This window comes from Topomyia yanbarensis, chromosome 3 (assembly GCF_030247195.1).
Source record: "Topomyia yanbarensis strain Yona2022 chromosome 3, ASM3024719v1, whole genome shotgun sequence".
NCBI lineage: Eukaryota > Metazoa > Arthropoda > Insecta > Diptera > Culicidae > Topomyia > Topomyia yanbarensis.
The window spans coordinates 294,093,263-294,165,351 of record NC_080672.1 but is presented as its reverse complement, the minus strand read 5'-3'; the positions used below and the strand labels follow the sequence as shown (position 1 = coordinate 294,165,351).

Here is a 72,089-nt window from a genome sequence, read left to right as displayed (position 1 = left end):
CCCCTCGTCACACTTCGTCACAAATTTGATATACCCTCCCTACCCCCCAAAATACTACGTCATTTATGCATGGCCCCTTATGGATCAATTGGAAGCGAAAGAGGTTCAGAAAATCTTCCTGAAACCGGAGGACACGGATACGGTTACTTAATAGTCAGACCGAGATCGTCGTGATGATCAACAATTATTGACCCATATTCTACCTCTCTTATGACGTTGACGGTTTGAAGAATGATGCTCGTAAATATTACGAAGACTTTCTTATATAGCAGTGAACAATTCGTTAATGAAACCGTTTCGTAATAAGCCAACGAAAGTGGTTTTCACGAAAAACTCGTAAGAAAAAATATAAGAGTTTCAATTGAACTACGAATGATTCATAATATGTGCGAAAAATTCGTATATTTTACGAAAATTGTCTGTACGAATCTAATTCGCAGCGATTTACGAATATATTCTATCAGTGTATTGATGTCTAAAGATATTATTTTGTTTGTTTATAGAAAATGTCAATAACTTACATGCTTTTGTAGCAGACGGTTTCAACACACGTTTTTGCTAAATTATTGAAATACTTTTTTGTCCACATGTGTCCACTATGTTTCAAGGCAATTTGTGTTCCTCTAACAATTCTCCATTTGGCACATTATACAAATCTTGCCCGTTTTTCAGTAGTTTTTGATTAAGTGGAGACGGAAGCGGTTTATAAAATTTTTAGTTAAATATTTGGTCTCTTACTTTTATTATTGCTGCACCTCCAGTTGTCATAACGAGTCACACATTTTGATCAGGAAGCATTCTGTATTTAGTGGTGAAACTTTCATCGAGATTCAAAAACATGTTCAAAAGTTATCAAAAGTGGAACGCAAAAGACGTAATTAATTTTGGTTAATATTGAAAACCAACGAGGTCAACAGAAGTGATCACCAAAGGTTCCAAATATCAAAAATCGATTATGAATACAATGCTCAAACGTTACCGGGAAACTATGACGTTTGATCATGCAACGCAAAACAAATCTAGACTTGGAATATATGACTGTATACGACGAGCGACCAAAAGCTACGAGGGGGGAGGGAGGGGTCAAAAATCGCCGAAAAAAGCTGCGTCATTTGTGTACGGCCCCTTACCAGGTTTGTTATGAAAATACCGAAAAAATACCAAAACATGGTTGTCCCATCCACAAGGCTCAATGAGAATGTAAATCTTCAATAGTATTTTTCTCTGCTTGCTGTTATTCAATATGGGACTCTTATGCTTTTATGGGCAGTATGAATCTTGGTGAATTTCACTTGTTTTCGTATTTTTGTCATATTCATTTTTTTAGCTACTGCAATTTGCAAGCAAACTTGTCAATTTTCACTCCATACATTCCGTCGCATAATCGGCTTATTTTCTATGATTTATAAATATACTATTTTTCGTTCTTTAAGAAATATGTACATCGGACAGTAATTGAATAATAATCGTACGAAGTGAATAATAATTGTACAAAGAGCTTAAAGGTTTTGTAACTATGTAGTATTTTTTTTTTAAATACATGGTTTAAAATGACTAATAACATCAATTCTCATAAAAGCTCCATCATCTAGACACCAACACATCTAAATGCGAGCCTATCAACAAATTCATTTCATTTTTTTCATAATTTAAAATTCGATACATTATAAACGTTATTGACATACACTGGAACCATTAAATTTTTATTCGTGAAAATTTACTTATATTCCGATTTAAATGTCGGCCTTTCTGTATCCACCATTTTGTTTTTTGAAAATCTGACGTCAAAATCGTAATCTACGCCCCCAAAAATCGTGCTATGTACCTTTGAAGGTCAATCAAAACCATTTTCGACTTTTGGCCAGGTTTTTAGTAAAAATCCGCCACTGTGCCGTCGCGTACTACTCCACTGGTTCCCGGCGGTGGACCCAGTCTACACCATCGGAGAGTTCCCCGGAGTTCCTCGGCAGCTCGAAAAGTATTATCGTAACCACTCTGTTGACAACGTCCCAGAAATGTTCGTCGTGGCAAATCTCTTCGACGATATTGTCCACTGTCACACCAGGCATGCTCCTTCGGATTTCGTCGAACCTAGGGCATCCGAAGACCACGTGTTTCGGACACGAACAGCTATTAGGCGAAACATGCTGGTCAACTTCGTCCGGTTTCGCTTGGAGTTCAGTGCAGCAGCCCATGCCGCTACGCCATACCTCGATTGTCCCCCGACGGTGATCACGACACGCTGGATTTTTTAATGGTTTCTGACCAGCACTATCTCCATCTTGTAGTGAGCCAGCTACACTTTGAAATCAGCCATTCAGGTTTTCACGATGCCTATTGTCTCTGCCGTCAACATCTCCACTTCCTCGAGGGTCTCGCCTGTTATCGTCAGGACAACATCATCTGCAACGCCGCGACTCCCCTGCGTAGTTCCAGTGTTAATACTCCGTTGTACATTATATTCCAGAGCGTTGGGCTGAGTATGGAGCCCTGAGGTAATCCCGCTGTGACCGTAATCGACCTCTGCCCCATGTTCGTTTCATAGATCAGTACCCGGTTCTATAAATAACATTTCAGAACCTTACATAGATAGTCCGGAACCTGAATCCTGTGCAGCGCTACGGCGATGGCCCCCAGCTAGCACTGTTGAACGCGTTCTTCACGTCTATCGTTACAACGCACAGTGGCACGACGAGTGACAAAACCCCAAAAATCAATGTCTTGTAATTGTTTTGTAAATATTTATTTTATTTTTCTCTCAGTTTGGATAAAGATATTTCAAAATTTTACTATATTCGGACGAAAAATGAATTTTTAACATGTCGTTGAAGCAAGCGACGTCGAGGATTTCTGTTCAATTCAATTCATTAGAATTTTTAGTACCTTAGAGTTTCAAATGGCGATTCCTCAAGAACTACACAGTCGATTGGAGCAATTTTAAGTTCATGGAAAAGAAGAATGAATATGCTAAACTATAGATGGGAGATTTTTGTGCAAAACTGATTTACGTTTGTTCTGCATCAAAAAAATCCAATTAAAAAGTTTCATATCATATAAGTAATTTATCTTTATACGTCTTCCAATTTTTGAGATGGTCTCCCATGGGTCACTTATCATGAATCTGACTCAAAATTTAGTGTAGTTTCAAGATATATAGGGCTCATCTTGTGCATTTTTGCGCCGAAGTTGGTATATCTATGTTTTTGAAAATACCCATATGGAGACGCTCTGTAGCTCATAAATCTCCTTATAAATTAATTGCCTGAACAACATCATATTGCTGAAAAATTAGTGATTTTTACTAGTTTTGTCAACCATTTCTGCTATCCGATGAGATTGGCTACTATGATTAATGTTTATAATAACCCTTTAACGAAGAAACGCATTCAAATGGGTTTATATAAAAGTAGTCGAAAAAATGAAATATGGAATTTCAAAACTGATAGCCGAAATGGATTCAGCGACCAAAAATTAGTTAAAACCCCAAGTTTTGGCCACATAGACCAATTTTTATAATTTTGTCACAACTTTGTATGAACAGGTGCCACTGTGCAACGGCGCAGTAGCGATTACCCCTTCTCTTTTGCTTTAATGTGTTCTGCGCGTTCGCGATGACTGTGCGGATGACGTCCACCGTCGATATCTCTTACCGGAACCCGAACTGCCTCGGCGATAGTCCGTTCTCACTTTCAGCGTAGGTCGTCAGCCTGTTGACGATGACCCTTTCCAGGAGCTTACCAAAAGTATCCAGCAGGCATATAGGCCGATACGATGCTGGCTCTCCTGGTGGTTTCTCTGGTTTTGGCAGCAACACCAGCTCTGGATCTTCTATCCATCCGGGAAGTAGTCATCGTCCAGGCATTTCTGTAGGACTATCCTGAACATGTCCGGAAACGCCAGGATCGCAGTCTTCACTCCACGTTGCCCTTTTGCCACAATAAGGAGTTCGTCGGTGGCAACTCGATTGTCGCCAGCATTTTCACCATCTGCATCAACGTACAGTGTAGGCGGCCATGCGGTTGGGTCGTGCTTAGGGAAAAGACCCTCAACGATAATTTTCAGTTTGTCGGCGCACATTTCGACTTTTCCGTCCCGACCGTTCATCCTGGCCATAGCGACACGGTAAGCATTGCCCCAGGGTTTGGCGTCTACTTCTCTGCACAGCTCCTTGTAGCAGATCGGCTTTCTTAGCACTATCTCGCGTTTTAAAGCGTCCCTGGCCGCCCGGAATGATACCTTAAACTCTTCTCTGACTGCCTCAGATCTTGCTCTCTGAACGCGTCTTCTGGCTTTTAGGCAGGCAGCCCAGAGGATGCTGAGTCTATCGCTCCACCAGTACGCCGGACGAGTTCCTCGGCTCTATTTTCCTCGGCATTGTTACATCACATGCCCTCGCTACTGTTTCCGAAAGCTCATCGGCACTCGAAATTGGAATGACGCTGTCAGCACGAAGTCCTTGTCGAAGTCCTTTATTTTCCACTTCCACTCGCCAGTCCTCACTCTCGGTGTTACCGTACGATTTCGCCGACCAATGCTATAGTAGATCGCTTGGTGGTCATTATGGTGTACTGCTCATTCATGTTATCCATCAACGAAGGGCTGCAGAATGTTATGTCGATGATGGATTCTCGACCGTCTTCACGGAATGTGGTAGCGGACCCTTCGTTGCACAGTCTCATATCCAGCTTCGCCAAGGCTTTCAACAAGCTGTAACCTCTTATGTTGGTCAGCCTGCTACCCCACTCCACGGCCCAAGCGTTAAAGTCTCCTCCTATAACAACCGGCGTTCGTCCGACTAACGAGTCGGTTAGTTCGTCCATCATCCTATTCTGCTCTGGTGTCCATCTCCGGGGAGCATAGCAGCTACAGAAAAATAGGCGATCACGAAGCCTTCGTGTGTGTTTTCAACCACCTCTTAGACAGGAAAACCGCCCATTACTTGTATTGCAGTCGTCCCTACACTATCCACCACCCAGTTACCGTTATCGGGGGGAACACGATACGGCTCTGCAATAATTGCAACGTCGCACTTCGTTTCTGTTGTCCACTGCCACAACAGTTACTGTGCAATGTCGCAATGATTGAGATTAAGATGGGATATCTCCATCATCATTGGCCTGCTTTCGCCTTTATGTACGCAGAGCATTTGAAGCCACCCGTCATGTGGTCGTTTCCGTCCTCCGGTTTGCAGATCATGCACCTAGGTTGCTTCGTGCAGTCTCTAGCACCATGCCCCCTTTCTCCGCATTTTCTACACAGTGCAGACCTATCCGGGCCCTTGCAGTTCCTCGCCAGATGTCCGAGGTCAAAGCATCTGAAGCATCGCTCCAACTGCTTGAAAACTCGCGGAGTGACTCTCAGCGAGCACACCGACCATCCGACTTTTATCTTTCCGGTTTCCGCCAGCTTGTTAGCAGCGGCCACCGGTAATCGAATCGCCACCGATTGAGTTCTTCCATAAGATTTCCAAATCGGGATAGCCGCTGGTACATCCAGTTTGCACTGCTACTGTCTACTTGAGGATTATTTTTGAGGATATCTTTTTTTTTACTGCATCGAACTACACCAACTACGCCATTTTTGGTAGTTTGTTAACAGAATAATTTCACGGTTTCTTTCAAAATTTGACAAACCTTCTCCCATTCGTTCATTTGTTTGGGTAGTTTATGTTAAAAAGTGTCCTAAATTAATAGGTACAATTAAGGGGGTAGACTGCTTTGGGAGACAAAAACGAGACTTGTTTTCGTGATTTTTGAAAGGAAACGAAATTTTTTGAAAATTCATGTTTGGGAAGTAAAAATAAAAATTTTCCTTGGAAAACTTCACAATATAGCGGAGTAAAAGGAATATTTCCTTACCGAAAAAGTGCAGCTGGTAGTTATTGTTGAAATCAATGAACAACAGAATTTCCAATTTCTGCGCCCGTTTTTTTCGCGGTCTTCTAGAAATTATATTTTTTGACATGAATTTATGATACTAACGTGCCACAGAAATGGTTAAAATGTTTGCTAGAATCTTCAAAAATTTACATAGGTTGTTGTAATATATTCATCGATTTATCTATCAACATAAGTAAAAAAAACGATCGATTTTGTTCGATCTGGAATAGCAGGTCACCTCGTTAAGGGTTTATATATGTAACGGATCGACAAAAATTAGAAAATTGCATTATTTTCTCTAAACAAGATTGCAAAATTTTATTAAGGGGTTACACCACTGTAGAGCACGAAAACATAGGAATATTTCAGAAATTTTACTTAATCCAATGTAAAGAACTAAATGTGTCAAGTGTATTCAACACAAGATATCGGTTGGACAACATTTTCCCACAGACTAGTTCTTTTGAAAAAGGTCCACTGCCGAAAATCTATCTTCCGTATTTTTTTTACCTAGGGCGAAAAACAAAAGTTTGCTCGATTCCTTAGAAAACGCCGATATTTTGATTTTTCGCAAAACACTTTTGAAATTTTTAGTACACTCAGGGTATACAGAACAAGCAATCCAGAAAAATTGAAAATTAGAATATTCATATGTTATTGCCGGCTTCCATATTTTGACATATTACTTTTAACACCCTAATGCATATTTTAGGCAAATAGCATAGCATAGCATAGCAAAAACGACCGCACTCATCATGGGTGGCTGATACAGTGAAATCTTTTTATACAACAGTATAGTACAGTATAGTTCACTGGCCATGTCCTTACGATCGCCAAATGGAAGGAAATGTTAGTTGAATACCTACCGTCGTGCGGGGTATCTTTGACGAATTATAACTCCTTTAATAATCGATGGATTTGTATATCAGCACATATTTATCGTGATCGTATTTGCATTATTTATGCCAAATATGAGCAGAATTGATTCACACATAAAAAAGTTGTTCAAATAGCGTTCAAAAATATTTTTTAAGAACTAGCTGAGGGCTATTTTGCACACTTCTTGAATTCGATATAAAATAAAAACTAACCAGTTTTATTTGCTTTTATTGAAGTATCATTAATTTATACTGATATCAGAGGCTTTTTCAACAATAAAGCATCACCCATTTATCGCATTTTCTAAAATGAGGGATTCATTTTAATTTAACATTTACGTTACTTGTCAAAAAAAAACTTGAGTGAGTTGAGACTGCATATTGTTTTTCGTAGAGAGAAAAAAAAAAAGGAAAATGATGAAAAATGGCAATATCAGTTTATTTTTAGCATTTTAAGAGCATTTAAAGATTTTTTGTATTATCAATTATAAAAATAGCCTTAATAATTTGAATCAATTTTTCGACGTTTATGTGCAATATTATGGCCCAAGTTGCACACAAACCATATGAGGGTAAGTAAGCAAGTTTTATCCCGTGTGAAAAACAGGTATAATCGAGTTTTAAATACCATTTTTATGTTATTCTTTATCGTCATTTCTATACGGAGCTACACGCTCATTTCAAAACGCCACATAGAAGAGTTATAGTGCAGGTTAGTAGAAGTCGAATAATTTTGAAACTAACCGTCGAACGAAATTTTATAATTGGATGCATTAAAAATGCAATAAAAAAGCTGTTTTTGTTTATTAGTTTACTTATGGTTATCAAAATGAGTGAAGCTGTTTGAATTTGCCCACATTTTTTAGTTATTTTAACAAGAGGAATCAAAAGAAAAGAAACAAAATAAGCAAAACTAATCAAGTGGAAGTTGATTTATATTTAAACTGCATTTGAAAGAGTTCAAAACGAAGATTGAATAAAAGATTGTAAATAAAGCAACCTAAATAACACTTTTAAATATGACGGCAAACAATCTTCTACAAAAAATTCACATTTTGATCTTTACTCAAATGATATCGAAGCTTGCTTATATTGTTTCACTATTCATAATTTTCCATCAGATCTTGGACGATTAGCATTTCCACTGTAGAACAAATTGTCGTTTAATTCTTTATGATAGAACAGATATGCACAAGGTATGAAAGAGTTGTGAAAGTTGAGACTGGACAGATGGCTTGGCAAAATTACGCAAAAAGTTGAATATGGAAGAATCGCCTAAATCGTGTCGGAACTTAAGGGGGTTGTGTAAGGTATTATCGACAAAAATTGTATTCTTCAATTTTTTTCAATGCAAAGATTCTTTGTCTATTCAGTCAGGTGCCCCGTCGAAAACTGGTTTTGCGGTGTACATCACAACTCAAAATTTACTGGAGAAATCGTTGAGACATTTGCAGAGTTGTTTTTCACATCATTCCACAAGTAACTAAGGGAGCTTTTATTTTTTGGTCGATTCTCGAATTTTTCGTAGCACTTTGAAGCCAACGTCCGATTGTTGCTAAAAACGATAAACATATTATTGTAAAAATAATAATATTAATTTTTTTGCAAAAAGCTCTTGTAGTTTCCTGGGTAATGATGTAAAGAAGAAGAACTGTGCGAAATTCAGAACGATTGGTCCAGGATATTTTGAGTTATGGTTTACACCGCATTTTGTCGAGGTGCCTCCCGAAGATTCACTGTCTGCATCCAGCATCAGATCCAATTTGAAAAGTTATAATTGTCAATTCATTATCAGACAAATCGCAGATTATAGGAAGTAATTAATTGTAATTGTAAACTATGTTAGTCACATTTTCTTTTTTACATTTTAACGACATTCAATTAGCTAGAGATTACTGGGTAGGGAAAGTTATGAAAATAGTACCAAGTGAGAGCAAGGATGTGACGTAAACAGATCGGAAAACTAGAAGTGGCAGGGTCAAGGCTTAATATCGTGCGGGCTTAATCTTTGTCTTCTGTTAATGAGGGTCGAGCTTAGGAAGCATAACTACGAATCACCCGAGTTCACTAATATGTGACACATGTTAGTGAACTCGGGTGATTCGTAGTTATACTGCCTAAGACAAAGATTAAGCCCGTACGATATTAAGCCTGTTCTAATGACCCTGCCACTTCTAGTTTTCCGATCTGTTTACTTCACATCCTTGCTCTCACTTGAGTACTATGGCTCTAATTTTCATAACTTTCCCTACCCAATAATCTCTAGCTAATTGAATGTCGTTAAAATGTAAAAAAGTAATTTATTATTTCGTAACCGGGATTTGACGTTTTCTCATTTTTGGCATGACGTCAGCAAAATTTCGTTGAACTGAACGTTGTAGCAATCCAAGATGTTGAAAGCTTAGCAATTTGGATCCCATTTGACAGATTTACTTTGCTGAAAATCAGCTTTTAAAATTATCAAATTCTCAGCTCAATTACTGAACTTTTGGTATTTCAGGATTGATTAGGTAATCGTGCTGATAATTTGAATTACTTCATTTTCAGCCAAGTAGGTCTGATAAATTCTATATGCATGGTTAGTGAAATAGCTGGATAGGATGGTATAATAAGTCCCACCAGCCTAAAATGTCAGATTTCTATTTCAAGGACCACATAATTATCTGAAGCAAATACATAATTGAATTTGGCATTTTTAATGTGCTGCAGAACAGCAACTAATACAAACGTTACGAAAGAGGGAAGCTTCCACTATTTTTCTATAAGCATTTGATTTAATTTAAAATAGCCAAATTTGGCTGAACTGTCTGACCTCTAAATATAATGTTAGAGAAGCTTGGAGTGGCTAGCGACTAACAATAGAACTCCATAACGTTCTCGATAATATGCACCATTATTACCAAAATAGCACAATAACGTTTTAACCAATTATTGATCTTAAATAATTCTAATGTTACTTTGTTTAAGCTAAATCGAGGATTCCAAAATAGTTTTAAATATATAAATACACTAGCCTATAAAATGACATCAATAGTGAATTTTCAATTAACCTCATTAAACGGTTTTTTAACATTGCCGTGTATTACCGATCAGAACGCAGTAACGCAAAAGGCAACATCATGTTACCGGAAGAAGACAAAATATGCAGAAATTTGTCATACTCCTCTTGCGTACATTTCGTTTTTTTTCAATCCTCTCTTCGGCTTTGTTCTGGATACATATAGCTCTCTTTGCTCACAATAAAGATGACAATAAATAACCTAGTTTTATCAGGTAGGAAAGACAAGCGCCGTCAAACTATATCTACCCGCATTTTCTTTCCTTCTCTCTACACGCTTGATTTCAATTGCACACCAAAGGGTTGCAGTACAGCACGTTTGTAGAAATCGAATCGCATATTCAGACCAAAGTTGTTTTTTGCGAATTAGAAACACTGCAATAAGAATTGTTTTGATTATTTCCTTTTTGCATATCGCTATGAGAACATTTGTTAGCAAATAAAATCGTTCCAATCTGCATTGGAACATTACAGAAATATATCTATAATCTCTGTTTTCCACAGTGCAAACAAAATATGAAATATAACACTTGTGAATATAAAATGATCAGTCTGCCAAAGTTAAATTTTTTGTTTGACCTTCACACCAATTTTTTTCGAACAAAAATTTACTGAATTTTTATCAGCTGAAAGTTTCAGCAATACAAGATGCTAAAAAATTAGCAATTTGAATTGAACCTGATTGACAGATTCGCTTTGCTAAAAATTCAGTAATTGAAATAGTCAAATCGACAGCGCAATTGCTGAATTCACAGTATTCCGGGCTGGATTGCTGTAAATCCGGAAATGGCGCTGTCAATTTGATAATTTGAATTACTGTATTTTCAACAAAGCGAATCTGTCAATCAGGTTCAATTCAAATTGCCGACTTTTCGACATTTCGTGTTACTGAAACTTTCAGCTGATGAAAATTCTGCAAATGTTTTCTGAAATCGACAAATTTTGGTGTGTTTGTTTACTTTTTTTAAGCCTCGTTGAAAAAACGTGTACAATTTTAATTAGCAGAGTGTGATCTAACCTTTATTTATAATTGATATTTATTCCAAGCTTGTGAAAATTCGCTTGAAACTAATATAAATACTCCTCCCCACGTCGACAGGTATCGTGTTCTATTAGAATGACATTCACAGTTCATTTTGAATTCATATTGAAATATTTCAATCAATTATTTAATCAAAGCTTGAAATAACTGTCATGGTACCACTTACAACCGATGGTTCAACCACCTTAAACTCGACGAGCGCGTATTCAAACTGAATGAAAACATGCATATGTATACCAATTTATTTTCTTTTGTGCATTGAATATTATGTCACTACGAAATGCTGCACATCATCGGCCAACTTTCAACTATCCAAGACGTTTAAGTTTTATGTTCAGAAACATATTGGCTATAAGTTGAAAAAAATTTTCTCACACGCTATGGAACGAGACATATGACGTAGAAAAGCTATTTTACTGCAAGAAAATATCGGAATGAAAAATAGTTCGCCAATTCTAATTTACTCATTTTCTCACACTTGAATTTGCTGTTTTTTAAAATTGTCGTGTATCGCAGATCAGAGCGCAGCCATATAAATGACAACATCGTTTGGTTAAAGCTTACGCTTAAGCTTAAGTTAGTCCGGTTTAAAAACATTTAGTACGCCTTTTAGCTTACGGCTATAAATGTACTAAAAAAATAAATATTTTACATTAAGTAGTACAGTCATACGTCTACAGTTCGTGCAACCCCATGGGGCTGCCCCTTGTAGTTTTTCCTCTGCGATTTTATATCTAAGCTGTTCTTATATCACTGTAATATACTGTTAAAGATATAGTGGAGAAATATTCTTAATAACGATATATAATTAGATGAAAACAAACAAGCTTTGGGAAAAAATACCCATGAAAATAATATTTTCAAAAACAGAACTTTATTTCGAAAGGTATAAGACCTAAAAAGTTTGCATCTGCATATTTCTATCTGGATTTATTAACAAGTTGATAACAGCGCCGCCCTAGCTACCGAATTACGAACTAGTTCAATAAAACCAACTAAAGCGTTAGGTACTGTACAGCAACGTTTCCCAAAACACCGTAACTGTACAACTAAATATAACGATTGATGCCACATTTTTCTCATTTTCCAACCACTGTGTGTCGTCTTCCTTTTGATCCCATATTTATCGGCCAATTTTCATTGTAGTGACATGACACTTTCACCGAAATTTTCAAAAATACGCAAAACAATGTACATCTGTGAAATAAACATATATTAGATAGAAAAAAAAGCCATACACAGCAAGTATTCGAGCGCCACTCACCTTCAGGAACGACTGTTCGGGCCGAAACGTCAACGTGCAACGCAATGATGGAGCTTGCGCTTGTCGAATCGTCGTTTCCTTTCTTAGCATTAGGTGTGGCAGCAACCGGTGGTACATGACGCTTTTGTTGGTGGTCCTTGTAGTACATCGCTCGTTGTGTGATTAAGCACAATTCCCTAACGCGGACTCATAACATATGGTGTATCTGCAACAAAAAAAAATCCCAGTCCTCGTTACAGTCAAAATGTCTGTAGCGAGAACTGGGGAGAAGGTATGAATATCTGCTGATGAGGTGTATTACTTTGCTAAGTAGAAATTAGAAAAAGAAAAATATTTTAGATTCAAATTATTCGACTAGAGGAAGCGGTGTATGGGATACAGGATTTGAAGGTCTTGAGTTGCCAGAGTGTCCCGGATCGGTCCTCCGTGTGCTTGTAATATTTCAGTCTTGATGCGAAACGAATAAAGTCTCTTGGCAGATCAAAACTTCTAAACCAAAGTTTAGTTGAAACCAGATGGCGAATTGATAAACTTTTTTTCTTAAAATCTCGGAAAACAAACCAGAAATCTCGAGTTTCCAAAAGACACAATGTGGGGTTACTTCCTGTTGGACGCCAGCTAGTACGGGTAATTTTTGATTGCTAAAAGCAAAAAAACTATTTTTTTTTTCAAATTTCTCAAATGACAGTAAGCGTGGATTACTAAGAACTATAAAAATTGTAAAAAGGTCAATTTCGGAAAAAAAAAATGTGGTTACCCCTTTTGGGCGCCAGCAATTTAATTGTTGTTGCACACTGCATGTTTGTATCACTAAGCAAATTAGGCAAGAAAATTAGGACTTTTGTCCTATTTTGATAAAATCTTTCCTAAGTCCTCCATATAAACAAATTTTATTTTGACAAATGTAGCTCCCATTTCAATAATGCTCTCCATTTCATTGGTATCAATTCAAAATCAATCAAATCGAACCTCTCATCCATCATCCCGCGATGTGCTGCTGCATCTGTTGCACGTAACGTCGTAAGTTGCCAAAGTCACCTGTCGGCCGCAACATCACTCGATCGCGCGTCCGATCATACCGTCTCTCCTTTTCCGAGAATGCGTTTCTCTATAAATAAGGGTGTAGCGTCAGGTTTTTTGCCCAGTCTCAAAGACGCAGTCGTGTGACCCATCTCGCACAGGTATCAACTATTGAAAGCAGTAACGAGTTTTTTATCTGTTTGTTTTCTTTTTTCTTCTTTCTACTTCGCCGATTTATTTGGCGATTTTGATGAAAGCTGGTGATTTAAATCGCATTGTAATCAGGCAGTTGTTAGCAAATTAATCTAATTGTGGATCGGAAGGTTTTTTTTAATTTCATATGATCATTATCAGACTCTTTGTAGTTTGCCTGTTAGGACTATTTTTAATTCGCGAGTGTTAACATCTTGTTTTTTCTTCCATTTATTAAATTCGTTTTGCAGTGAGAAAAGCAGTTTGTGTTAATAGCGCTGAAGTTCGCGCCAAAGAGAGCAACGTAAGTCTCATAAAAAATATTCATCCGAAAAGCAAAATGAAGCGCTTTGTCGTGTTTGCCGCCCTCGTTGGCCTTTCGATGGCTCAGTTCCCCAACGGAAGGATACTGGAGGCCCCCAATCCGCAACTATGCGCCAACCGAATCATCCACGAGCGGGCTCCGGATGGCAAGGGGTGAGTATTGAGGCTGTTTTCGGTTTGTTTTTGTTTGGATGCGTGAGAACGGTACTTCGCTAGTGACTTGAATTAGGGAAAGTGATGAACCTGATAACTGCGATTAGTGGCATGTGATTATGCGTCGTTTCAAGAAAGGGTGCGCATTTTTGCAGTTGACGAAGCTGAGGTAGCTAGACGGCGTTTGGGATGTGATTGTGTGTAAATTTATTTGTTTCAACTGCAAGAATGGAATATTCGTGGAAACGAAAAGGTTAAGGTAAATCACAGCTCATTAAAACAGCAGTGTAAAGTGAGCTAAAGTGAACAGCACTCAAAGGTGAAATATATCGCTTTTTATGACGCTATTCGTGGTTTACGGTAAATATGTAGTTAGTGCATGCGATGTCATTTGACAATATTTTCCAACTCACATTAAACTAGGAGTTGAGGCTTGCAGGTAGTCAATTCTAGTGAACATGGCTACCAACCAACATTTACAACGTTTGAGATTACACTATTAACTAAAAACAAAAAAAAATGATTGCTTCTCGTATCGAAATATGCACAAATAAAATTATTTTGTGATTTCATCTTTTTATACGCATAGCTGGGGTATACAAACTGACACTAAATCAAATGTTCCCATAAATTTGCACGATTCGACGTGCTTTTTTAAACGAGTTTTGTTATAATGTTACACATGGCTTGAAACTTACAATTTCCATAGTTGAAAAACCGTTGCATCTCTAATCACTTTTATTCCGATGTGACTAAAAATTTATGAGGCGCTATTATTATGTACCAAAAGTGTGAAAACGTATACTTTTAGATCATTTTCCAAGTATATTTACTTATATTCACTATTCAATCAACTTTTCGATTAAAGCAATGTATGTTAATAATAATTTCATTATTATTCGGGGTTTTAGCCACGAACACGAAGATAATAGTTTTAATTTTTTCCGTGGAAGTTTTTATTTCGTATGACTTTCTAAATCTTTTTTCTGAGATTATGATAAGCTTTAGAATTTATCTCGCGTTCTGTTTGACTGACGTTGGAAAATCAAATTAAAGGTTGAAGGGTTTCCCCAAACTCAAAATTTAACTTATTTTTAGAAAGTCAAGTAAAAATCATGAGAAAAAATTAACATACATCTAATAAATTTGTTCCCATTGTCATAATCTGGAATCAGTAAAGGCACGTTCTCCATGTAACTATGTTTAAATTGCCGCAAGGTTCTACTGTATCGATTTTTGTAGGCTACTTTCGGTAAATTTAAGACTAAGAGAAACAAAAGCAATGAAATTAAAAGACGGATACGTATTCTTGAGCGAATCAGTTATAATTTCGGATAGGAAAACTACGACTAGGCAGGCTCATATGGATATGATCGAACAGTGGCGTAGCCAGAAATTTGGTTTGGGGGGATTTGATGAAAATTGTAAATTTTTCGAAAAAATTTTAATATAAATTTGATAAAATAGTGAAAGTTCAGAAACAAAAACAGTTCATCAGTTACCATTCCATCCTACAAATGAGAAAAAAAAAATAATAAAGTATACCTTTCATATCTTCATAGACAACTTTCTTTTATTAAATGTTATAAAATCAAAGAATATACACTTTTAAAGTGGAATATACGTTCGACAACTTTTCTTACGGTCACATAATTTCGAAACCAACTTCGAAGGTTGGTCGTCAAATGGTGAATACTTCCCAGTGTTCACAAGCTCCTATCTCATACTTCCCTGTGCATCTATTGATGACATTTAATCTGTTAGCCAGCATCGACTGGGCACTACCGCCTTCTGCAGGAGAAGCGAAATGATGAGGTGCAAATGGGTATGGGCGCTATAACACTACCGTAGAAAGAACAAAATCCGTGATGTGGCAAAGAAACCCCGCACGGCTGTCCTTCGACGAGATAGAAGGTTGGGTCAAACCCAACAAGCCACCCAGAAAACACCACGTTACGAAGAATCAGGAAGAAAAGACGGATCGGAACAATCGGTCAAAGCTTACGTAACGAAAAAAGGAATATGATTGAAAACTTGACATATCGAACTGCAAGTCACTTTGCTGGTTCGAACGAATCCTACACGATGAACTGAAAACTCGCAACATGAAAGCAGTAGCATTATAGGAACCTGGCGGAACAGAATATGTGTAAAAGTGGGTATCAAGCGGTAACATTACATTTTATTAGAGCGACGGCACAACAAACGAGTTGGGAATCCGCTTTGTAGTACTGGGCAAGATGCGCCAACGCGTAATCAAGTAGCAGACTATCAGCAAAAGGATGTGTGTGGATCAACGGCCATTTCTACAACTACAGTCGATGTGCACTGCCCTCACGAAGCGTGATCCGAGAACGAGAAAGAAGGATTTTACGCGCATTTGGAGCCCACGGCAGAATGTAAAGCTCCTCATCAGCGACATGAACGACACACTTAAGATCACCTGGTTAACAAACTGAGAACTAAATCGACCAGGTTCTAATGAACAGAAGTTTCTTCTCCGACATCACAAATGTTCGCACCTTCCGCAGTGCGAATATAAACTCAGAATCCCTTCAGGAAGATCGAAATACCGAAACGGTGGAGCATCTTTAGAGTTACGAAAATTCTACGAATAGGTAAATCGCTCGAGCAAAGGCTACACACTTAATTTTTTCTGCCGTTTCTCAGCATTTTTTGAAACTTTTGCCGAAATCTCAACAGCTGAGATTCAGTAAACATTATTTATTGCGGAGATCCCAGTAAAAGTGACGTTTGAGTGCTGAGACTCGGAAAATATTTCACCGAAAATCAGCAAACTAATCTATCTTTACTGAGATATCAGTTCCTAAATTTTCTGACTACACAGCTGTTGGGAAGTTACCGAGCCGAATTGAGTGTGTATGTGCCAAAGGCTGACATATGAAGAGATACTAATGGAGACTTTCTCACCACCGAGTGTGAGCTGATCGATAAGTGTATTATGACGAACATCGAAATAGCAGTAGACGACGAGAGTATCGCAAGAATCAGCCTGGGGACATGCGTAGCCGACGACAGATTTTCATCAAAGATTTTTAAGGAGATCGGACGTTTGAGGACTGATAAAGCCCCTGGCAATGAGCCTGCAATGTGAGGTGCTGAAACACGGAAGAGAAGCATTGGTTAGAGCATTCCACTGGGTGGTTTTGAAGATCTGGAAGAAACAGATTTTACTGGAGGATTTGATGGAGGAAGTAGTATGTCCCATTTGAGGAATTCCACGAAGATCCGTCCGAAAATAATTAAAATCCTGACCGACCATCTTAGATTCCTATGAAACTTTACACATTTCATCGCCATAGAAGACTAAACATTTTCCATTTCCTAAAAAAATATACACTGAAAAAAAATATTATGTCATTTTTTATATTTTGTCAAAAAATCGCTGTTTTCGTTTAGCTTTCAAATGGCTTATAATATCACCTTGATGTCAAAGAGAAAGTTAAAGGAAATGTTATGGGCCTTTTGAAAAACTTATTATTGCTGATGGGGAAATGCGAATGACTTCTGAAAAGGTCGTAAGAAAACAAAAGAATTGTCTTGTTACAACGAAATTTGATATATCTCGAGAACTACTACATTTTAGAAAATTTTTGTTATGAGCATTTTGATTTAAAATAGCGTTTAGCATCATTTTCAAACAGAAAATTGTATTTTTGACTGCAAATAGTATGAATTATAAAAATATTGACATATTTATAAAGTTGTTGTTAGGAAAACTTTTTTATTGAAAGCTTCTCCATGATCCAAATACACTGAAAAAGTTTCTTTTACGTCTTTAAAACGATAAACATTAGATTTTTGACATTTTATGATGGGGTAACGCGAATGACTTTTAAAAAGGGCATAATCACACGAATTAACCTTTTTTGTTGGGACAAAATTCCAAATATCTCGAAAACTATCGCATTTTGGAAGATTTTTGTTAAATACATTTTGATTTAAAATAAGAATAAGAAAAATATTCTGTAATAAAATTACAGTTTTTTATGTGAATTAGTATGAAATTTGTAAACATGTATAAATTTATTGTTAAAAAAACTTTTATACCGATTAGTTCTCCACCATGAAATCACATTCAAAATATTTCTTAGGTTTTTGTTTCTAAAATATAAAAATTATAAAAAATGGGTTTTTTTGCGATTTAAATTTTGAACAGAAATTTTTGTTTTTGTGACAAATGACACATTTTTTCAGTGTATATACTTTCGTACATAAATATTCATTCCATGAAACACGTTCTCAGAAAATTTTGCTGTATAAAATACAGTAATCGAACAAAAAAAATTGAAATTAATGCTCGTAGAAATTTTTACGCCCTTTTGAAAAATTGCTCTTTTATCAAAATATTGCAATTGTCAGAGAAAATAATGGATACTCATAAACCGAACACAACTTGAAAGTTTCGTTCGAATCGACGATGGTCATATTTTGTGGTCGGCTAGTTTCTCAAGGAACCCCTCATCTATAGAAAGGGTGTTAAGCGGGTGCCCTGCGATGAGACAAACAGCCATGGACCGAGTAGTAGCAGCAAAAGACAACGCGGTCTTAGACTGATTGGTAACTAAATTATTTAAGTGAAAGTTTAGCAACAAGTTTTCGAATATAAAATAACGCATCTTCAGAAATAATCATTTTAGTGATAAATCCTCCTAGAAATAATCATGGAAAATCCACTCTTCAAAAAAGCAGTAAAAGGCTTGAAGAAGTTTTTGCGAATTTCATTTAAAACATCTTGGTAATTGTTTACTTTAGCTACTTTTCCCCCTGTAAGTGGAAAACATGTTTTTCTTTCGTGAATATGCTAGTTTAGTGTTGTAGATTCATAAAAATGAGGCGGAAAGCGAAAATTTTTAATAATTCATTAATTAGCTTTAAAGTAAGTTGTACCTAATAACTTTGTTCATAGGGTTATTGTGCTCCCGGAAGTAAGGTTTTTGGCGAAGCTAGTTTAATGCGGCTATGCCGCATAGCCGTAGTCCTCGTACTCGTCATCGGAAACGTAAGCGAACCTGTGATCCACTCGTTTGCCCGGTATACTCGAACAGAGGGGCTATCCCTAGTTTAAGTCCGACTGAGCGGTAGCGAAGTCGGACAGCATGAGAAAAAAATCGATGTGGCGTAGCCACATTAGGCATTAACAATGTTTTATTTAGTAACAATAGGATTGTATTCATCGGCAAAAATTAAATTATTGTCACTGCCTAATGTGGCTACGCCACATCGTTTCAATTGGGTGCTGTCCGACTTCGCTGCCGTTCAGTCGGACTTAAACTAGGGATAGCCCCTATGTTTGAGTATACCGGGCAGACGAGTGGGTCACAGGTTCGCTTGCGTTTCTGATGACAAGTACAAGGAAGGCTCGTCCAGCGGATCCTCAGCGGCTTTGCGCCGCTTCGGATCCTTGGACTCGGCTATGCGACGTAGCCGCATTAAACTAGCTTCGCCAAAAACCTTACTTTCGGGAGCACAAAAACCCTATGTGCAAGGTTAGTAGGTAGAACTTACTTTTAGTCTCATTAATAAATTATAAAAAATTTTCGCCTTCCGCCTCTTTTTTATGAATCTGCAACACTAAACTAGCATATTCACGAAATAAAAACATGTTTTCCACTTACAGGGGGAAAAGTAGCTAAAGTAAACAATTACCAACATCTTTATTGAAGATATGAACGCTCTATGTTTATAGCATATCGAGATATAAAACGATATTTACGAAATTATTCTTAAATCCAGTTTTCTTCAATGTTACTATAAGCTTCAGAGACACATGGCTTGGAGAAAATGTTTATTTTGTTGTTCATTAACAGCAGAAGAGATTGATCATATACAGTAATATCAGAATAATTGATTTTGAAGGTTCACTTTCGCAAATAGCAAATATATCTCGATACCCTGAATATATGGCGCGTACATATCTTCAGCCACGTCACAAGAACATCATGACAGCATCGGAGTGCCAATAATCATCCGAAATATCGACCCTCCTCTCGCCCCTGCGATTACAGGATGGAAACCACTACAATAAAGTGTGCATATCCCCCACAATCATCAACCAGACAACGAGAATGTCAATTTTACAATATGTATCCCACTTCCTACATTTTTCCTTTACTAACATAAGAGGGGAGCAAGCCGCCTCGAAATACGGCTTTCTCTTCCCCCACTAACACGTGCGATGTACCTTAAAAAATGAATTATCGGCCTCGTTAAGCTACCGTATTTGGGCCTAAATAAACTTAGTTATATAAAAAAAATATCTTCAACCACGTTATTTGTAATAAAATTGTCGACAACTTTACTGAAGGCACAAAGTTTTTCGAGACTAAATTTGTTTGAAGAATTAATGCATCCATCTGGGAGGATTATTTACCAAAATTATTTTACCAGAAGATGTTTTACGTTGCAAAATTCTTCGAAAATACTAAACCTCTAAAGCTGACTGTTTCGAAGTAATATGATATTGAGCGTAAAAATTGTTTTCGAGCATTTATTTCACTTTTCTTCGCTATTAAAGTTCATAATATAAGAACGAGTCATTGTATACGAAATTGTGTTACGCCATTTAATTCAGTACTCAAATGTACATTATAATTAGTCACTAACTCGATTTTTTTAATTTTCTTCATTTCCAATCCTACTTGATGGCTATTCAAATAATTGATAGCACAAAAAAAATACTCATAAAAGCTGATCCTGGCCTATTATAGAGCCCAACGGAAAATGCCTTTTTGCATCAGTTTCTATTTGGATGTTTCCATGCAGATATTTTATTTAATATTGACATGATTTGTCAATTATAAGCTCCTCACTAAGAGATCAGTTAAAATCTTATTCCCATAATTTACCAAAACTCCCAACGGTGTTTAAAATGTTAAGTTCTCACTGTAATGATCAGATAGTAAACTTCTAAAACTCTTACTTAAATCAGATATCGATGGTTCGAGCTCGTTTGGTAGGAACCAGTTTACCAAATCACGCGCAATACAATCAGAGCAGGGAGTTACATCTAACACATCTTCTCTGCCAGCTCGTGCTAATGTTGGGCGATTTCCTACATTAACCCTCCAGAAGTCGCACAAATAGCCCACTGAACAAGCAGCCGCTGCACAGTGGGACGGAATCAAAAAAAAGCCGGACATTGATATTTGCGACGAAACTATTGATTATGGCACTTTGATGTCCACTAGTTGAACGTGATCTTCCGCATGGGTGGTGGATTTTTCCATTTGTCATGAATATTACTTGTGATAATTAAGCCAAAGAAGTAAACTTTTTTCTGAATTCCAATCCAATGCAGTGACAGCTAATGTGAGTACTAAAGGTCACAAGAGCACTTAGCACATATTAGGGAATCCTATGGAAGGTTTTGTCGTGATAATTCAATTTTGTAAAAAATAATATTTGTAATTTTTTGAACAAAAAATAAAAAAAAGGTTCGATAAAACGTCAGCTGAGTCTACTTTCTACTTCTGCCCAATTCAGACGTACAATCGAACCAAGTGAACAACAACTAGCAACCTCTCGATCTAGTGTGCATTGTCTCGAGAACAAAGTAAACATTTAATTTATTCTTGCCGTCATTAGTAAAGTTGACGAAAAACTCTGCTCCGACCCAACCCAACGATCGTTGACTTTAAATTCTGTTCAATAAGATTGAGTTTTAGTGAAGTGGAATACCTTCTGAAGGTGAAGATGCAGCTTGAGCTCAAGGAGGTTATGTATCTCCAGTATCATCATCTTCGCAATGTAGTACTCATATCATTCAACACGTTAGCCAAAGCTGAACGCTTCGTTTTGCAGAACAACTTGAAGCACGTGGCTGAAAGTGATAAAGTTGGAATTAAGATTCCCGTGTATATAGAAAAAGACTATGTAAATGTAAAGCTACATGACCTATCACCACGTACCCCTCCTGATCTAGTTGCAGAATACATGTCGCAATACGGAGAAGTAGAAATCGTTACACCTGATACGTGGAGAAATTTCTTCCCCGGTACACCTAACGGTGTTCTTGTGGTGAGGATGCGGATTGAATGACCTATCCCCTCCCACTTGACTATAAAACTTAAAACCCGCGAAGCTACTATTAATCAAAGTACGTTATGCACCCATGAGGGGCAAATTACGTGTAAGTATTGTAATCAGACAGCACACCACAGACAACCTTGCGCGGAAGATACAGAGGAGAACGCATCTCAACCGATTGCCAACGAATCCACGGAAAACCAACCCAAAAAAGAGTTTTCAATACCAATACCCGAACCACAAACGGTTGCAAAATTTGTGGCAGCTGTTCAGTCTATATTGACAACTGCAAAAGCAGCATCCAGCACCCCAAAAACTACTGTAAGCAATATCGGCGAAGAAGATAAAAACAATGATGACGGATTTACACTGGTCACTCGCAAGGGTAATAAGCAGGAAAAAATCTAATCGCGAGCAGCAAGACACCTTTAACGATAGAAGAGAATTAAAGGATCCCCATGACGCAGTAGGCGAGCCGCGAAAGGTCTCCGCTCGCAATAAAAAGTTGCGCGCACGAGATCCAACGGGTAATCAATAATATTTGCTCTTTTATTTTTATTTTGCACATATTGTAAACACATGAAAGATCCACGGCTCCGTTAGTTATTGCATGACAATTTTTATTTGGTAGAACATATTCTGACCACTTGTCGGATTATCGGGGATGAATTTGCTATATATTTTATACCAGTAACGTCGTATAATTTTGAACTAATGTGTTAATTAATAGTGTATTTTGCAGGGCTTCGACACCGAGGGTCTGCCTCAATGGGCAGAAGAGCGTATCCACATAAGAAAACGAAGAGTCGCAGATTTGACAGACTCAAGACAGATCCAAGATAATCTGCATAAGATGTATGCATGGTTGTACAATAATATTATTGGTGGCAAACGCCTTGAGAACCTCAAAAAGGCTGAAAGAACTATTTTCTTTATTCAAAACTTTGTTTGAATAAATTTCGTTTTTTTAAATCTCTTTCTATGGGAAGTGAAGTAGTATTTACGCAATGTCGATCTTGCCATTCGTAAAACCAAAACTTCGCTGTACGTATGCCTATACCTTATCAGTTATCATCTTGGGTTTTCACGTCATTTGCAGTTTGACAAGACCAAAATTGACAAGACCATAATTTGATGTTGGAACGGTCTATCCCTAAGAGTGATTATAGGAAGGGCAATCCCTCGTTCGACACCACGTGCCGCTAGTGATTTTAAAAAGAATTGTGAGAAGTTTTGATTTTGAGTGGCCCTTCTCTTCTCTGATACCACCGAAAAGTCTTAAATAAGGTATTGGTACTTACGCCAAAAACCTAAGAAAGTGAATCATTAGCTTATTTACATTTATTCACATGATATTAACTTCAGTACCGCTATCGGATTAGCACATGGCTCGGATAATTACTTCTTCAAAAGCTATGTTTATACTAACAGAGTTGTTTAGTTGTTCGTGACCTGCTAGAGTGAAAAATTATGAAAGGAACCCTGAACTAAATATCTAGATAGTAAACGCTAAATTAACACAACAGCAACCCAATTATTAGAAAAAATAGTATTGAGGTGACATTTGTTTTGTTTTATCCACGGATTCCAACCACTTATCAAATTGATATTCACGACATGTCGGTGTTAATAGATCAATCGCCGATGACACGAGCCATTTCATAATTCATCTATTTACATTTGATTCGAACACTCTCGATGCAAGTCATCGGACACGGTCGTCCAGGATGAAGATAATAAATAAATTCAAAGCATCGCTCTATTGAAGCAAAACCAACCGAATCATGAGTATCTAATCGTACAACCGCTTTTTCCAGCTATTTCTTCTCGTGGCGAGATCCTACGCTGCAGGGCGCCGAGAAAGACTGGCTGGACGCGAGAAATTTCTGCCGCCAGCGATGCATGGACAGCGTTTCCGTCGAGACCAGCCCCGAGAATGAGTGGATCAAGCAGAAGATTGTCGACGGCAAGGTAAGTGGGCAGCATTATACATTATGTATGTAACAACACAGCATTTCAATACCAGTTCTAGGAAAATTCTTTGGGATTTGAAACGTTCAAGTGGGTTTGGTTTTTGAAGTGTTGCTCGTAATTACACTTGGTTTGATTTTGTTTGTCGAATGTCAGATCTCGGAGTTTCTAAGCGAGAAAATTGTTCAATAAATTTCAATTGATGTAATCGTTAGTCATGGTTAACCTGGGGCTTGCATACATCTTGAAAATTTTTGATTGAGGATGGCTTCGACTACATGTAAGATAAAACTTATTTTTTTTTATTATTCGAAAAATAGAATAGTGTAAAAATAACACTCAGTCACGCGAGTGGAGAGCACTTTTAATTTGATTGATGTGTTGAATTTACCAAAATTTATCAATTACTTTTCTATGGTCGGCTACCATACACACAAAGAGACGATCTACCGCCCGAAAGCGAAAACCAAAATGTAAACAAACACTCCGCTCGAACCCAAACCAGAGAAAGCTAGCAGACAGTTTTGCGTGTCTCCACCACTTCAATTGTGCGTTGATGGCTATTGATTTGATTCAAAGGCAAATCTTTCGCACGCCAGGCGTGAACTTGCATGGAATGTGGAGAGCGAAAAACGGACAACTTCACGGGCGCTTTTTGAAGCCTGAAGCCACTAACTAGGATATTGAGCGGTATTGGTGGCGCAATGCATATTGGAATATTTACACCGAAACGTTGCATATAAATGCTTGGTAGCGATCAAAGGCAGTGGCGGCGCTAGGGGGGGGGGGGGGAAGGGGGCAGCCGTCCCGAGCGGTAATATTCGGGGGCGGCATTTCCTGCTCTACAAATTTCGTTCTCATTTTTTCAGTAATTGTTTAAGTTTTAGTAATTGCGATGAATGTCAAATGAAAATGAAACATTTGAATTTATATTAGCATCTGTTGAAGATGAGAGCGCACTTTCAAAGGATGCGTCGGAAACTCGTCTGAGTTCACTCCTACTACTACTACTCCGTCCGTTCGATCCTTCGGTGAAATCTCCCCTTTCCAAATCTTTGAAATTGCCAAGTGGAGCGCTATAGCGAATGCCGCCACTCCTTTTTGATCAGTTCACATGGCAGTTGATCGTTGTCAGCACCACTCGGTGTTGGGAATCTGTCATCGGCAGCGCGTGTTTCCTGGGTGATCCTTACGCTACTCTCAACGTGTACTGATTCTCATATATATGTTCGTTATACCACTGCTTCCATCTATCGATCGCTTCACACTGATTCATTAGAAGGTTCCCATCAGCGGCCCTGCACATGTCGGCTTGTGGCCTTCGAGTGAACGATTCACCGTCACGTAGAACTTATCGCAGTATAACTGCTCCATCGCCTTGTTATCACTATCTTACGGTAGGCGCTTTGTTCGTCAGAATACAGTCAGTTTTTTTTATTCCAGACCTTTGTGACATCATCATCCTCGAATATCTTCTGAGCATTCCTTCCCATCGCGAGCAGTTGTCATAACTACACTCCAACACTCTATATATATTGTTTATTTTTTGTTACTTTGTTTACAAAAATCCGGCCGCCCTGTCATCTAGGGTCTTAAAAAATACGCTTGTATAAGATAAACTACATTTTTAAATGAATTGTTTTGTATTTAATTTTGATTTTGCTAGAAATTTAGCTAAAATGCTTGTTTTTTTTTACACAATTTGTAATTTATTTATATTCCATACTTTTATTATATAATTTATGATTTAACGATCGGCGGTATACTTATGGTAGTTGTAACTAATATCTAATATTTTATAGAATGTTTCAGTACAGGCGAATCAAAGGAAAAAAGGCCTCTCCTTGCATAAACTAGATTTTCATTAGTATATTACTAGATCAATATTACCATTATTAAACGCAATCATCGCTGAGCGATCAAGTGAACGAAGTAGTAGCATCACTTTGCACGCTGCAATTAATGCACACTTCTGCCGCTAGGATTAATATGTTAATTTGGAATAAGTTTTACTATTTTGACTTCGAATTGTTGAAAAAGACAAAGATCTTCGTTTATTTTGTCACATGATGGGGTCTGCTTAATTATTTTTTCCTATATTCCTTCAAGATATTGAAATTCAATACAAATTCTAATAAATAACTGGATCGGGTAAAGAGTAGTTGGTAAATCAATTGCCTAGTAGGCAAATAACCTGGGTTCGATTCCCAACACCCGCATTTAGGGTTGTGGTACCGGTAATACCAGTACCAAAATGCGAGGATACCAACCCATTATTGGTACCGTAACACCGGTAATGAACAAAATCCAGTACCGGTATTTTCGGTAACATACAATTATTTGTATGAAAAATATGTGGACTCTATAGTGGGACACGTTTCCAAATATCGGTCTGCAAGGTGGCTTTTAATTATCTTCTAGATAAATCGTTCAGCTTACGCCTTTAAGGGGAAAAGAGGTGGAACCATCATTATAATAATTCTAGAAGTTAAATATTACTAACTTCCATTGTACTGAACGATCTGTTTAAATTCCTGCATTATTTGATGGAAATAAAATTTCAACTATCTTCTACTAAACTTCAAAGTATTTACATAAGAGTAAAAATTTTAGATTTTTTTATTAACGAAATTCTGCTTGGTTCCAATTATTCACTGGGTGGCGCGTAATAAGGCTGTGGCCCAAGTCATATCTGTATTTGGTTTGCGCTTAAATCTTTATATATAAAAGAGCGAACAGCGATTTAGTAGTTTACAATTTTAGAGTTGGTGAGCTGCTTCGAATGGAGCGATTCGTGAAAATTAGCAAAACTCCACAGTTTACAGGAAATTAGGAGCCTTGGTATGCATAAAAGTCAATCCAATTTACAGCAAAGCAATAATGCCGAGAGGAAATGCGACCAACGTACACGTATTAACGATTTATTGTTGATAATAGAGTTTCTCACATTTACCATCCGTTGAACTGCTCATTAAAATATAAGAGTCCCACATTGAAAACAGCAAGCCGAGAAAAACGCTGTTTAAGATTTACACTTTGTGCTTTATGGATGGGACAACCATGTTTTGGTATTTTTTTTTTCAATATTTTTCAAACAAACCTGCTATTCTTATTTATGCATTGTGATTCAGTGTTGATTCAGAATACAATCCAACAGACCTCATTTTCGACAAAAATTCATGCGGAACTCTTATGCTTTAATGAGCAGTGAAGTCGACGAAAGTCATACCGCTTAGCAGTTATTGAATTCAAAGTGGTCTACTTCTCGAAATAAAAGAAGGTGCGCGCATTCAGAAACCTTCTGCTGCAATCAGACATCAGATCATCAGACATCAGATTGAGTATTCAATATCACTTTGATGCATTTTTCGAATATTTTGAAAAAAAATCAAGTACCGGTACTACCGGTACTAAGGTCTTCAGTACCGCAGTACCGGTTCTCGCCAAAATGGGTCGGTACTGCAAACCCTACTGCAAATAGGGTTAGAAATATTTCCAAAGAGTTTTCTAACATGAAAAAAGAGGCGAATAACGTTAATTATTTTGTAAACAATGCAACTTTCAAATTTAATTTTTCAATAACTACGCTTAGAAAAAAGTTGAAACTTCTACCTGAAGCGACGACGAGAAAGATACAAAATTACAATACGAAATTTAATAAAATATAAAAAGTGCAGGCTTTTTGATGTACGTTAGTGACAAAATATTTATAATAAATGTAAAAAAATGTTAATTTAGTCGAATAGGCCATTTGGCCGAATGTCGTTCGGCCAAATGTTACTTACCTGAAAGGCCCAACGAGCCTAAGCCTCCTAATTAGCATTCGGCGAAACGATCGAGTCTAATTTAATCCAATGTCAAAAATTTATTTACTTGTTTTATTATTTTGAATAGGTTGAATCGTTTCAATGAATATCACTGAATAACAAACAAAAAATCTTCCCAAAATATGATATTTAATAATCAGTTCTCTGACCTATTATGAACAGTTCATGTTGTAAGAAAGAATGATACAAATAGAAATAAAAAAAAATGTACTTTTTGCTTAGATATAGATTATAATGATTATCCTACAATCATTTGTGTACGGCAATAAATTACTTGTTAACAATTCAGATTCTTGGCAATGGTTAACCATAACAGATCGAAATATGAATGAGTTAAGTCTGTTATTCCGTTGAACCATGTCAAAATACCTAAATGAAGATATTGTCACTTAAGTTTAAAAATAAAAATGAATAGCATACTATTGCATTATGGCAAAGAAACAAAATATAAAATATGAGCAACTTAAAGCTTGATTTAAACGTTGTTGGCAACTTGGGAATCATTTTTCGAGCCGAGAAATTCGGCAGACCAAAGTTCCAAAGCTACAGTTCAGACTCGTTTATCCGTAGCGCTAAGATAATCAAATGAAAAATATTTCGTGAAATTGTATATTCCAAAAATACAACCTGATAAACATACACACATATATGACTTATGGAACTTACTTTTCTGTCACACCGCTTCACAGTGTTTTTTCGCCAAAACCATGCAATAAGTAATTCATGCGAAAACGGTTCATCAATCATGCCTGCTGGACTGTTGTAAGATGACCTAAGGTCTTCGTGGCTAATCCCTCTTGAAGTCAGATATTTGCTACCTTTCTTGAAAAATATGAAAAACAAGATAGTCATCAGAAATGTTCAAGAACTTGTTCTTTCGAACATCTTTACTGTAGAACAAAAATCCCTATATGTAATACTCTCCAGGCTATAAACCGTTGTTTGTGAAAGGCCCTTTAAGAGCTTTTTTAACATAACTTCTTAAATATCGTACATAAAATTTCAGTATGATCTGAAACAGCGTTTCTCAACCTTTTTGGTATCAGAACACTTCCAAAATCACACTGGCCCTGGTGGCAGAAGCATTATAGTTGAAATAAGTATTGTTTTTTAAGAAGGTCCAAATGTTTTCGAAAATACTCGAGATAAAAAAGTGCGTTGATAAAAGTTAAGTATGTTAACGGTTAGAAGAACTTCATCGAAGGGGAGCGGGTATAGCATAGTTGGTAAATCGATTGCCTTGTACGCAGCTAACCTGGGTTCGATTCCCAGCCCCGCACATAGGGTTAGAATCCTATATGTTTCAAAATTATTGGATTCATAATTGAATAGATTTTTTTAAAAAACGATGTTTACGGGTCATACAAATATAACGAGCTTTAACTATTGAAGTTTTTCAAGAAGAGACTAAGTATATTCATAAATAAACATTTGAGATTGCAATCTCCATAACTTTGCGCTGATGTGTCATCTATCAATACTTTTCTTACTATCAATGAAATCAGATATTATCGAGCTATTTTTACAATTACACAATTTTCATGTAGACATATGTAGAAAGAACAGCTCATGTTAAAAAGAAGAAAAATAGCCACGGAACATTTAATAACTACAATTATTGTAAATACAAGAATATATAACCAGTATTCGATGGACAAAATCAGATTCGTTATTATTTAGTACGTATCTATGGATTTTTCTATTATGGTTATTCAGATAAATAGAATAGCATTCGGCCTAATTACTCATTCAGCTAAATGGCGTTTGGCCAATCAGCATTCGGCCAAAAGGCACCCGTTCATCATATTGCTTACACACCCAGAAGGTGGAAAATAACCAAACCCTTTTGATACGTTCGTAATAAAAGGGGCGGCAAATTTAACTTTCTGCCCCGAGCGGCAAAATACCTCGCGCCGCCGCTGATAAAAGGTGTTTCAAATATAAAGGCCCGCCTACAATCAAACCAAAGCTACATAATGCACATGTCAACGGCTACCTATCGAGCAAAATAAAGAAACATTCTCGTTTCGATCAAGTCATGTCATTTATATGAATAAAAGTTTCTAAAGTGAAATCTCGTGATTTTATATGTAGAGTTATTTCACTCACATCAACTATTTTTGTTTAGATTATAGAGGATTCAACCTTAGGTACATTCGCCTCTTTTTTCGGGTTAGGTTAAAACCAGATGAACTGCGTACAAGGCAATCGGTTTACGAACTACACTATGTCCGCCCCAGTCACATCAACTTCTACGGATAAATATCGAGCAAAATATTAAACTCCACAGCAGGATGAACTTATGAGTTTGTCACCGTGTCTCTTATGTGCATGCTGACTTGCTAACGTTCTTAATATACCGCCATCGGGGGTTACTTAGCACCAAAAATAGAACGTTTTGTACATTACACTCAAGAACTATGGTCACGCAACTTCAAATTTGAAACTACATGAACTCAAACGTGAAACCAAACATAGCAACTACATGGAACCGTAAACACAATTTATATGTATTACTAGTAATTATTGCCAGTTTAATTCAGGTGTTTTCAATTAATTTTGAACCTCATATATTCCAATTGTTTTCATTTATTGATGTGAAATAACCTAATTGTAAATACAATAATACTTTCACTGTCCGTGCCTGAAGGCATTTTTTGCTTGCAGTTCAGTTTGGTAATGAAAATCGTTCATTGGTCGTATCGTCTTTTGCCCCATCATTTGAGTTCTGGTTGAGAAGGCCAAAAACCACGACGGGTAGCGCGATCGATACCACATGGTTCTGATGCAGAAATTTGACTAAGAACGTCCATTGTATCTGCCTTAGTTTCCTTCCTATTTGAATGTGTTGTTTCATCCAAAAATGTAACGAAATAAAGTGTAGTTTTGAAAACGACCAGTAAACCAGTAGACAAAATACACTTTGAGGAGGAAACATGCACGAAACATATTCTGTTTAGTGTTGAAGTTCTGTGTTTCTATTAGGCAATCCATTAGACGTTTGTTTGACAATTCAGCGGTGGGTTCTGTCAACAAGTCTACTCCTGCGAACAGAAAAACTCGTCCGACAAACAACTTTGTTAGTCCGATTCGTTTGATGTTGGATCAAATCAACGATATTGTCGGACGTCGCACCCCTCGGAGTAACGTCAGAATAAGTAAACAAGAAATAATCAGCTGATCAGAAACGTCTCATGGATTGCCTAATGCGGTGAAGGGATTGTTGAAATTGGTGAAAAAGTTCTGTAAAATAAAAAAAAACATTCTTTTCGAACAGCATTCTATTATATAATAAGAAACACTTACAATGGGAAACTTCCACCAAAGAATCTGGGATATCAGCAATCAATTATTAGCCATTTTGTAATTCATTTTTTCGTATAGGAAATCCACGTAAACTGCGTTTAACGATAATTTTCGCATCACTTAAATAATATGTGACAAGCACTTAGCTTCTACAGGGTTGCCATATGACGTTCATAGGAATCACATAATGTTTGAAAGAATTTGAAAAGTAGACATTTACAGAATCAATCACGTAAAATCAAAATGATTTATTTTTTGAGTGTAGTAATTATATTTCCCAAATCACGTATAAATATGTTTTTGCCTCGTAGGCGCTCTTATGATTAATTGCAAAGAGGTTAAGTTATTTTACATAACATAAAACTCTGTCCTGAGTCCCGTATCCTTCTGAAATACATTTCTTACGTAACTGTATTGTGCCATAATCATCGAAACTCCGAAGGGAAAGTTTCGTTTCAGCTCCGCCTGCCTTTATTTGTTATTTAGCCGCATTGCGTTCCGGCGAGTCCTTCGACTGAATTTGCGAAATCATCGATGACGAAAAATGGGTGTTGGTACCTACTTACTTGCGTGCTACGCAAGCATCCACTTTCACCTTCCGGTTGGCAACAATACCCCAGACGAACATTTCTGCATAAATTATCACCGCACTGGTTTAAATGGTTTTTATGTCAAGTCTTTGCTTCTTGTGAAAAAATAACCACGACTCAGATGTGTGTACGCACAACGCGTAACAAAGAGTTACACGTCGTTTCTTCGGCGCCCGAAGGTGGTCATTGGTTACGTCCCCGTCCCCGTTTCATAAGTCCGATATGTTTGTATTATGGCATGCTGCAGAATTGTCTATTGATTCTAGTCAAATTTTAAAAAAATAAAAAGTTCTTAATCGAGCTTGTTAACTGTTTCAGTGAAAAGCTGCCAATTATCGCTACAAAATAGTTTGACATAATCGGCTGCCACAAATCAGACAATTGCTTCAAGCATGAATTGGATAAATCATATTTTAATGATCTCCAAAATCGCGCCAACCACAGGGCGTAATAATAATTATCCCATTTTTCTCACCTCGCTGGATACAGGCTACGTAATAAAAACGTGAGAAAATTTCACCTTGGTACCTCCCATTGCCTCTTTCTTCTCATAGTCGAAGTTAATCTTTTTAACACGATCGAAGGTAAGGATGCTCCACCATTGAAGCAAACATCATCCTCAACAACTTTTATCGTGTTTCTGCATACCACGGTCTGTTGTTTGTTCATATCAGCAATTCCCAAATCTGTTCCAAACAAAAATATGCTCGTCTTCCATCCATTGCAACCTACGATCGGATCATGTCTGTCGGACCCCCCAATGAGGAAATAACTGACCAACGTCGTTTAGTCTGTCTTCAATGTATTTCAAAGTGGCGGCACTTGAAACTCTTTCCAGCAGACCCTAACAGCCAAGTGTCCGCAAAACACCGGTGCTAAATTTGAAGAAAAAAAAAACAGAAAATAAAAAAAGCTACCCGACAAATAGTAGTGAGTATCTGTAACCTACCAATCTACATTCTTTCAGCCAAACAAACTGCTGCTGGAATTTATTTATGAATCACCTGAGCAATCAAAAACAAAAAAATAAGCAAAACGAGAAGAGCATAAATCGAAAGTTTTTCCTCGTCCGATCTTCTGCCCGTTGTAGTATGGTACAGCAGGCTTCCGCCGTCTGGTAATGCCGTCCGTCTTATTTTTTCTCGTTGGTACGACCCACTTTGTTGTGATGAGATAATAATTATCACTTTTACGCAATAGGTTGTGTGTCTCTGCATGTATGTATGTATTATGATTTCTGCGTCGGTCGTGTCCCGTTCGGTGGTCCCAGTTTCGTTACGGAGAAGAAGCTTGTGCTTCACATGATTTGCGGTGTGTCACTGATATGATAAACGCCAGGTATAGGTATCTGTCTGCTCTTTGCCATCCAGCCGTTTAAGGGCTTCGTAGCACCCGTCCACCCGTGTCGACTGTTGATTTATTCCTACGCACGAGATAATTGATGGGCGAAATTTGACTGTTATCTGAAGAGGGCCCTGCCCTGTACAAGGAATTACATAAAAGCTGGAAGTTGATTTTGAATTGAATAAGTCTACCTTCTCGCAAAATTTGCTCGCTTACGGGTTTACTTATATTGGAAAAAAAGGTGGTGATTCTTGTCGACCACATTATCTTCAAGTACACAAACTTCATGGTATCCTTCTGATCTGAAATTGGTCAAACATGATTGAGTGCACGTTTATTGTTTTTGTTAAAATGCAGTGATCGCAAATACGAAAATAATCATACGTTTAGGCTTTCAATGTCTCCGTTGTGAATTATCGAGTTTTATATTTAACACCTTTCATCAGATTTTGTACCGCTATTGTGTCCACTTTATTTGATGCCGTTGTTTATTAAAAAAATCAACGAGCGTGTTTGCAAGCAGTCCTTGACATAAATATCTTGTTTGATAGTGGTAGTTGATACAAAAGCTTAGCTTTTCTGATCAAATACACAAATCGCCTGCCAAAACTAGTATTTTTTCGGAAATCGACCAATTTTTTATCGTTACACCCTTTAGTTGTTGACTCGTAGATATGGGTTGCATTGGTAAAAATTTAATTGGAACTAATTATTTAAAAAAAATTCTTTGAACAAGTGAATCAAAATTTTTTATAATAGATCTACTCAGATAAATACGGGATTTTAACCACAAGAAGGACACTTCCCGAAGTCGCACGAAAAGTTTTGTTTAAAAGACTAACAATATTTTTAAAGCAGGCGAGACGAGTGGATCGCGGAAATCGATATGTCAGTTATTTTGAAATTTAAAATAAGCATAAGCATAAGTGTCAGTTATTTTGAAATTTAAAATGGCGAGACACAGCTCCTCGCGTAGTTGATGAGTAAAATAAAGTATTTAATTTTGTAATCTAAGTTAGTTATTTTTGCATAACCCAAAGACACCATTTTGGATTTTCAAATAGAATCATGGCTCGGCTCCAGTAACTACTCATCAATTTCACTTGCCCTGAAGTCAATATCTTAGATATTAAAATGGAATTGCACAGTGATTTCAGATAATGATCCTTGCACCTCATTCTGACAATACCCCTAATATTGGGGATAGATAGATTTTTTAACATCCTGACGTCGCAATCTGATATTGTCCATTGGGTCATGAAGCTATATGTAGTTTTCCGTTCCATTCGATAAATTTTAGGTCCAATATACAAGATATAACATTATTTCAAAAAATAATTCGTTATAATACGTAAAAACGATTTTTTTTATTTTTTAAAATAAATCTTATGTAAACTTGGCAACCATACATAGGAAAACTGCGATTGTTTACATCTGGCCTATCAAGACAACACCCAAAATGAAAAAAAAACTATATGTATTGGATGGCGTTTATGTCAAATAAAAATAACCCTGCGAGAAAACTGAAAAACATCTATTCATTTTTTCTGACAGGGCGTCATTTGTCGTGAAAATCGATATGTCAAATGCTTCTGATAGTGTCAAATCCAGACTGTCAACATATTTCTTTATTTTAAATTTAAATTTTATTTTCACGTTTCCTGAGTTGGAAAAAACATTGTTGCAATCACGAAAATCAGCTTTATCGATGTATGTAATAAAACAAGAATTTTTTTTCTCATCTGATGACCCCTTTGGTTTGGATTTCAGAATCTACTTATCAATCCCATTTCGAAAAGACCTACATTGTTAAGTTCATAGCGAATTGTGCTGAGCCGAAAATCGTCGATCAATTGGAATCTGTTCTTAGAACTATTTGGATCGATCTGGCCACACTGCTTCAAATGCAAATGCGTTTCTTAGTAATTAATCAAATCTACTGTTCAAAGTTTATCTAAATTGCTTAAAATGACTAAAAAACGCAGAAAACATGTTCTATTTTAGGATAAAGGTGAAGTTCAAGAAGTGCAATAGGCTGTTTATAATCGTAATTAGTGTTTTGGAAAAAATTAACACCATGCTGAACGAAGAGTAAACACATAAAGGGAGTATTTTCATTGTTGGGCGGAATGGAATAAAACACTAGTTGTTAGCAGCACGTTTCGTTGGTGCAGCGCAGTGCAGCTTTATACTGCAAATATATTAATACTAACTAGGCTATAAATTTATCTTAATTTTACCTACACTTGCGGTATTTTTCCACTGGATTAACAATCCACCCTACACGTGGGGAATTCAATATATAAATTCTATCCAAACTTTTGGTTCTGTAAAAGTTTTAAATTAAATAGCCAATTAGGTTTACAATATTAATTCACTGTTATTTTACTTACGATTTTAACTAGAATAATAAATTTAGGTTTTATTTTAGTTTTATTCACTGCCGTAGGATTATGAAATTGCAATTAACACTATTAGACTCTTTGTTTGATTAAACTTAACCTTATCTGCCGAACTCACAATCTTCGTCACTTCAGATCCGCTCACGTTTGACATTTCTCCTTCGGTCTACATGCTAAACGAGAATATCCCAGGTTGTAGGCAGTGCGTCCAGCAGCAACATCCCAGTGAGCAAATTTTCTGGCAGAGATCGCTCTGCTAGATTTCTGTAAGTCTTGGTTTGGCAGCCAAGCGAGGGCGAACTCGGTTTCGCTCGCATTTTCTGGCAAATTTTGACAGGAACCGAGCTAAACCCTGGCATAACTCGGACATAAACTGTGCAAAGATCCTGGCAATTCCTACCTAGTAGAATTTAGCACGAATCGAGCAAAACATCTGACAAAGATGTGGCAGGAAGCGTGCAGAGATCTTGGTCGTACATTTCTGGCTCGATTCTGGATAAAAGTGAGCAGCTTCGGTTGGTGTAGCCGCTTCTGTCAGAAACGGTTGTTGCATTTGAGCGAATTCATTGCCAGAATTCTCGCACAAATCGCGTAAAATGCTCGCAGAAACTCTGCCAGCATCAATTTCGCTTTGCTAAACTTTCTGCTTGCCACGCTAACCGGGATCCTCGCTGGCCTAAATGCTAAATGCGCATACCCCAGATTTTAGGCAATGTGCCCAGCAGCAACATTCATTTATTAATTTTTCAAGGGGGTAGTAGGGGAAGATGGGGTAAAACGCACCCCCTAAGGAAATATGATCATAACTAAGCTATAGAACATCAATTGGGAGAATTTAATTAATGATATCGTGTAGCCAACATTTTCCTCTGTAATCAAAATCGTAACGCTTTGCAAAAAATTCAAAAACATGAAGATAATTCAATTTTTCAAAATCATTAAAAATCACCTTTTGAAAAATAAGCGGGGCAAAATGCACCTGTGCGGGGCAAAATGCACCACAACAACGGGGCATAATCCACTATAACAATGGGGTAGAATGCACCGCAACAACGGGGCATAATGCTCGGCGAACAAGCAAGTAGTTTTGTTTTCTAACGAGATTTCACAAAAGTGTGCTATTAAATAGCCTTAGGTTATGCAATTGGTAGGTTTTCAGAACGATTTTTCTGTTTTCGATTAAAAACCAGCAAAATCAGAAAAGAGGGCATTTTGCCCCCAATGGAGCAGAGATATAAATTTAGCAAAAAGTGAATTATTTAGTAGATTTTTCCTATATAGTGCGACTGAATAATGACCAACGGTATAAAAAGAACTGGAATGCACTGATATAATAATAAAACGGCATGTATATGAGCTGGAAATCCTTGTTGCACGAGCCACAATAATTGCATGAGAAGAGCATGTTATTGTTTTTTGTTTATTTCTCGAGCTGCTATTGATGTGCGTTTGTCAAACTTTGACAGTGTATGTTTACTATGGCGGACTTTCGACTGGTGTTATCGTTTTCTAGAAATTTTCAGCTGTTTTCGATATAATCAAGGGGTGCATTTTGCCCAAGGGGTGCGTTTTACCCCGTCTTCCCCTATTTGGTTTGCTCTAGGTGAAACTGGAAGAGCTCCGGAATGTACAGGAAGAAAGTTGTTCATGAGTTCCCTACACCTCTTTTTCCATCTATAGTATCAAGTCGGAGTATACAGGAGCAATAAGTCGTGATTTGTGATTTCTATTGAACGTATGAAATTTATGTGACACGAAGGTAGTCCTCGGAGCATTGATTTCTTATTTTTTATAATTGATGCATTCCTATGTGTTCATAAGTTGAATGAATTCCTCAAATTAGATTTTAATAGTTGGTTTTTCGGCCTATACAGCTCTTTACGTGCCATAATGGAGGTCTAAATTGCTCAGTTCGTAATACGTTTAATGGCCCTTTTCTGACAATAATCGTTTACGTCAAACGCCCAGTGAGATTAAGTCATCCTACGTTAGTCTAATGCGTTGGATGATTATTCAATGAACGCCCGACATCTTCAACTGGACGTTGCTGTCAAGCTGGCGTAAACGATTATGTTTAAAAAAGGGCAATTAAACATATTATGAACTGAACAATTTAGACCGCCATTACCCAAGTAACCATAAGCATTAAGCCATTGCACTATATTGGCTATACATTTGCACTAATGCTGCATTGAAACTCCATTACAGCATTAACAACGCAATAAAGCTCTTTATTAGCATCAATAATGCATAACTGCACAGCCGACATATAGCATTATAGCTTGCTCTATATGCGTATATAAAGCTGATATAACACGTACATGCTTCAAGGATCTTTAAAGCATGTAAGCTTTACAAGTGCATTTAATGCCATTATAGAGCATATAAAAAGCTGATATAATGCTATTGTAATGCTGTGGGTTTATTTGTTATGCAACTCTTCTTGAAGATTATATTCGGCATATTTCATTTCAATCGGGTAGTACCCAAGTAACCAATAAGCATTATAACGTAGCCTAATATCTGCTTTAGATTCACATATAAAGCTGTCCTTAAAAGCCGTGAAGCCCTAAATACTTATTTAATGCTGATATTATGCCAGAAAAGGCGAAATATAGTGCTATTACTGTGCGGAGATTGACAGCTCGTTTCTGCAGTACTAATGCTATTATATAGCAAAAGCGTACAAATGTCAAATTTGAAAGCCTTATATTGGCACTACTAATGCTATTAAAAAGCTTCAGTTGGTTGTCATTGTCCGCCATGGTTTTAAAACCATTTCTTATGTTTCCTTTCGGTATGATGAGCAAAAAGGAAAAATTTTAAAATAAAATATTCTGTTTAAAACCGTAATTGACTCTGTTCTAATGCATTGTAATGAATATCCTTAATGGGTTTTCGTTCTCACATGATGTGAATGTTTACGAAAATTACCCTTAGTAAGTCTCGAACTGAGGTACCTTGCCTCGTCCTTCACGGTAAGTGCGCTGCGTTTGCTTCCTGGACTATATTGCATATGTTCGATTGAAATGAAATATGCCGAATATAATCTTCAAGAAGAGTTGCATAACAAATAAACCCACAGCATTACAATAGCATTATATCAGCTTTTTATATGCTCTATAATGGCATTAAATGCACTTGTAAAGCTTACATGCTTTAAAGATCCTTGAAGCATGTACGCGTTATATCAGCTTTATATACGCATATAGAGCAAGCTATAATGCTATATGTCGGCTGTGCAGTTATGCATTATGGATGCTAATAAAGAGCTTTATTGCGTTGTTAATGCTGTAATGGAGTTTCAATGCAACATTAGTGCAAATGTATAGCCAATATAGTGCAATGGCTTAATGCTTATGGTTACTTGAGTAAATACGGCCTCAAGCAAAAGCAAGTATCGGACTAACATCCCTTCCCTTTCCTTCCGCGATCTACGTCCGGGCCTGGCCGGCGCCGGTATTGATCAATAAACTTTACCACATGGAGAACCAAAATTCGGCTCAGATGCGAAAACCTTAGTTGATTTACTGAATTGAATTAGTTATTATTTAGGACAACTAAGCAAATTCTCAATTTGCTGATTTTGATTAGTTGTTCTCGATCTTCCTGAAAAAAGCTAAAATGCTAGTTGGAATTTCTGTTTTCTCTGCTGATTTGGCGAGAAAATGATGCTGTCACTTTTAGCGGAGACACATTCTCCATCTTCTCAACTAAATTTTGTGCTGAATTTAGTGCTATTTTCTGTTATTTCAACTAATATATACTCTAAATTCAAAAAAAATTTGCATTAAAATTATCTAGTTATTTAGTTGAATTCCTGAAAAATAAGCTAATTTTAGGGAGGTTGTTTTGTTCAATCTAGTTTTTTCCTCAGTTGATTTCAACAAATGTCAGTTTTGAATTTAAGCCATTTTGCTTTTAAATTTTTCGTAGTTAAATTTAGAATGTCATTTTTTTAAATTTACGACAGCTTTGGTTAAACTTAGCGTTTTTTCTACTGATTTAAAAAAATTGTCGGAGGACAATGTTTTGTAACCTCCATGATCGGTTACATTATAAATCTCGACCGACGGTGTAAATAATAAACAACTTAAATATATAATATGTACATATACCCTAGATACGTTTTGATTTGTTTACCTTTTTATAATATTTTGAATTATTTTTATTTTTCTTTAATTAATAATTATTAGTATCACCCTATTGTAAATATTTATTTAAAATTTGAATTTGCTATAAAAATACCGTATGCCCCTCGATCCTTTGCTTGTCCCAATTATCCCACCGATACAATTGCGCCCTGCGAAAGACTGTTATCTCGCTCTGATAGCAAGAGTCATCTCGCTTGCTATGTACCGTGAAGAGCGGAAATATCCACCACCCAGGACTTCGTGGGATATATAAGCAGGAGCCGACAAGCATTCGGTCTCTTTTTTGGTAACAAAGTAACTAGTTTAAAATTCGGTATAGGTCGTTTTGGTTACCAAGTATTTTTTCAACAGTGATAGTGTTGGTGACAGTACGCGCTGTGTGCGGTAAAACTGTTAGTGCCAGTTGTTTCGCCTAAGTGGAAGAATCCTGACCGGCGATATCGGATCGAAAAGTTATCGAGGCCGGTACTGTTGAAAGGCCTGTGCATTTTACATTACCGACGGCTGATTCAGTGCAACATACGTTCGGTCTGTCACGACCGGCCCGTTCCGTCAATTAGCGGAGACACCACACCAGTCGGCGCAGCGTAGTTGACCCAATGGCAGTAGATACAACATGCTCTAGAGGAATGAGCGAATCAGGTGCCCAATATTGTTTCCTTTGTTTTCCTTCCCAACATTATTAACCCTTGATAGCACATGTAAAATTAAATGAAATGATGAACTAAATATTTTTCTTATGGTGTTGTTTTTATTATAATTGTTTCTTAAGATTAATAAAATGTAGTGATCTAAATATTTTTCTTATTATATTTAAATATTATATGAGCCCTTTCCGCTCTCTAGTACTTTTGATTTCCGCTGTCGATATTTATATGGGAAGTGTTTCCGCAATTTTCTCCCGGATAGACCCTAGCCGAGCACGTGTAAAAAAGTAGTGCAAAAAAACCGATATTGAATTGTTAAATTGTAACAAATGGCGCCCAACGCTAAATAATTATAAAAAGGTTTTCAATTTTAAACAAAATTGCAACCCTTTTTTACCAGGCTCCGGGAGGAATTGCAACCAATATAAAATTGTTTGAAATATTTTTACCATTTGCAGGTTATATTTATATGATTATATTTGTGATTCAAGTGATTTATATAAAGTGCAAAAAAATCTTTCCGGGTGATGATAACTACTTTAGTGATAAATTGTACCGTCTCTATTGTTTGACCATTTACCAGAATTCAGCCTTTTTCATTTAGACTGACGGGTGAGATTAATTTCCGGGGATTGAGTGATCGTTACCTAGTTCTTTTGTTCTCATTTGAACGCTTTGTTTCGAAACCAATTGTTCTTTTTTTTCGTTTTGAAAATGGCAGAGGTTAATCTAAATTTTGATCAAGCAGTGGAATGGATGAAAACGTGGTACTACGAAATGAGGATAGATCACTTAGAACAAGATGAAATAGTTTTTGAAACTACAGTTAGATCCATCGTAATTCGCGAGGATCCCACGTTTTCCCGAAGAAAACGTAGCTTACGGGACCACCTAAAAATTGAAAAAGAAGAAAATAGGTTATACGATGCTCAACTGTCAGTTGACATTGAAGAAGAAATTCTTTTATGTCAGCAAAAATGTGCTGAAATTTGTGGTAGGCTAAAACGAAACGATAGTACCATAATGAGCCGGTGTAAAACACGATTGTCACACTACGCTCACCGTAGTTATCAGCTCCTTAACCAAACAAATAAGACTTCGGAACTAGAAAATACACTTAAAACATTATTTTTTCAAATTGTAAATACAATTAAATCAGAATTTCACCCTGAACTGGAACGCGACGGGAACGCAGACAGTGATCATGGAGATTTACTCGATGATGATACACCAGCTGGCGATGAGTCCGAAAATTCTTCGTCACCTGATGAATCGCAAGATCGAAAAAAGAAACGTAAATCGGTAGATATTGAAATGATAAATTCTCTCCAAGGTCGAATCGAGCAATTAGAAAACGAATTGGCAAGTATGCAGTGCCCGCGTAATACAGCCCCACCAGGGCCCTCAAAAAAGCAACCCTCCATTTTGAAATCAAAAGCAAATAATAACGCGTGTCTTGACCAAGCCGGTACATCATCCAACACAGCTAGAAATGCCACTTTTCATCCAACCCTCGATAACAATAACCCATTCTTCGTTTATGCGAACCCGCACCAATACTGGCAACAGTCAAGCAATCACAACCCAGTTCCAACCGATCCTCGGGCATGTAATCACGGTAGCAATAATTGGCAAGAAGTAATTAATAACCATAGGCAACCTTACAATCATTCTACGACAAAGTTTATTCCCACTCCTCCGAGTAATCACTCTCAGCAAAGGTTACCGGTGTCAAAATGGCCCATTTCTAAATATGATGGCGATGATCAGGGACTTAAACTTAACGAATTCTTAGAAATTATACAAGCATTATCTGTGGCGGAACACGTTTCCGAAACCGAGCTATTTGAGTCGGCGGTGCACTTATTCTCAGGTCCAGCACTCAAATGGTACATGACTATGCGTAGTACCGGTCGCCTTTTAAACTGGCAACATTTGGTGCTAGAATTACGACGATCATTTATGCATCCAGACTTAGACGCACTTATTAAAATGAAAGTCTACCAACGTAGACAACAAAGAAATGAAACTTTCCTTGAATTTTACCACGAAATGGAAAGATTATTCCGTACAATGAGCACACAATTGCCTGACTACGAGAAAGTTCAAATTCTATTGCAGAATATTAGAATTGATTACAAAAAACAAATAAATTTTATTCCCATCGCAGACTTGGCAACCTTAGTAGCGGCAGGCCAAAAGGTGGACGCGTTAAATTTTTCAGCCTATAATAAAGTTTTTGGAAACGAAAAATCACTAGCCTCGCTAGAAAATTCCAACTCCACCAAACAAACGAGAAAAGACAGGCAGCAATCTCAGCCTTCACAACAGCAATCGAGTTCGCGTAACGCACCCAAACCTATTACCAATCAGTCATTAAACCACGCGTCCCAACGCAATGAATCTCACACTCAATCTCTCAATGCCAATGCCGCTAGGAATCCTAACAGGTCTTTACTTACCCTCGAGGCCCTAATAGATGGCCATTGTCCACCACCCTCCAACAATTGTTTCAATTGTGGTAAATGGGGTCACAAGATCCAAACCTGCAGACTACCGAGAGGTGTGTTGTGTGAAAACTGTGGTTTTCGCGGATACCCTTCTAATAACTGTCCTTTCTGCATAAAAAACGGCATGGCTGCGAGCGAAAATCGCCGTCCGCAAAGCCAGTAATTGCGTATAAATTCCAATCCACATTTTTGTCTAATTTCCAAATTGCTCCAGAAAATGTTTATGAAACTAATCCATCAACATTCTCCATTTCATACCCTTATCCCAACGATAACCGACCGTATACCACCGTGAGTTTGTACGGTAATAAGGTTCGCGCATTATTAGATAGTGGCAGCAATTTAACCATAATTAATAAATCGGTATATACACAATTAAAGTCTCCCAAAGTATCACCCCTACAAAACGCTATTTTACTACGCACGGCGAGCGGAGAGCAGCTTGATATTTTGGGACAATTATATCTCCCATTCTGTTTTAACGGGATGATGAAAGTTATTCCTACGCTGGTAGTCCCCAACCTTGCCATAAACTGTATTTGTGGCATGGACTTTTGGAAAAAATTCAATATTCAACCCCAGATTCACGAATGTCTCTCAGTGGAAGCCGATGACGAGTCGACTATCAGTAACCATACGCCCCCATCAACAGTTCTCAATGCCGAGGAAGAAATTTGTATTGCAGAGATAAAAACCTTATTCTTATCGGCAAAACAGGGCGAACCACTTACATTGACTCCCCTAGCTGTTCACCGCATCGAAATCCAAGATGAGTGGAAGCGAAAACCTCCGATTAGACAGTTCCCCTACGTAATGTCTCCTCGAACTCAAGGGCTAGTCGCGGGAGAATTACAGCGGCTGCTTAAAGCAGGCATAATTGAACGCAGCAATTCTGAATGGTCTTTAAACTGCGTACCCGTTATCAAACCGAACAAAGTCCGACTTTGCTTGGACGCACGCAAAATAAACGAGCGCACTATTCGTGATGCATATCCTTTACCACACCCTTGTCGCATATTGGGGCAGCTTCCGAAAGCGAGATATTTATCTACTATCGACCTATCGGAAGCTTTCCTTCAAATACCTCTCGACCCACACTCCAGAAAATTTACGGCATTCAGTGTGCAAGGAAAGGGTCTATTCCAATACACCCGAATGCCATTTGGTTTAGTTAACAGTCCCGCCACGCTTGCCAGACTGATGGACCAGGTTCTTGGCCACGGCATTTTAGAGCCAAATGTCTTCGTATACCTCGATGATATTGTCGTGGTAACGGAGACATTTGAGCAACACGTGCGCTTACTGCGCGAAATTGCCAAGCGCCTGAGGCAAGCAAATCTAAGCATTAACATAGAAAAGTCCCAGTTCGGAGTCTCTGAAATCCCATTCCTAGGTTATCTCCTTGGTACGAAAGGTCTGCGTACTAACCCTGACAAAATCAGGCCAATTGTCGAATACGCAAGACCGGATACCGTAACCAAACTGAGGAGATTTCTAGGAATGGCGAACTATTACCGTCGATTTATACCAGGATTCAGTGGCATTACCTCTGCACTGACAGACCTTTTAAAAACTAAAACAAAAAAGATTATATGGAACGATCATGCCGAGAAAGCATTTTGTGACGTCAAAGAATTACTGATCTCCACTCCTATTCTCGGCAGTCCAAATTTCAACTTACCTTTTTCAATCCAAACTGATGCCAGTGACGTAGCTGTCGCTGGGATTCTCACCCAAAAACACGAAGAGGGGGAGAAAGTTATATCTTACTTCTCTCACAAGCTCACTACTCCTCAGAAAAATTATCATGCCGCTGAGAAGGAGGCACTAGCCGCTCTTCTAGCAATAGACGCATTTCGGGGCTATATTGAAGGCTATCATTTTACATTAGTCACTGATTCGTCAGCTTTAACACACATTCTCAACACTAAATGGAAAGTTGGGTCCCGATGTAGTAGGTGGAGTTTGGTTCTGCAGCAGTACGACATGACGGTGGCACACCGGAAAGGTAAAGACCATATCGTTCCAGATGCCTTGTCCCGAAGCACTGCTGCGATCCAGCCTTCCCCTGCCGCATCGTGGCGCAATTCATTAATAGCAAAAATACAACTTAAACCAGACGACTACATAGATTTTAAAGTTGACAACGGTCAACTCTACAAGTTTGTGACATCAAAAGGCGAACCCTACGACAGTCGCTTTGAGTGGAAACTAATTCCCGAACTGGATGAGGTCACTCAAATCATCAGGGAGAATCATGATGATGTATTCCACCCAGGCTTTGAAAAAACCCGCTCTAGAATTCAAAAGCGATACTACTGGCCCCAAATGGCCACAAACATTCGGTCTTACATTCAAAATTGTCAAACCTGCAAAGAAGTTAAACCAGCCTCCGTACCGGTGGCGCCCGAAATGGGTAAATTTAGGGAGGCCTCTCGACCGTGGCAAATAATATCTTTAGATTTTGTCGGTCCTTTGCCACGCAGTCGCAAAGGTAATCAACATATGTTAGTTATAACCGACTATTTTTCTAAGTGGGTTATGATACATCCCTTACGAAAGCTTGAGAGCTCAGCCATGTGTGCGATTCTTCGCGACCACTGGTTCTTTCGAAATTCCGTCCCAGAGATAGTAATTTCCGATAATGGAAGTCCTTTTATCTCTAAGGAATTTAAGAACTTGGTGGATCGTTTCGGAATAACACACTGGCTGAACTCCAAGTATCATTCTCAAGCAAACCCGGTCGAGAGGGTGAATCGAACGATAAACGCTGCCATTCGGACATACGTTCAAGATGATCAGCGCCTATGGGATACAAAACTACCTGAAATAGAATTAATCTTAAACACCAGCATTCACTCTGCTACTGGGTTTACTCCGTATTTTGTGACACACGGCCACGAACTTTCGGAAAGGGGGGCCGACCATCGCCTATTTCGTCACGGGAAAAATTGCTCAGAGGAGGAAAGGGAATCAAAGCGTAAACAAATGTTTACAAAAATCTACGATTTGGTCATCAAAAACCTGGCCAAAGCACACGAGACCGCGCGAAGGCATTATAACCTCCGACACAAACGGTTTTCCAAATCCTTCTGCCAAGGTCAACTCGTTTTCAGAAGAAACACTAAACTGTCTAGCGCGATCGAGCACTACAACGCGAAGTACGGCCGACAATACCTACCGTGCAAAATATCTGCGAAAGTCGGATCCAACTCATACCGACTGGAAGACCTATCAGGGAAAGATCTGGGGGTTTGGCCGGCCATTCATTTAAAGCCGGGGTAAAAAAAAAAACACTAGGTCTTAATTTCATTCTTTATTTGGTTAGGCTGTATCCTTGTATCGGGGTGGGAATCTGAAAAAAAAAAAAAGAAAGCTTTTTAATTGTAAAATATATACTCACCTGAAGCAATGAACCCCCGACGATTTCCCCGGTAACATAATCTAAAAAAAAAGAGGTCCAAATTAGCCACCAAAACACCTTAAAAAACATTTCCTCACCTAAAATAAGCAAACCTACTTTCGGTCATCCATTCTTCAACATAATGTTTGGTATTTGTTGATTCTCTACTGTCATTATCGTTTTGACGTCTGACATTCTCCTCCGTTCAAGAGTTGACCTAACGGGTGGCACAAAAGTGGGTTCTATGAAAAAGAAAGGCAACCCGGTGCATTCGATGTTATATGTGAGGGAACACGGAGCACAGTGGGTCAAACCTGATCGACTATGGAAATTTATTATTAATCTAAATTCGATCAGTTCGTCGACAAACTAAAATGATCATAATTGAGAAAGCCTATAGATTAGGCATAATATTAGGGCGCCCTAGAATAGAGATAGATTTTTAGTTAAGGAATGAATGTCTGAGGAAAGAATGCGTGATGTGAAGCATGAGAGATAAGTGATTGATGTGAATGAAATGCCTGAATGTAAGATGTGAATGTGATATGATTGAAAGCGGACGAATGTAAGAATGAGCGAAAAAAAAAGAACAAGTGGGTTTTAATAATACTTAGAAACTTTTGGTTTTAGTTTACATGCTAACGACCGGATAAAAAGAGAAGGGAGATGTTTTCTCGATATCTTTGAAATCTCCTTCCATGAGTAATTCACCTAGTCAATCTAGTCCACCTTTCTTGGCAGGAATTTGGATGAGTTCTGGTATTATGGTCAGATGAGGGAGTGGTATGAAATACTATTTTATCTGACGGATCCTGAGATTGCAAAATAGCACAATTAATAAAAATCACCCTGAATCACAAATATACTCTTCCGTGGCGAGTCTCACCAATTGAAAATCTTATAATACAGCAGAAAAGATCCTTTGGGAAAATCATTGTTCTGTATTAAAAAGGATATTCAAAGGGCAGTAGGCCCACGATTTATAATCTGGAATTGGATACCCCAAATCAAACTTCTTTTGAACATGGCGAGTCTCACCGCTCTAAATTCAAATAATGTGGTAGAAAAGAGCTCCTTATGGATCAATCATTGTTCTGCATTATCTTGGAATTGCAGTGGAAGCAGGCCCATGGCTTAGTCAACATATTTTAGTTTTTTTATAAACATGGCGAGTCTCACCGCTCTGAATTCAAATAATGTGGTAGAAAAGAGCTCCTTATGAATCAATCATTGTGCTACATTACCTTGGAATCGCAACGGCAGTAGGCCCATGGCTTAGTCAAAATATTGTCCCCAACATGGCGAGTCTCACCGCTTTAAATTCAAATAATGTGGAAGAAAAGAGCTTCCTATGGATCAATCATTGTTCTACATTACCTTGAAATCGCAGCGGCAGCAGGCCCATGGTGGAGCTTAAACACAACCAAAAAAAAATACTTTTTTTCTAACCAGCTCTGGGAGGATTGTAACCTCCATGATCGGTTACATTATAAATCTCGACCGACGGTGTAAATAATAAACAACTTAAATATATAATATGTACATATACCCTAGATACGTTTTGATTTGTTTACCTTTTTATATTTTGAATTATTTTTATTTTTCTTTAATTAATAATTATTAGTATCACCCTATTGTAAATATTTATTTAAAATTTGAATTTGCTATAAAAATACCGTATGCCCCTCGATCCTTTGCTTGTCCCAATTATCCCACCGATACAATTGCGCCCTGCGAAAGACTGTTATCTCGCTCTGATAGCAAGAGTCATCTCGCTTGCTATGTACCGTGAAGAGCGGAAATATCCACCACCCAGGACTTCGTGGGATATATAAGCAGGAGCCGACAAGCATTCGGTCTCTTTTTTGGTAACAAAGTAACTAGTTTAAAATTCGGTATAGGTCGTTTTGGTTACCAAGTATTTTTTCAACAGTGATAGTGTTGGTGACAGTACGCGCTGTGTGCGGTAAAACTGTTAGTGCCAGTTGTTTCGCCTAAGTGGAAGAATCCTGACCGGCGATATCGGATCGAAAAGTTATCGAGGCCGGTACTGTTGAAAGGCCTGTGCATTTTACATTACCGACGGCTGATTCAGTGCAACATACGTTCGGTCTGTCACGACCGGCCCGTTCCGTCAATTAGCGGAGACACCACACCAGTCGGCGCAGCGTAGTTGACCCAATGGCAGTAGATACAACATGCTCTAGAGGAATGAGCGAATCAGGTGCCCAATATTGTTTCCTTTGTTTTCCTTCCCAACATTATTAACCCTTGATAGCACATGTAAAATTAAATGAAATGATGAACTAAATATTTTTCTTATGGTGTTGTTTTTATTATAATTGTTTCTTAAGATTAATAAAATGTAGTGATCTAAATATTTTTCTTATTATATTTAAATATTATATGAGCCCTTTCCGCTCTCTAGTACTTTTGATTTCCGCTGTCGATATTTATATGGGAAGTGTTTCCGCAATTTTCTCCCGGATAGACCCTAGCCGAGCACGTGTAAAAAAGTAGTGCAAAAAAACCGATATTGAATTGTTAAATTGTAACAGTTTAGCACCATTTTTAAATCCAAAATGGCGACTTCCGGTTTAACGAAATTTTCTTTAAGGGGGGGGATAAAGGTTTCAGCGTAAAAATCACTTTTTGCGATTTTTTTTAGAACTTTGTGTGTAGCAAATTGATCAAAACTTTTGTACATTATAGTGTATTTTTTCATTAACATGCTGTAATTTTTCTAGGCAAAACTATCGACAAACAACTCGGTGACGAAGCTTTTTGTTTCGGAAAAAACATGATTTGCGGTGTTACCTGCCATTCAAAAACTACTCAACCGATTTATATCAAACTTTGCATACACATTCTATGTAAAAAATATCTAACTCCTACGTTGAGGTTTTGAGATAATTTTTCGATTAAAGGGGTGTTTACTAATAAAAAGGCAGAATTTTTCGCGAAACGAAAAAAAATTAAATGAGTAAAAAACCCCTAATTGAAAATTTATCATAAAAACTCTACGTAGGGGTTAGGTATTTTATGAATAGAATGTTTATGCAAAGTTTGAAAGAAATCGGTTGAGTAGTTTTTGAATGGCAGGTAACACCGCAAATTATGTTTTTCCAGAGGCGTTCTACAAAAAGCTTCGTCACCGAGTCGTTTGTCGATATTTTTGCGTAGAAAAATTATAAGATCTTATTGAAATAATTCACTGTAATGTATAAAAGTTTCAATCAATTCGCTTCACGCTAAGTTTAAAAAAAAATCTCAAAAAAGTGATGCAACCTTTGCTCCCCTCCCACCCCCTCAAACATTGCGACGCGGAGGGACGTACACGTCCCACTTACTTCTCCTAAGTTTTTATTTGATTTCTAGTTGGCGTTGATATCTAAATACGATTTCTTCCTTTAATCAACTCTTAGAGATGTAAGGAGTATAACTAGCACAAAAATTTGTGAATTTGTTAATTACTTATTAGTTATAAACAATTAAAACTCGAAAATCTCGTTTTTTACAATAAATTCGGCTGTGTCTGATCTAAAAGCCCTAGAGACTCAAACATTTTTTTGAAAGTATCTCAAACATTGAACTAAATAATATATTTTTTGTAGAATTTTTCGTAGGTCAGTTTTTTCAAAAAAATTCGCATAAAACTCGATTTACGAGAGTTTTTTGGGGTCACTGATTACGATTCTGATGCCAGAATTCAAAATGGCGCCTACAAAATGGCAACCATTTTAACAAATTTGGCAAATTCTATTACCGTCAGTATAAAACTCGATTCACGGTTTTTTTGGGTAGCATTGTCGTTATACTGGATCCTCACATGGAATTTTAAATTTTTGACGTCAGAATCAGAATCAGTGACCTCTAAAACCTATATAAAGCTAAAAATAACAGCATTAAAAATGAAAAAAAACTCGCGTCTCAAAGGGTTAACCCAATCAAGATGAAAAACTCGCGTCCTAAAGGGTTAACCCAATCAAGATTAATATAATTCTGTAACTCATTCAGTATAGTTATTTTCGAATAGGCTTGATGAATATTTGCGAGAATTTTTCCTTAGTTCCTAACCTTGGCTTATAACAATTTCTTGTTAGGAATATATTCCCGTAAATGGGATCTAAAAACGTAAACCACAAACTTTGACAAATATTCCTTATTTGGATTTGTCATAATTTCTGGATTAATCACATAAAACCCCCAACAACATCGACCTCTAATACCTATTCGTCACCTCCATTTCGAAAAAACTGTGATTAGATTATAGAATTTCGCTTAACTTACACGCCGAAAAAAAGATTTGTAGGTTCAATAAAAATATGGATTAAATTCAATAATAAAATTATTGGTCGGGAGACAATAAATTTATTTATTTTGAATTCAATAAAGTTTATTTATTGTTTCAAAACAAATATTATTCCATTTTTTAATAAATATTTTATTGAAATTAAAACATTCAGTAATTTACTGAAATTAAAAATGATTTTATTGAAAATTATTATTGTTGTTGCGATAAAAAAATATTTTCAGACCAATAAGTTTGTTATTTGAAGTAATAAACAATAAATGATATTTTTGGTTTAAATATGCCTAACTTTCTGCGTGTAAAGTTGCCAACTTGGATTTTTGAATGGCGTAAAACATCTGTCTCTGGAAACAGCTCATCCGAACCATTCCTAGAATAACCTTAATGATTAGGTTTTCCCGAGCTTCGTTAAACCGAAAGTCGCCATTTTTAATTTTGAAATGGCGCCAAACATCAACCATCGACACTCACTCGTCAGTCATCTTTAAAAATTCCAATACTGATCGTGTTGCAAAAAAAAAATTGATTAACCGGGAGTCGCCATCTTGGATTTCAAAATGGCGCTTAACATCCACCTCTGACACATCATACACGTAGGGAACTAAACGGACGTAAACATGCTAAATAAATACATTATGCGATGATACTATACTATAATTGTTTCACTGACATTAAGTCTTCTTTCTGGACAATACATACATTACCACAATTTCACTCCACCAGGCCAGAATATAAGAGAAAAATAAAAACTTACCACCATTTTCAACCAAAATACTACACTTTTCGTGGACAATTTCATGCAACATTAACTTCTCATTTTATCTGTGCACTTATTGGCAATAATCCTTTTGAACTAAAACTAAACAACGTTAATTCACAAAATATTTCGTGCACAAATCTGCCACAACACAAATTACTAACAATTATTTTTTTTTTTTCGCTCAAGTGAATTTGACATGAGCAAAAACTGTTCTATTTTTAACAATGTTTCTGGTTATAAAATTCAGTAAAGGTTTTTGTTATTCGCCGGGCTGAATTTTCACAGCATAGGGTGTGGATACTATTTTCGCACTATTTCTATTATCGCCCTACCCATTTGAAGCCGTTAGTTAGAGCAGCGTCTGCCATCTTTGTTCAACGCATTGGCTCAAATGGTAGTGCGAAAATAGAAGCATTCGATTCGAGTTTTAGTGGCGCTCAAACAGAAGTATTTCCCCATTTTCAGGACATTTTTGTTATTATATTGGTTCTTGGGAACGAAGCAAGGATACTGATGCTAATGTATGCGCATTTCAATGATTATAGGCTGCGTAAATAATAGAATAGTGTGGCACCCTCCCTAATGGGGGCAAAATTAGGTCTTTACCCTATATACACAGCCCCGAAATAACAAAATAGCATTCTTTAGCTATTTGGTTGAGAATGCTGATTTCATTCCTAAATTCAACCGCAAGCAAAGTTGAAAATGCAAATTTTATTTTTAGTTTTTGTTTCGCTGGATTGTGTCCTGGATTTTATTTAACTAAAACCTTCTTTTTTTTTTTTTCCAATTCGTTTATTTGATAAGGCAGGTTTGCGTTAGCTTAAAGGTGCCAATTTTGTTTTGTTTTACATTTAAAAATAACTTAAAACTAGGGGATTACATATTGATTAGCTATACATATACACAAGGGGGTAATATAATTTTCGTAAGATTAGGGGGTAATTTAGTTTTTATGGCAATATGGTTTGACGTTTTTAGCAATGAGATTATTGGAGCAAATAATGTTTAACTAAGGGGGAAAATTTATACGACTATCTTAAAAGTAGAAATAATTAGAGGGCGTGATTAAATTTTGTAAAGATTCGGAGACATTAATTAGAGTTATTTTATGTGGTAGTAGAGTTGGGCATTTTCAACGAGATCATATAATATAATAGTTAAAACTAGAAAAGGCAAGAAGAGCTAAATGCTTCATGAAGATATTTGGGGGGGGGGGGAAGGGGTGTTAATTCTGTGTATAAGAGTCAGGGGAAGTAGGGTGAACAAACATGGCAGGGGGAGAACATTATTTCAGTTTCAGACTTCGGGAGATCAACGGATGGATTACAGAATCAGGGTGGCCTTCATCAGGAAGAATCATGTACTGGGACGCCGGGTGGTCGTTCTTAAGATGGCAGGGGTTTCTCCAGACGATTTCGTAGTGCGGCTCAGATGTTGATCGGCTACATTTCGAGTTGTGCGTGTGATGTTCGTGCTTTAGGTCCCGTGTTTGTTGGCTCATTTGACAGGGATGTTTTGTGTCGCCTTGGAGTCGCATCAAACCATCGTGGGTGTATGGTACAGGTGGAAGAGAGCGTTTCTGAGAATGATAAGGAAAAAGGGGCAGTTAAAGTTGGATATTGATGGTTTTTATGAAGGTGTATATAAGGGACATATAGAGGACATCGCGGCTTGCCAACACATCTCGAACCGGGACGTTGGGTGGTCTTCCTCGGGCCCGGAGGGTGTCCATAAGCCGAGACCTGGCGAAACTGTACTCGGTGCACGCCCAGACTATGTGCTCTATATCGTGATAACCGTCGCCACAAGCGCAGATACCACTCTCCACGAGCCCAATACGTCGGAGATGTGCATCCAGCGTGTAATGGTTCGCCATGAGTCGAGACATCACACGAATGAAGTCACGACCCACATCCATCCCCTTGAACCAAGGTTTCGTCGATACCTTAGGGACTATCGAATGTAGCCACCTTCCTAGCTCCCCATTGCTCCACGAGGTTTGCCAACTTTCGAGGGTTCTCTGATGAGTAATAGTGAAAAATTCGTGGAAGCAAATTGGTCTTTCAAAAACGTCACCTTCAATGGCACCCACCTTAGCTAAGGAGTCCGCCTTCTCATTGCCCGGAATGGAGCAATGAGAAGGGACCCACACCAAGGTAATCTGGAAAGATTTGTCAGATAAAGCACTCAGTAGCTCCCGTATTTTCCCCAAAAAATACGAGGAATGCTTTCCATGTTTCATCGAGCGAATAGCGTCAATAGAACTCAGACTATCCGAGACGATGAAGTAATGGTCTGCGGGTAATGTGTCAATGACTCCAAGGGTATACTGAATAGCAGCTAGTTCTGCGGCGTAAACTGAAGCAGGGTCACTGAGTTTGTAGGAGGCGGTGAACTTTTGATTGAAAATACCGAAGCCAGTGGACCCTTCGAGGTTTGATCCGTCAGTATAAAACATTTTAGAACAGTCGACTTCTCGGAATTTATTATAAAAAATATTTGGAACCACTTGTGGGCGTATGTGGTCCGGAATTCCAATAATCTCATCTTTCATGGATGTGTCGAAGAAAACAGTAGATCCAGAAGTATTTATGAAATGCACACGGTTGGGATTGTAAGAAGAAGGATTAATATTTTGCGCCATGTAGTTAAAGTACAGGGACATAAAACGGGTTTGAGAATTGAGCTCAACAAGCCTTTCGAAATTTTCAATCACCAACGGGTTCAAGATATCGCATCGAATGAGCAATCGATATGAGAGTTCCCAAAATCGATTTTTCAGCGGGAGAACGCCCGACAGCACTTCGAGACTCATCGTATGGGTCGACTGCATGCACCCTAAGGCGATACGCAAACAACGATACTGAATTCTTTCGAGTTTGATGAAATGTATGTTCGCGGCGGATCGAAAGCAGAAGCATCCGTATTCCAGTACCGACAGTATCGTTGTTTGATACAACCTAATTAGGTCTCCTGGGTGGGCACCCCACCACGTTCCGGTTATTGTACGAAGAAAGTTGATCCTTTGTTGGCATTTCTGTTTCAGATACCGAATATGGCATCCCCAAGTACCTTTCGAGTCGAACCAGACCCCTAGATATTTTACTGTGAAGACCTGAGCTATAGTTTGACCCATTAATAGAAGCTGTAGTTGTGCTGGTTCACGCTTCCTAGAAAATACAACTAGCTCAGTTTTCTCCGTGGAGAATTCGATACCCAGCTTAATAGCCCATGCAGACAAATTGTCCAAGGTATTCTGTAATGGTCCTTGTAGATCGACAGCTTTGGGTCCCGTAACAGACACCACGCCATCGTCTGCAAGTTGTCTTAACGTGCAGGAATTGTCAAGACATTCATCAATGTCGTTGACGTAGAAATTGTATAACAGGGGGCTTAGACATGAGCCCTGGGGAAGGCCCATGTAGCTAAATCGTGATGTCGATAAGTCACCATGCGAAAAATGCATGTGCTTTTCCGACAACAAGTTTAGTAAAAAGTTGTTTAAAGTCGCTGAAAGACCATGCTGGTGCAGCTTCTCTGAAAGAATGTTGATCGAAACTGAATCAAAAGCCCCCTTTATATCTAGGAACACTGATGCCATCTGCTCTTTACTAGCATAGGCCATTTGAATTTCGGTTGAGAGCAACGCAAGACAATCGTTCGTCCCTTTGCCTTTGCGAAAGCCAAACTGTGTATCTGACAGTAAGCCATTTGCTTCGACCCAATTGTCGAGGCGGGATAGGATCATTTTCTCGAACAACTTCCGGATACAAGATAGCATTGCGATCGGTCGATACGAATTGTGGTCGGAGGCTGGTTTTCCTGGTTTTTGGATGGCGATGACCTTCACTTGCCTCCAATCGTGTGGGACAATGTTAGCCTCAAGAAACTTATTAAATAAGTTCAACAAGCGTCTCTTGGCAGAGTCTGGCAGATTCTTCAACAAGTTGAATTTGATTCTGTCTGGCCCTGGAGCTTTATTGTTACACGACAAGAGAGCAAGTGAGAACTCCACCATCGAAAAAGGTGTTTCGTTCGCGTTATCGTGACGGGACGCGGCGCGGTAGATCTTCTGTGCCGGGGCGGAATCCGGACAAACCTTCTTGGCGAAATCGAATATCCAACGGTTTGAATATTCCACGCTCTCATTAGTACTGTTTCGATTTCGCATACGTCGGGCTGTTCCCCAAAGAGTGCTCATCGATGTTTCTCTCGTTAATCCGTCGACGAACCGGCGCCAATAACCGCGTTTTTTGGCTTTCATCAAACTCTTCATTCGCTTGTCTAACGTCGCGTACTGTCGAAAACTAGCGGGTAACCCGTCGTTCCGGAAGGTCTTAAACGCGGCGGCCTTCTCTGCGTACACGTCTGAGCACTCTTTGTCCCACCAGGGATTGGGAGAACGTTTTTGTATGTTCGCGCCGGGTACTGGCTTAGTCTGAGCTTGATTCGCGCTGTCGAGAATCAAGCCAGCCAAAAAGCTGTACTCTTCCTCCGGAGGAAGTTCTTGAGTAGATTCGATGTTGTCGGATATCGCGGCAGCATAGCTCTTCCAATCGATATTTCGTGTGAGGTCATACGAAATATTGATTGTTTCCAATGGCCTTGAGCCGTTATTGATTGAGACTACGATCGGCAGATGGTCGCTACCGTGGGGATCAGGGATTACCTTCCACGCGCATTCTAACTTTAGCGAGGTCGAGCAAAGGGATAAATCTAATGCGCTTGGGCGCGCAGGTGGGGGAGGAATCCGTGTCATTTCACCCGTGTTTAGAATTGTCATGTTGAAGTTGTCGCAAATATTGTGAATTAAAGAGGAACGGTTATCATCATAAAGGCAACCCCATTCCGTACCGTGAGAGTTAAAGTCGCCTAAAACTAGTCGCGGTGCAGGCAGGGATTCTATGATGTCATGTAGCCGGCGATGCCCAATCGCGGTGTTGGGGGGAATATATATGGAAGCTATGCAAAGGTTTTTGCCTTTGGTTGTTACTTGACAAGCGACAACTTCAATACCTGTTATCGAGGGAAGGTTAATTCTGTAGAAGGAATAGCGCTTTTCGATCCCCAAAAGCACTCCTCCATAGGGAGTGTCTCGATCCAGGCGAATAATATTAAAGTCGTGGAAGTTGAGATCTATGTCGGAAGTTAACCAAGTTTCACATAATGCAAATGCATCGCAACTCAAATTATTTATTAAAATTTTGAAGGAATCGATTTTCGGGATGATACTTCTGCAATTCCACTGTAGAACAGTGATCAAATCCGTGACCTCGTTCGATGAGTTAGCCATCGAAGGATACAATCGCTGAAAGGAGGGGCCATTTAGCAGTCAACTGCTTCAAAAATGTTCTTACTGTAGGGAGAAAAGCTAACATAAGACTTTTAATTGGATCAGTTATATTGAAAGTTTTTATTATCCAGTCCACAATGTCCGAGAGTTTGATAATTCCAGTGCCGCGATTATTCTCGAACTGAAACAGAGGAACACTTGGGATTTTTGATGTTCCGGGAAGTGCTGGGAACTCCTTCTCTGAGTTTAATCCTCCGAGACCAGGAGCTAATTGCTTCGGTTTGGTTGCAACACTTCCAATAGATGTGACTTTCGGAGTCCCGTCAAGGGATACCTTCTGGCCTTTACAACGAACTTTAGGAGAGGAAATGTTCCTCCTCTTCCTATAACTTCTAGGCGCCCTAGTAGATGTTCCCTCTTGTGGGTCATCAGCCTCGCCCTCGTTAGGCGGCAAGTGAGCATAGATGTTTGTTGAGGTTGGTGGTGTAGCTTTCTTTAGCATTTCTGCAAAAGAACGTTCGGATCGTCCAGCAAGGGAACGTTTTAGTTTATCCCCGCGTAGTTTGTACGCGGGACATGCCGAGATATCATGCAGATTCTCTGCACAGTAAGGACACTTCTCAGCATTCTTACTGCACGAATCATCTAGATGATTCTCCCCGCATTTTCCACAGCGGGCCTTATTGCTACAATGGGTGGCTGTGTGACCCAATTGTTTACACTTTGTGCAATTCATGACCCGCGGCACAAACAGACGCACAGGCAGACGAACCTTGTGCAAGAGGACGTAATTTGGCAAAGCGGTACCAGCGAAGGTCAACCGATAAGAGTTTGATTGGGGGTACGTTTTTGAACCATCCCCCGCAACTACTACTGAGTGCAAACGCTTGCACTCGAGTATTTTCACTGGCTGAAGTATGCGGTCTCTAAAACGGCCAACCCCGTACTGCAGCAGATCCTCGCATGTCAAACTGTCATCGGTGACAACGCCTTCAGACTGTACTTTTACAGCTGGAATATACACGTGATAGTCCTTCGTAAAGTGCTCGCAGCAAGCAATATCGTTTGCCTGCTTTGAGTTAGTCAGCACGACCCTCAGCCTGTCTGAGCGGACCTTTTTTATTTCGGTCACAGCCGAGAACCGTTCCGTCAGGTCTTTTGAAATCTGTAATAGATTCAGCGATTTTGTTTTGGGCCGAAAGAAGACCACAAAGGGACCGGTCGAGAGCTCTGGATATTGTTTGGGTCGGGGGAGAGCCTTAGGAGTCGACTCGATCTCCATTTGGCCATCCGGGGAGGAAGCCATCGACACCGTCAATGCACGGGGTCAGCACCCGCGCAGACGGGAAAAAGCCGTAAATGTATCAAAAAGGTAGATTTCACTTATCTGTATACTCGTTTCCCACGACGCACCAGTCCAGCTTAAATAGCTGGTTATTGTTCAATCCTCGCTTTACGAACAAAAGGTTGAGGAATGTGGCCTAACGGTTAACACACGCACAAAAGAATAAAAGTCCAAACCTCGAAGAGGCAGAGAATGGCAAAATAACCTTGAACGCGGATTACTGCACTGTTCTTTTTCCAACAGACCGAAAACAAAACACTTCTATCTCGATCGAGCGATGCGTAGAGACTGGACTAAAACCTTCTCTTAAAAACAAAAACTTAATTAGAAAAATGAAAGCTGAATTTTAACTAAATCGCTTGTTATTTTTAGGAATTTGTTGTTAAATTCAACTAATTTGAAAACAGAAATAGGATTTAGCACTAGAGCTGATTTCTATCTTTCCGTGAGGAGTTGATGTTTCGCTACTCCCAAGCCTACTTATCTACTGATTCCAATTGCAACTTCAGCTAGATCGATAACAGAGTAGCAACCAGGGTTAGTCGCACAAACTCAAGCTCTTAGATTTGGAATTGTTTTCATTAAGAACTCTATTTAGTTTCTAGTAACTATCTTAAGTCATCAGAATTAAAAGATTTATGCAATAATTTTTAAAAGCTTCTGGCTACGGGTATAAATAAAATGTAATTTGAATTTCGCATATTTCGTATACGTTTCCTCATCTGATATCAGGTCACCCGATAGATCTGCTGAAGAGTATTGCTCTACAAGATTGAATCACAGACAAACAGACAAATTATCATGCTACAAGAAGCACTAATGCAAGTGATGAATGCCCTATAAAAATAAAACGTATACATCATCCAAAATTAAACCAAGCCTGAACTCATCCACCAGCATTTGATCTCATAAACTAATAAACTTGGAGTCTCGCCAAGAGCTGCATAGACCATTACAATCATAGCACTGAAACCGCCACAAACTGTTTGCAATAAAAGTTCAACTTCCCCGACGTTAAGCTATTCATCTTTTGTTTTGTTATTTTGAATAGAATGTTCTACCAGACTGAAGAACAAAATACCTTACAGTCTTATTATTGTTTTGACTTGGGTATGTTATGTTGGCCTATGTTCAATCTATTTGTCACTGGTTAGCGTAGCATTCATCCGCAAGCGAACACCTTCCACAATGGCGGTAGCATAAAACACACAGCATTCGAGGTGATCAAAACAATCTCCCGTCTCAATCGAACCAGCCAATCAGATTTCCGCGTTTTATTGTCTCCATCAAACGGTTCGAGTAACGACTTGAATCGGAACATACATATGTTCCGTTGCTTTACAGCAAGCCGTCCGTTCCGTTACATAATCTATTAACAGCTACATATCTACATGGTTACGGCTGCGGACAGGTGTAGCGTCGACGGTGATGTGTGCGGGCAATTATTCCGATGACACGTCGTTGGCGTACCTGTTGAATATTCCTTTGATTAATCGTCACCGTCACCGCTGATAGACCGGTGGGCGGGTGAGCTATTGGTCAATTGGGAAGCCAGAAATTGAATAACCGTACCGGCGAACGGGTGCGTCCGCAGCACGCACATCACACGTATAAATCTAGTGTTGATACTGGCGGCGAGCATTCAAATCGAATGGATTTAAATGGATTGGATTAAATCAGCGGCTCAAATTGCGAAATCGTGTTTTTCACCCCTTGGGATCACGCCGGCAATAGAATGGAATTATTCGGAATGCAATGACGATAATCAGCGAATTATTTGGATTCATTCAGACGTCGTGTCCCAAATCCTCGCGATGAGTATTGGACAAAATAACGATCGGCGCCAACTCGGGACTGTGTGCCGTTATGCATTTGTTATTTGTTTTATTTATTTGCCGGGTGGATGTTGTTCCCCGCAGTGGCATCACCGCAGTTTTGACACAGTTTCAACCTCGACCGTTTCGCGTGATGTCATGGCTGGGGGGACAACCACATTCCTGCGTGAGTTGAGTCTTGAATAACGTAAGGAAATTTTGCCTGAGCTGCGAGGGTGCGGTTCCACATTGTTTACTTCGGTGTCCAAGTCGTATGTCCTTAACTTTCACTTTCCGAAGAGGTATGATTATTTATTATTTTCCGTGCGTGGGATCAATTTCGATTTCTCACGTTGCCTTGAATTGGGGCGTTGTGTTATGCACACAAATTCGGTCCATCAACATCAAATAAAGACTACAGCAAAAATATCTGATCTGACAGTTGATTTGATGATATGGTGAAATGAGCGTGAAAACTTGTTCCTTTTTCAGAAGCAGCTTTCGCAAATTTCATGAATCCACGGGGGAATAAATAATGGATAAGGAATCAGACATTCCCTGAGACCTTTCTGATTAGCTGATTTGCTTGGTCTTGTACACCATCAGGTATACCAAAGCTCCATTGGCGTTGGTCTTAATACTTATTTCTAATGATCAAGTCGAACACAAAAATAACCGTCATACAAAAAAAACAAAAAAGGATAAATGTAGGAAACAGATCAACTAAAAAATTTAAAAAATCGTAGACGCAGTTTGTCGAGACGCATTGAAATCGAAAGCTGAAGCGACCCGGTTGAAAATTCTTTGTAGACCAGTGGTTGCTTCAAGCCAGCTGTAATTAGTGCGTCGGAATTGTAATCAAAACATAATGGTGTTGCGTAATGCTCGTGGCGCGACGTTTTTGTTGATTTGTTCCAAAATAGCTAGAGCATCTATACGACCATGTAGAGTGTCAGGAATGAACAAAGCTCTTGCTGAATTCCTTTGAACATACTGAGGCTCCAGTTGAATCAGCTGACACCGGTTTTCATAGCTACGAAATCGGACAGGATCGGCAATCTACGAAGCGTGGAATTCTCTTAACGTAGTTTGTGCTCCATACTTCATGGCAATATTCTAGGATTGATTGTGATAAAGTGCAGTACAGCAATTTGAGACAATGAATATACGTAAAATGTTTGGCTATGGTGAAGATCCCAGTGCTGCAACCAACTGCATAAGCGACATGTTGTTCAAACGTAACCTGAAAATCCAGATTTCGATTTCTGTTTCTAGTAGACGGTAGTTCAAAAAAATAAAATCCTTCCGTGAAAATAGTATTACCAAGCCCTTCTTCGGTTTCATACACATGCGGTACGTATTACACCAATAGCATTGCATAGCATAGCATATTCGATTGCACAAATCGTGTGTGGCCGTGCAATGATCAGCTAAAGATATCCAACATTTCCGCGTCGCAAGAAAAAAAAAACATTCGGGATTGACGCATTTTCTTCGTAGTGAAATAAGCATCACAGTGTAGGAGGAAGAGAAAGAAAGTTAGTTCACATCTACTTGCAAAAGTGCAAGGAACCCATAGTACTTTCATAGATGTTTCAGGGATAGAAGTTTGTGTTAGTAGGACAGGTTATTTATGAGGAGCTTATTCAACAACATTTCAGCGCTAGATGAATGTAACTTACCTTGTGTAGCCTGTATTTACAATAAGAAAATTATTTGGATAATATATATAAACATTGAAAAAATATCATAAAACAATTTCCCCTGCTCTCAATTTGAGTGCAAGAATTCTTCCCCATGGCATCAGTGAAATCGTTGTATCAACTAGTCATTCATAGATGGCGCTACGTGGAACAAGCGGGTGCCTTGTTGGCAGCTAGATTCACGCGCGTGCATTGCAAAGTTATCAGAATGTGACGATAAAATCACTACACGGTTAAATAAAACAACCTGCAGAATAAGTTCTTTTAACTTACTTTTGAGTTGTGCGTCGCTTTCGCACTTATTAGTGTTGTCAAAAACAAAAAGAGAGATTCGACTCAGTCGAGGTCTTCCATGGAGGAAGGTACTTTTGAGTTGTTTGGGGTGAACTCAAAATTAGGTAAATTCAACTTAAATTTGAGTATAAAAAACCTATCAATGAGTTGTAATTTTTGCCGTGGTTAAATGGAAACTACCTTCAGCACGGTTTACCTAATTTTAAGTTCCCCCACGATACCACGAGATTGAGTCAAAGGAACTCAATTTTAGGTAGTTTTTCGTTTCCGTGTACGTAAAATCTCTATTCTCACGATATTCACACTAGAGTTCCTATATATAGAGTTAGGCGGACACAAAAGCCGGAAAACTGGCAGCTCTTATTCCAGGAAGAAAACACTGGCAACCCATGCCAATGTTCAAGCTCTAGCTTAATGATTTCATTGTCGTCGTGAGTAAGAACTTCACATGTACGAATGAAAAACCAATTCGTAGATCTGATGATATGATTTCATACTTGTGCGAATATCTCTTTGTGTTACAAAAAAAATCTTGTTCTTTTCGTTTCTCTGCACTCGATTACACAAGAAAAGAGTAAAATAATTATGACCATAATCACAATACCTTTTCCATATACATCCAAAGAGAACATATTATGTGACGTCATGCTCGATTGGCTCCGCCATTTGACATGTTCAATTGGCTCCGATCAGTGTCTCCGCCTAACTATGAATATAGTAACTATAATTCACACCTATTAACACATAGCCCTACAGACGAAATGACTGTGAATGATTGACTTTGATTTTTCGTCAAACGCTATTGGAAAACTTCGGAAAATGCTGAACGAACAGAATAATACGTCCAAGCGGTTCGGCAGTTCTGTTACTTTCCATGCAGTTCGTATTACACCAATCAGCAAAAACTTGAAGCTGCTGTTGGAGAAATCTGCAATCTTCACTTGAACGAATTAGACAAATAATGTGCAATTTTACCAATTTGAACCGCCACTAAACAGTTTGTTATTACAAACAAGCCAAATATTTCTGCGTGTGCCGTGTACCAAGAATGTGAACCAAAGGCTTTTACCAGAGAGACGTGCGATACTTTGACAGATATATACCGAAAATAAAACAAACATGTTTCGAAGCGAAAACATCACTAGCGACAATCTAGTATTCTGTATACTATCTTTGGCAATATATCGGGGGAGCTGCTTCCCAGTCAAAAAGGGCAAATAGCTGGCTAACGGGGGGCTATTTGCCAACTCGGATGCGCTAATTGCCCTTCAATTTGCCAACAAATTTCTGGCAATTAGGGGGCTATTTTAAATACAACATTTGGGCGATATGCCGCCGTCGTTTTTTGGCCGCTCCACCCGCCCTTTAATCGCCCACGGATCGCGCCATTTAAACGCCCTTAATTGCCTAATATGAAAATTATAAATATTACTTATTTTCGGATTCATTATCTACTCACATAACCTTATCAATATACTAGGTAATCACCACCAAACTATATAGGAAGAATCAATGGTTAAAATCTTGCACACCAAAACATACCACAATCTGATTTTCATTAAGACTTCAGGTCAGAGATCTTGTTCCACTATACTTACACACGATTCCACAGTTTCCCACATTTGTTGGATAAATGAAGTGCACTAGACAAACAAAATACAAGCAAGAACACACCAATTGTTTAAAAAACAATTTTAAACTTAAGCCAAATATGAACCGCCATGTTAGAAAAACGCAAAAACATCCAAGTCCATTTCAGCCGCCAGAAAATTTGACTAAGTATTGAAATTGCCTTTAAATCGCATTCGCAAATTGCATTTGTTCCTAGGGGCAATTAGCACAGGCGAGTTGAGTCAAACGCCAAACTGTTTAAATCGCCTGACCGTGTTCGTCCGCATTTTTTGACCGGGTTAGTTTAGAGCAAATGATATGCACTGCATTGTTGACAAAAAAGTTTTACGCTCCGATCGTTTTATTTTCTGACGTTGGAAATGAAATGTTTTAACCCTATAACTTGCACTGGGGTACAAAGATACCCCACGCCTTCTTTGGAGACGTGTTAAGTCGAGAATTCAGCATTTACCGACCTGGGATCCTAACCATAATTCAATTTAGAGTTCCTAGTAAGAGTATGAAAGGGGGGTGGTATAGCCCGTTTGCTTATAGCCTTTGTGGAAGCCGGTATCAAAATTGGCTTGGGGTACATTTGTACCCCACTGTGCGGCTGCCGTTAGCATTTCGTCAGGTTTCGTGGTGTCAGTGGAAATATGACTCGTGACAAAACCAGTTTAAATACTGGTTGTTTTACTACGCAAGTAACAGCAATCCGTTGTTTTTTGAACAAAGCATAACAGCCATGCCATCATCGAGATAACATCTACAAACTGACGCTGCGCTGCCGTTACCGGGACACCCGTTATATAGTACTACGGAAGCCCCCGAGCGCTCCGACGCAGTCACGCTACCAGCCAGCGACCAGCTCAGTCGTCCCGGCCCTGCGTTCGGGGGTCTTCCGAAATCCCTCCTCAGGCGAGTATGTTGCTTTAAGAGATCATCCATAAATGACGTAGCATTGTATGGGTGAGGGGGGAGTTTTGTATTTTGTGATGATGTGTGACGACAGGTGGGTAGGAGGTCATGTCACACTACGTAGCTTTTTTAAAGAGAATAACTAAAATCGTTTTTCATTTTTTTTTAAATTTTACGGGGACAAGGGGGGAGGGGAGAATTACCGCCAAGCTACGTAATTACCAGGGGGTATTTAGAGGTTTGTGACGAAATGCTACGTTGGGGGAGGGGGGTGTTAAAAATCACTCAAAAAATGCTACGTCATTTATGGATCGTCCCTAAGTGATATTCCGCTCCCTGAAAACCTTTTGGTCCATAGCACACTGTCGCATACAGCACATGATTTCCTGTCCGTCTAGTACCAGAACGTTCGCGGAATAAGAATTAAAACGCAGACCTTCTTGCTTGCACTCACCTCCTGCGACTACGATATTATTTTTCTCACCGAAACCTGGCGTGATGACATATTAAACGCTGAGCTATCGACGAACCACGCAACCTACCGATGCGTTCGCAACTCTTCTACCAGTCATCTAAGCCGCGGAGGTGGTGTTCTTATAGTGATAAAGAAAAATCTAACTGGAACTCGTACGTGTTTCACTGCCAGGCCGATCTTTATATGTTTGCTGCATTTATCTGAGACCGAACAGTGATCTTGACATGTATAACTTTAACTCTTCTGCGGTCTAGGATATTCTAGAGAAGACCAACCGACAGGACAATGTACTTGTTGTACGCGATTACAATCTCCCTCATCTTCGGTGGTTCTTCGATGACGACCTAAAGTGCTACATTCCTGAAAATGCAACATCGGAACAAGAGATGGCTATCACAGAAACGCCGGTCGCTGGTGGTTTGTATCAAATCTGCTCTCTTAGCAACGTGAATGGACGGACCCTTGATTTAGCCTTCGTCAACGACACGGACGTGTTCGAACTGATTGAGCCTCCGACATCTATACTGAAGGTAGACCCTCACCATAAAACCTTCGGTTTGAGATTTGATACGCGTTCTGATGGTAGTAATGCTTTTGATACAATCAACGAAGATCTCAACTTTGACTTTACTCAATGCAACCTCGATGAAGTCTCAATGGCCATTGGTGCAGTCAATTGGCGTGGTATGTTGGATGGAAACGATTTAGATCAGGCAGTTGCGGCATTCTACGAGGCAATATATGAGATTCTTCACCGCAATGTTCCTAAAAAACGTATCAGCAAAAAACAGATTATAAGTTTCCGTGGTGGAATCCCGAGCTTGGTCGCCTACGCAACGTATTCCGGAAACTACGAAAGCGATACTTACGTCGTAGGACCGACGACAACAAAACTATTCTTCGTCAAATGGAACTGCAATATAAAACAGCCCGTAACAGTGCATTCGGTGACTATCTGATCCAAGTCCAACGCAGCCTTCGTAACAATCCCTCGACATTCTGGGCGTAAATACCAAAAAACGTTCCGGGGGTATACCAGAAAATGTCTATCTTCGAAACAAAAATTCACAGTCGGCAGCCGAGCCGGCGGACCTATTTGCAGAGCACTATCAAGATGTATTTACCAGCCCTCCTGGTAAACATTACCAACATATATTATCAAACATTACCAATATATATTATCAAACTACCTCGTCCTAACGTAAATGATGCCGATATATTCACCGCTCTGTCCAGCGTTGATCCGTTGAAAGGGCCTCGTCCAGATTGCTTGCCTCCTGCGTTTATAAAACATTGTGCCCGAACTCTGTCTGCACCAGTAAGCATAATTTTCCAGTTCTCTATCTCGGAAAATGCTTTCCCAAGTGTATGGAAAAAAGCTGCTTTAGTTCCCATCCATAAAGCCATCTTGTCCAGACTTTTACTAGAGGACATTAGTATTGTTTAACGATTGACAGATAAGTCTTTATGATGTGTAACTCATTACACAGATGGAGCTTCTGTTCCAACGCAATTTAGTTTAAATTATTTGCAAATTTTTTATACCGACATCATTCCAACTATCATGTCGGTTTGTCGACGAAATTCACACCAGTCGCGCCGATGTAAGCAACTCTAGTCAAGAAGGGCAAGTTGCTGGCTAAAGGAGAACTATTTGCCAGCTCAGATGCGCTAATTGGGTCATTAAGCCAAATGCTGTTTTCAATTTTTTCCGATGCAGCTAACGTTAAAGATACGTAATTGAACTTTTTTGTGTTTTTTGAAGGCAAAATTACAAACAAGTTTATTTTTAACAAAATTAAATTATCACGACCACACCTTCCATTGAACAACTTTGATCCCTATCTTTTTTCTGGGATAACTATCAAAAATGCTAACCCATGGTGATAAATTTACTGTTAAGGAAGATTGATAGTGTCAAACGAGGAAGTGTTTACATTTTTAAAAAAATCAATTAAAAATCATTCTGAAGTTTTAAGGATTGCACATATATTTTGTTACCGCACTATCGGTTTATGAAATAAAAGGAGAATTTTATTCTGAATTCAATAACCCGATCGCTCTACCATTTGCCCGCAAATGCGGGGCAAATCGGAGGCTATCTCAACTGTAACATGCGAGCGATTTTCCGCCGTAATTTTTTGTCGCCCTACGCCTTTAAATCGCCCACCGAAAGCATCATTTAATCGCCCTTAAGGTTTAACCAAATACAAATTAAATACGCCAAGGTCCCATATAAAAATGCTCACCAAGGAGACGAATTAAACAACCCAATTCGTCTTGACAAGTAAAAACCGTGGGAAAAAACGAAACTGGCATCGCTACCTAATCAAAGTGTATTTGTATTTGGTTTAACTAAGAAAGCTTGGAAAAGCGGCCATCTTGGATAACGAAAAAAGCAGTTTTTTCTCACACTGTTGAAAAAATCTTTATAAAAATCAATCAGTAATATTTCACCAATGACCCGAATACATTGATTCATTTTCATGAAAAATTTTTCAATGGTGTGTCAAAAAAATGCTTTTTTCGTTGTCCAAGATGGCCGCTTATTGAGGCGTTCTCAGTTGAACCTTAATTGCCCATATGAAAATTGAGAACAATAGTTATTGTCGCATTCACTATTTGCCCAAACTAATCATCCTAGGTAATCACCGTGGTATACTGCCAAACTATAGAAAGAGTTCATGGTGAAATTGATAATGCACACTAAAATTTACCATAATCTGACGTTAGTTAAGGCTTTAGGTAAGTGGTCTTGTTGTACTATATTTACACACATTTCCACAATTTCCTGCTTTGCAAACCAACACAATACCACCACAGATAACAGACGTCCATCTTCAGCATTCAACTTGTGTAAAATCTCTAACGGTTTCGAAGGTAGTTGGGATATCCAAACCAGGTGCGCTACTGTCGTCATGTTTTTTGTGGCTGAGTTTGACAGAATTGACAGCGGTTATTCCTCTACCCAGTCAAACTAGTCCGGAACCGGTTCGGACTTCCAGCATGAATTCCAGCTCAAATGCATCAACCGATAGAGTCGGAATCGGTTGTTTTCTTTGAGCAAGATTCCATACTGAACCCATTCAGGATTTCGAACCGGTTCCGGAATGGATTTGAGGGATAGTTGGGATTGGTTGGTGTGGCGGCGCTAGTGTTTATCGTATATTAATTCAAATGTTTAAACACGTTTTTTAAATATTTTTGTTCGATCATGGATGTTCTCTGTGATACCACCGTGCAGGGGATTAATTCGAAGAGCAACAATCTTCGATACTGATATGGAGGCGTATAATTTTTGTGCAAGATAATTAGAAGATGTAAAGTAAACCTACATGTTATACAACGGATTTAAAGTAGTGTTCTCCATTTTTATGATATTGTTGATGTTGATGTTGACATAGGTGATCAATAAAGGAAAATCTGTAATTAAAATGGGATCATAGGCATAGGAAAGGTCCGATAACACTGTATGGAAAAATGAATCTATTATTTTATGACTTTTGATACCAAAAATGAACACTGCACCTCAAAATTAGCTTAACTTGTGATTTACTGCCAAATTAGGCAAGATTTTAGGTTTTGTCCGACTTTTGTTCGAATATCCACCAATGTGGGTCGCCACGTTCGCCGAACACCCGCCACCAGCCTCCTGGCAACCCTATACCATCATATGGAGTTTGACAGCGACCTACATATATGGGGCGTTATAGCTATAAAGCCCCAAACAATGAATTATGTTCGGCACCAGCGTTGCCAATGTTCCAGATTTATCTGGAATCTTCCAGATTTTTCCTAACTGAACAGACATTTGTTCAAGCCAGACATTTTTCCAGATTTTTTAAATTTTGGCAGATTTTTCCAGATATTCTGAATTCTACGTTAATCCCCAGAAGGAATGCCATTATGACAGATTTATCTGGCACAGCTAGAGTTAAGCCTTTAGCAGAAAGGTAAACCTCTCATTCTACCAAATTTATGAATTATAGAGATTGTTACACACAATTTTTGGAAATCTGGGTCATATTTTCCAAAACAAAAATCGCTTAATGTTCAATGAAGACTAAAATGTATGCCAAATTTCGATGACTTTGTGCTCGCTGTCCAGTGACAGATTTTTCCAGACATTTTTATTTGAACTGCCAGATTTTCTTTGAAAAATAGTGGCAACCCTGTTCGGCACTATACACGATATTCAAGCATTCCACACGACGTTATGTGTCTTGTGGAATGATTTAACACCATATTATTCAGAAGAACATCATTTAGTAACTAATTACAGCTTTTAATCATTCAATTCAAAATTAATGTTTTGATTTTCATGGCAGTGATGCTGGCTGTACAGAGACGTCGTCCTTGACAGGGGGCTGCCCGCCACATCTTCGTCGGTAGTACACAGCCAGTGATTTCCGACAACCTTTTCCAGATTCTCTGCTGAAGCTAACTATAGCTGATTTCTCTTCCCGGCATTCGCGCTCACTAGTCTACCATGCTTTAACAGCAGCATTCCGATGTCCATACACTTGGTACATTTTGCTTAAAGCGAACCGACACTAAGATCTCAATAGTCTGTCGCTTTCAACGACCACGCTTATTGGCCAACAAACAGGGAGTATCAGCGATGTGTATAGAACAAGTTTTGTGGGCTTGAGTTGGTAACGGGATTTTAAATAATCAACAAACACCGCTCAGACTGCCTCATTCGCTACCAGCTACACCCTTAACCACAATAATAATATTATTCCTACTGTGAATTTATCTTTACCATAAAAGAATTTTCCTTTCACTCAACATGAAACTAAATGTTAGTAAACACATACTCTTTCATTACAGCAAAAGTACATCTGGACCAGCGGTCGGCAGTGTGACTTCAAGGGTTGCGATCGTCCCGATCTGCAACCGGTATCGGTGAACGGCTGGTTCTGGACCGCTGAACTGCAGAAGCTGGCCCCGGCCAACGTTCGCAACCAGAACGATTGGTCCGAGAACGGAGGCATTGGAAAGCCTCAGCCAGACAACCGCGAACTGCTCCAGGGAGGTGCTCCCGAGAATTGTTTGGCCATCCTGAACAACTTCTACAATGACGGTGTGCATTGGCACGATGTCGCCTGTCACCACGTGAAACCGTGGGTGTGCGAGGAAAGCGATGCCCTGCTGAAGTACGTCAAGTACACCAATCCTAATCTGCGTATCTAAGCGTGGTGAGATTGATTCTCGAAGCGCAACTTTCTCACACACTTTTCAGTTGTTTTTTATTGGAACTTTATGATAGTAATTTTATCTGTACCGATGATCTGTTTTATTGTCTCTAAACTGATAGTATTCCGCTTCGAAGGGCGAAAAAGAAACAAGTTATAATAAATTATATTAGTTTTAGAATGTATAGAATATAAAGACTTAACTTTTCTTTGACACAGAGAAGCACATTTGACTGCCTGTTGAGGATGGAGAAGAATATTGTGTAGTGTTTGTCAGTGGTATAGTTACAAAATGTAAAAACTTTTTGTATTTATTGAACAAAGAAATAGATAAATAATAAAAAATATAGATCAACAATTATTTTATATCACGTCAGAAAACTGTTGAAAATGTGTGTACTAAAATATTACAGAAAATCTATTGGGTTATCAATAAAAGAAAGTATTGTGGATATATTTTCTTTCTAAGCGTAAGGACTTATAGGCAAAGTCGAACAATGGACGCTCTGAGGTAAACAGACCATACGGTTCTCGAAATAAATCTGAAAGGTAATCTAAGGTAAGTTAGAAATTCGGTATACGTTGAAACTGAAGCATAAACAACAATCCCCAACAGTTCGGTGCGGTGCAATTCCATCATTTACGTCATGCGGTACTGATTATGTTACAAAACATTAGTCAAGCAGAATCATTCGCTTCCCAGAACAACATGAAATACGTCGTCGAATGTAATGGCATTTTATACAGTATCCCAACGTATATAGATGTTGACAGTATTGAAATAAAGATATATGACTTGGCACCACGTACTCATTCCTGCGTTATCAAAAAAATCATGTCAAAATACGGAGAGGTAAATAGTGTTACGGAAGATACTTGGAAGAACTTCTTCCCAGGACTCCGCAACGGTGTTCGTGTGATAAGAATGCGTCCGACAAAACCTATTCCCTCTTATTTGACTTTCAAATGCTCATCATCTCAAGGTGTTGAATATTCTCAACGAACACTAATCACGTATCCAGGGCAGATTCCTACATGTCAATATTGTGATCAGCCGCTACACCACGGGAAACCTTGCGCAGAGACTGCTAAGAAAATTCCACGTGATACGACCAAAGCCGGTATACAGTCGTCGTATGCTAAACCACAACTGGTTGGTAAACCAACGACCGGGCATTCACTAACCCCAGCTCAACAGCGATCGAACTCAGTACCACTAAACCAACAACCATTACCAACATCGAAGTAACAACGATTACAGCAAATGTTTCCAAACCAACAACCAACACCACCAATAAGGAATCAAATATCGATGAAGAAGGATTTACAATAGCGACCCGTAAGCACAAACAACAAATAAGAACATCCGACCGTGAGCAACATGAATGCAGATGACGACATGGACATAAACGAAAACGAGAGAGAAGACGGACCGAATGAACCCCAAGGTGCGGAAAAAACGCACCTAATATTTCACCACCAAGGAAGAGGATCTCAACACGCAGCAGTAAGATGCGTTAACAAGACCCGACGAACAGGCTGTAACGATAATTTCTTTCTATTTTTACAAATTGTAAAAACACGAAAGATCCACGGCTCAGTTGTGCTCAGGGATGCCAACGGTACCGGTAAACTACATTTTTTCGGTATATTTACATTTGCACAAGTCGTATAGCCCGCTACAGCGACGCATCACTACAGCTCTTGCCAGAACGGTAGCCAAACCGAGTACATTTTCCCGTACAGCAGTAGAATACATTTTTGTTTTGCTGCTGTACTCCGACTGCTCGGTGAGAGTGTGGCGTAGTAAAGTTTGTTCTCTCGCTTTGTACACTTTTCTCTGCATAGTCAAAGGGAGAGGCCCGCACACGAAAGCGTTAATGCCGGTCGTGGCGTAAACGAACCGCACTCATTGTCGTCGTTTGTGATTAAAAATATTGAATAGATTAAAAATATTAAAAGTGTAAAATAAGGAAAGAGATGTACCGCTCGCGTCTGGTGGCTGTACTGGGGGCAGTAGTTTTTTGTCATGCTACTGCTTTGCTTACAGACTGCCGTACAGCGATGGGCGTCCTGCACTAGCGAACGACAGCAGCGTCGAAAGAGAAATGAGAATGTAGGCAGACAAATTACAGCCGCAGAAAAGGTAGGCATTTTGCATCCTTGGTTGTGCTAACGCATTGAGCCGTGTCAAATATATTTAAAATAAAAAAAGATCTTTTTTTTAATTACATGGCACATGTTAGTGGGGGCACATGTTAGTGGGGCTTTTTAGTTGGACATTGGTCCAACTAGCGGAGGTCCAACTAAAAATGCGAATCACGATTGTAGTGGTTTCCAGCCTATAATC

At 38.6% G+C, this 72,089-nt stretch overlaps 1 protein-coding gene and 1 long non-coding RNA gene across 2 annotated transcripts; one reads left to right on the top strand and one right to left on the bottom strand.

Annotated features, from left to right (window-relative positions):
* Positions 1-13,246: 13,246 nt before the first annotated feature.
* Positions 13,247-70,070, top strand: LOC131690135 (uncharacterized). Its single transcript, XM_058975678.1, has 4 exons — positions 13,247-13,302; positions 13,585-13,810; positions 23,677-23,830; positions 69,375-70,070. The coding sequence occupies exons 2-4, from the start codon at positions 13,674-13,676 to the stop codon at positions 69,735-69,737; spliced, it is 654 nt and encodes a 217-aa protein (XP_058831661.1). The 5' UTR covers positions 13,247-13,302; positions 13,585-13,673; the 3' UTR covers positions 69,738-70,070.
* LOC131690136 (uncharacterized) lies at positions 40,662-46,199 on the bottom strand. Its single transcript, XR_009305516.1, has 3 exons — positions 46,112-46,199; positions 46,014-46,054; positions 40,662-40,991 (listed from the first exon to the last, which is right to left on the bottom strand). It is a non-coding gene; the product is annotated as an uncharacterized LOC131690136 (long non-coding RNA).
* Positions 70,071-72,089: the final 2,019 nt, after the last annotated feature.

What these genes read in the sequence shown, in the direction of transcription:
- LOC131690135 (XM_058975678.1), top strand. Translation starts at nt 13,674, where the DNA reads ATGAAGCGCTTTGTCGTGTTTGCCGCCCTCGTTGGCCTTTCGATGGCT. An exon ending in CGGGCTCCGGATGGCAAGGG is followed by an intron (nt 13,811 to 23,676) that starts GTGAGTATTGAG and finishes CGCTTTTTCCAG; the next exon opens with CTATTTCTTCTCGTGGCGAG. An exon ending in AGAAGATTGTCGACGGCAAG is followed by an intron (nt 23,831 to 69,374) that starts GTAAGTGGGCAG and finishes CTTTCATTACAG; the next exon opens with CAAAAGTACATCTGGACCAG.